Below are 72,089 nucleotides of genomic sequence, written 5' to 3'. Positions count from 1 at the left end.
ATTGAAACATTTTTCTTCATTTTTTACATTGCCTGCTCGTGCGTTGGGACGAACAAAACTAGCCTGGGCCAACCTGGACGACTCAAACTAGGTGCACACTTTCGAGCCACCCGAGGCGGCCGCCCATACCAGCCCCTATGGTGGCGTTGCCCCTTTTTGCATGTATGATAGGGGTAGTGAAAAATATTCCAGTGGCGCTTTTGATTTACCCACAGAATGGTTGAATTGCTTGTTTCTATGAACTGAGTTCGCCAATAATGTGAAGGATGCCAGTCTTTTCATCCTATTGTAGATTGCTTAGATCTCGATATGCCAAAAGTAATCGCATGAAATATACAGTAAAAGCCAGTGTGATGTGTGTGGCTACAACTAGTCTGACTACACGTCCTCATATAACATATCAAGGACGCACCATCTTACCAGATTAACCATTCGACTTACCAATGTAGTGTGGGAAGAAAGAAGTATTGGGACTGCGTATCCAAGCAATTGATGCCATGGACTCCTTCGTACAACCTTGTAAGCGAAAAAGAAGTTGCAGTGTGCCAGTACAAAGAACTAGCGTAAGTTCAGTTACCCGCTTCTCGGAATTTTAGTTAGCCACTTATTGCAAAATTGTTCAATTACGTTGCTTGGCTTAATTTAGTTTGCTACTGATTACAGAATACCACAGCCTGTTAATCCTATTATAGACTGCACCTATCTATGTGTTTGATACTTACTGTTAAGAATTACCTGTTTGCCTGAACTTAAATAGCTACTTGTTTGTTTAACTGCTTTGCTGCTGCAACAACGGGTTACAATGATGTTAATAACTACTTTTCAGCATCGAATTGAAACTCTTTAATTCCTTGTTTGTTTAACTGGTTTGCTGTTATAACTCCCAGTTGAGATGTTTTGCTAACTTCAAATTTTCTGAATCCAATCGGAACGTTAATGGCAAAACAGGTTAGCCCAAGATCAAAGAGCGAGGTCCCCATGGACGTTGTATCATCCCACAGCAGTGGCACCGGCCCAATCGTGCATTATGAATTGCCAACTGCTGATGCTCTAGAGGCTAAACTAGTGGTAGAAAGAGATTCTGCTTCTGCACTTAGAGATGAAGTTGACATGTTGAGGAAGCAAACAGCACAATCAGTAGCAGTACTCAAGACAACCATTAAATATTTGGTGGATTTCAAAACAAAGCAAGCTGAGACTAACCACATTGTTAAGGTCCTGAAGGAGAAAAGGAAATTAAATTCCCACTTGGTAAATCATAGGTGAAATGTTCTTTCCATCGTAGAATAACATTTGTGTTGTTTGTTCATGTAATCAATCAAACCATTTGTTTTAGAGATCATGTAATAATTGTTTTTTGTTTTTTGGTTTGTAATTTTATTTGAGCACAAGTTTGTATTAATTGATAAGACTCAGAGACATTTCATTTTGATTGCTGTGCCAGACCTACAAATATGCCAATCGGGTTGAATGTGCATTCAGCAATAATAGTAGTATAGATGGACCATAAGTGGCACGCATCGGAAAGGGCCAAGATGCTGTAGTAGCTTGGCTAAAAAAGGATGCTGTTGTAGGAAAGAAAAGTACAGCGGCCTGGCTTATGTATGTTAGTTGATATTATTGATCCATATACTCTATAAGTGTTTATATGTCTGTTAGTTCTGTACATTCTTGGTTGATTGACTCGGTATTTGAATCTTGATACATCGCTTGTGTACATATCTAAATGGGAGTACACATTATGCTGCGTGTGACATTTGAGTTGGACATGAAGTGTTCCAAATATTTGAATTCACCTTAAACTGGATTCTAGCTTCTGAATTTGAGTATCGGCATTTGTAAACCATATTCATATATGACAGTGGAATACATCTTTGTCTTCCTTTTGAACATATATAAAAACACATAGAATGATTTATAAAGATTCGTATAGGAATACAAAATGGATTCGAATTTAGTTGCCAGGGTAAACGTGGATGCTTATTGTCCCAAAATTCGAAAGAAGCGGCAAAATGTCCACTCCCACGTCGGCTGCCCGAAGCCAAGTGTTTGGCAGATGGAAATTACTGTCTACCCATTACACGGACAATCCATCGGCCCGATTTCCACTGCTCTAAATAGGGGTAGGATAGTAACTTCAATTGGACGTGACACGACCGCCTCTGAGCCCATTCTGACACGGTGGGCGCCAAACATGGGCGGCAAAACACATTTGATTCAAGCTCGTCCGAAAGACCTCTGTTTCTCCCTCCATTTCCCCATTCATACATGGTGGGCGGCAAAACAAACTCGACTCGGCCGAAATCGATGTAGGCAAATATTTTCAATAGGGGCAGGTTCGTAACTTCACTCAGACGTGACACAACCGCCCTACCTGTCAGCCCCGTTCACACACCATGGGCGCCAACCACCCTCTCCTCGCCCAAAATCGCTCTGGGCAAATATTGGCGATATGCGAGATTACCGTCGTATCCCCAACCGACGAGACGTCCAAATTTTAAACGGGGGCTAAGTTCGTAACTTTCCCATATTTCAGACAGGCGCGTCCCAAAAACATGGTTCCCCGTACCTCTCCCTCCATTTTCCCATTCATACACCGTCCGCGCTAGAACACCATCCCCACACCAGCCTCCGTGCGCCACCCCATCCATCGCCGTCGTCCTCCACCACATCCATCGCCACTGTCCTCCACAATGCCTTAGCGCCTAACAAGACCGCGTCGTCCACTACTAGAGATGGATGTTTCTCATCCACGGTGACGGACCAAGAGCCTTGCATCATGTCCTCTCACTTCATCGGCGCCGTCGTCCTCTTTGCCGGGGCCGCTCACACGACCTTCTCTTCCACCGCAACGGGACTTATCCCCCGATGCACCCGTCTACCGTCGCAGATCTTCTTCAACGCCACCGACAGCTATCGCACCCCCGATGCCTACACGGCGCCGCAAGAGAGGTGGTACTTCATATCTCCTCAACTTTTTGATCTCAACCAGAAAATAGATCTTAACTTGGTTACTCTACTTTCTTTTCAGCTCTTAGAATTTAGTTCTTAGTTCGAACCAAACAATGGCTGCTAAATATCATTTCTCCGGTTTCCCACTTTTATGATCACTATACGATCAGAATACGTGCTTCGTGTCATAATAGCACTGCTCGACCCATCAAGCTAAACAAGCTTAGTTGTTCAAATACGAATCTGATATTATTAAAACAGATTCATTTAATTGGTCAGCTAAATGTTCCTAAATTATTTTTAAAAGTGCATGTTCGCCACTCGGGTGTGTATCTCTACAGGGTGCCCACGGTGGGCCGGCGCACCATGGGATTTTTGGTCGTCCCAGGCCCTGATTCCCCTCTGTTCTGTTGTGCGCTTCCGATCTCTACTCGCCCCCAGCCGCCTGCCTCGCCGGCGACATGCCGTCCCCGGACGGCATGACTCTAGGAGGAGACACCGGACTAACAGGAGGTCAGGAGCCGCTCGCCCAACAGCGTCACCGCTGCCCGGGCGCGCCGCCGTGCCTACCTTCCCAGTCCGTTCAGGGCTCAGGCATGCAGCACCCACTAAGCCAACCCGATTTATCCTGAGATAAGTCCTCAACACTCAGCAGCCACTCCTCATCACCCATTTTCTAATTGATTCATTACTCATTAGGCAGGACTGTCATTAGCGTTTGTTGTGTGCTCAGTGCTGATACGTCTCCAACGTATCTACTTTTCCAAACACTTTTGCCCTTGTTTTGGACTCTAACTTGCATGATTTGAATGGAACTAACCCGGACTGACGCTGTTTTCAGCAGAATTGCCATGGTGTTATTTTTGTGCAGAAACAAAAGTTCTCGAAATGACCTGAAACTTCACGGAGATTATTTTTGGACAATATAAAAAATACTGGAGAAAGAATCAAGGCCAGGGGGCCCACACCCTCTCCATGATGGTGGGGCGCGAGCCTGCCCCCCTGGGCGCGCCCCCCTGCCTCATGGGCCCCCTGTAGCTCCACCGACCTCAACTCCAACTCCATATATTCATGTTCGGGGAGAAAAAAATCAGAGAGAAGGATTCATCGTGTTTTACGATACGGAGCCGCCGCCAAGCCCTAAACTCTCTCGGGAGGGCTGATCTGGAGTCCGTTTGGGGCTCCGGAGAGGGGAATCCGTCACCATCGTCATCATCAACCATCCTCCATCACCAATTTCATGATGCTCACTGTCGTGCGTGAGTAATTCCATCGTAGGCTTGCTGGACGGTGATGGGTTGGATGAGATTTATCATGTAATCGGGTTAGTTTTGTTAGGGTTTGATCCCTAGTATCCACTATGTTCTGAGATTGATGTTGCTATGACTTTGCTATGCTTAATGCTTGTCACTAGGGCCCGAGTGCCATGATTTCATATCTGAACCTATTATGTTTTCATGAATATATGTGAGTTCTTGATCCTATCTTGCATGTCTATAGTCACCTACTATGTGTTATGATCCAGCAACCCCGAAGTGACAATAATCGGGACCACTCCCGGTGATGATCGTAGTTTGAGGAGTTCATGTATTCACTATGTGTTAATGCTTTGGTCCGGTACTCTATTAAAAGGAGGCCTTAATATCCCTTAGTTTCCGCTAGGACCCCGCTGCCACGAGAGGGTAGGACAAAAGATGTCATGCAAGTTCTTTTCCATGAGCACGTATGACTATATTCGGAATACATGCCTACATTACATTGATGAATTGGAGCTAGTTCTGTCTCACCCTATGTTATGATTGTTACATGATGAACCGCATCCGGCATAATTCTCCATCACTGATCCAATGCCTACGAGCTTTCCACATATTGTTCTTCGCTTATTTACTTTTCCGTTGCTCCTATTACAATCACTACAAAACCCAAAAATATTACTTTTGCCACCGTTACCGTTACTTCCATACTACTTTGCTACTAAATACTTTGCTGCAGATATTAAGTTATCCAGGTGTGGTTGAATTGACAACTCAACTGCTAATACTTGAGAATATTCTTTGGCTCCCCTTGTGTCGAATCAATAGATTTGGGTTGAATACTCTACCCTCGAAAACTGTTGCGATCCCCTATACTTGTGGGTTATCAAGACTATTTTCTGGCGCCGTTGCCGGGGAGCATAGCTCTATTCTTTGAGCCACTTGGGATTTATATCTGCTGGTCACTATGAACAACTTGAAAGACGAGAAAACAAAAATTTATCCCTCAACTACGAGGGGAGGTAAGGAACTACCATCTAGCTCTGCACTTGATTCACCTTCTGTTTTGAGTAAGCTTGCGACACCTAAACCTACTTCTGCTATTAATTCTGATATGTCGCATGTTATTCATGATGCTACTTCTGCTATGCATGATACTTATGATGAAACTACTTCTATGCTTGATACTACTGTGCCACTTGGTGAAGTTCTTGATGAACAACTGGCTAGGGCTAGAGAGAATGAAATTATTGAAACTGATAATATTGATGAAAGTGATGACGAAGACTCTCCCCCTAAATATGAATTGCCTGTTGTGCCCGAGGGCTATGTTATGGATGAAGAAACTGCTAGAGACTTTCTTGCTTGCAATGATAGAAGTGATCTTAAGAAATTATTAGCTAAGTTGAAACAAAAACTCTGAATGCTAGAATGAAATATGGTCCTGCTTATGCTACTTCACCTATCTTTATTACTGATAAGGATTATGAATTCTCTGTCGATCCCGATATAATTACTTTGGTTGAATCTGATCCTTTCTATGGCTATGAATCTGAAACTTTTGTGGCACATCTTAGTAAATTAAATGATATAGCTACCCTGTTTACTAATGATGAGAAAACTCGCTACTATTATATCCTTAAAATATTTCCGTTCTCATTAAAGGGTGATGCTAAGATATGGTTTAATTCTCTTGATCCAGGTTGTGTGTGTAGTCCCCAGGATATGATTTATTACTTCTCTGCTAAATATTTCCCTGCTCATAATAAACAAGCTGCTTTAAGGGGAATATATAATTTTGTGCTAATTGAAAAAGAGAGTCTCCCGCAAGCTTGGGGAGGCTTCTCCAATTACTTAATGCTTTGCCTGATCATCCTCTCCAATTTCTTCATGACTTATACATATTCCTCTGACTAAGAGATTATGCAACTCCCGAATACCGGAGGAACACCTTGTGTGCTATCAAACATCACAATTTAACTCGGTGATTATAAACATGCTCGGTGTCTCAAAAGGTGTTTGTTGAGTTGGCATAGATCGAGATTAGGATTTGTCACTCCGCGTATCGGAGAGGTATCTCTGGGCCCTCTCGGTAATGCACATCACTATAAGCCTTGCAAGCAATGTGACTAATGAGTTAGTTACGGGATGATGCATTACGGAACGAGTAAAGAGACTTGCCGGTAATGAGATTGAACTAGGTATGATGATACCGACGATCGAATCTCGGGCAAGTAACATACCGATGACAAAGGGAATAATGTATGTTGTTATGCGGTTTGACTGATAAAGATCTTCGTAGAATATGTAGGAGCCAATATGTGCATCCAAGTTCCGCTATTGGTTATTGACCCGAGATGTGTCTCGGTCATGTCTACATAGTTCTCGAACCCGTAGGGTCCGCACGCTTAACGTTCGATGACGATTTGTATTATGAGTTATGTGTTTTGGTGACCGAAGTATGTTCGGAGTCTTGGATGAGATCAAGGACGTGACAATGAGTCTCGAAATGGTCGAGAGGTAAAGATTCATATATTGGAAGGTTGTATTCGGACATCGGAATGGTTCCGAGTGATTCGGGTATTTTACCGGAGTACCGAGGGGTTACTGGAACCCCCGAGGGGGAATATTGGGCCTACATGGGCCATAGGGGAAAGGGGAGGCAGCCCACAAGGGGAGGCCGCGCCCCCTCCCTATAGGGAGTCCGAATTGGACTAGGGAGGTGGGCGCGCCCCCCTTTCCTTCTCCTCTTCCTCTCCCTTCCCTCTTTCCCCACTCTGGAAAAGGAAAGGTAGTCCAACTAGGATTGGGAGTCCTAGTTGGACTCCCCCCTTTGGCGCGCCCCCTAGGCCGGCCGCCTCCTCCCCTCCTCTTTTATATACAGGGGCGGGGGGCACCCCAAAGAGACACCAATTGTTCCTTAGCCGTGTGCGGTACCCCCCTCCACAGTTTACCACCTCGGTCATATTGTCATAGTGCTTAGGCGAAGCCCTGCGCGGATCACATCACCAACACCGTCACCACGCCGTCGTGCTGATGGAACTCTCCCTCGACCCTCTACTGGATCAAGAGCTCGAGGGACGTCATTGAGCTGAACGTGTGCTGAACACGGAGGTGCCGTACGCTCGGTACTTGGATCGGTTGGATCGTGAAGACATTCGACTACATCAACCGCGTTAACATAACGCTTCCGCTTTCGGTCTACGAGGGTACGTGGACACACTCTCCCCATCTCGTTGCTATGCATCTCCTAGATAGATCTTGCGTGATCGTGGGAATTTTTTTGAAATTGCATGCTACATTCCACAAGAGTGGCATCTGAGCCAGGTCTATGCGTAGATGATATATGCACTAATACGTCTCCAACGTATCTACTTTTCCAAACACTTTTGCCCTTGTTTTGGACTCTAACTTTCATGATTTGAATGGAACTAACCCGGACTAACGCTGTTTTCAGCAGAACTGCCATGGTGTTATTTTTGTGCAGAAATAAAAGTTCTCGGAATGACCTGAAAATCCACGGAGACACGTTTTGGAATTAATAAAAAATACTGGCGAAAGAATCAGCATCAGGGGGCACACCCTGTCCACGAGGGTGCAGGGCGCGCCCACCCCCCTGGGGCACTCCCCCTGCCTCGTGGGCCCCCTGAGACTCCACCGACCTCAACTCCAACTCCATATATTCACGTTCGGGGAGAAAAAAATCAGAGAGAAGGATTCATCGCGTTTTACGATACGGAGCCACCGCCAAGCCCTAATCTTCCCCGAGAGGGCTGATCTGGAGTCCGTTCGGGGCTCCGGAGAGGGGAATCCGTCCCCATCATCATCAACCATCCTCCATCACCAATTTCATGATGCTCACCGCCGTGCGTGAGTAATCCCATCGTAGGCTTGCTGGACGGTGATGGGTTGGACAAGATTTACCATGTAATCGAGTTAGTTTTGTTAGGGTTTGATCCCTACTATCCATTATGTTCTGAGATTGATGTTGCTATGACTTTGCTATGCTTAATGCTTGTCACTAGGGCCCGAGTGCCATGATTTCAGATCTGAACCTATTATGTTTTCATAAATATATGTGAGTTCTTGATCCTATTCTACAAGTCAATAGTCACCTACTATGTGTTATGATCCGGCAACCCCGAAGTGACAATAATCAGGACCACTCCCGGTGATGACCGTAGTTTGAGGAGTTCATGTATTCACTAAGTGTTAATGCTTTGGTCCGGTACTCTAATAAAAGGAGGCCTTAATATCCCTAATTTTCCAATAGGACCCCGCTGCCACGGGTGGGTAGGACAAAAGATGTCATGCAAGTTCTTTTCCATAAGCACGTATGACTATATTCGGAATACATGCCTACATTACATTGATGAACTGGAGCTAGTTCTGTGTCATCCTATGTTATAACTGTTGCATGAGGAATCGCATCCGAGATAATTATCCATCATTGATCCATTGCCTACGAGCTTTTCACATATTGATCTTTGCTTAGTTACTTTTCCGTTGCCACTGTTACGATTACTACAAAACTGCTACTGTTACTTTTGCCACTGTTACCGTTACTTCCATACTACTTTGCTACTAAATACTTTGTTGCAGATATGAAGTCTTTTAGGTGTGGTTGAATTGACAACACAACTGCTAATACTCGAGAATATTCTTTGGCTCCCCTTGTGTCGAATCAATAAATTTGGGTTGAATACTCTACCCTCGAAAACTGTTGCGATCCCCTATACTTGTGGGTTATCAAGACTATTTTCTAGCGTCGTTGCTGGGGAGCATAGCTCTATTCTTTGAATCACTTGGGATTTATATCTGTTGATCACTATGAGGAACTTGAAAGATGAAAGAACCAAGATTTTTCCCTCAACTACGAGGGGAGGCAAGGAACTGCCATCTAGCTCTGCACTTGATTCACCTTCTGTTATGAGTAAATTTGCGACACCTACACCTGTTATTGATTCTGATATGTCGCATGTTATTGATGATGCCACTTCTGCTATGCATGATGCTTATGAAGAAACTACTTCTATGCTTAATAATGTGCCATTAGGTGAATTTCTTGATGAACAACTTGCTAGGGTTAGAGAGAATGAAATTAATGAAACAGATAATATTGATGAAAGTGATGATGAAGATTCTCCCCCTAGATATGAATTGCCTGATGTGCCTGAGGGTTATGTTATGGATGAAGAAACTGCTAGAGACCTTTTTGCTTGCAAAGATAGATATGATCTTAAGAAACTGTTAGCTAAGCTAAAGAAAAGTCTTTGAACGCTAGAATGAAATATGACCCTGCTTTTGCTACTTCACCTATCTGTATTTCTGATAAGGATTATGATTTCTCTGTCGATCCTGAGTTAATTACTTTGGTTGGATCTGATCCTTTTTATGGCTATGAATCTGAAACTGTTGTGGCACATCTTACTAAATTGAATGATATAGCCATCCTATTCACTCATGAGCAAAAAAATTCGTTACTACTATATCCTTAAGTTATTTCCGTTCTCATTAAAGGGTGATGCTAAAACATGGTTTAATTCTCTTGCTCCTGGTTGTGTGCGTAGTCCCCAAGATATGATTTATTACTTCTCTGCTAAATATTTCCCCGCTCATAAGAAACAAGTTGCCTTAAGGGAAATATATAATTTTGTGCAAATTGAAGAAGAGAGTCTCCCACAAGCTTGGGGGAGGCTTTTCCGATTACTTAATGCTTTGCCTGATCATCCTCTCAACAAAAATGAAATACTTGATATCTTTTATAATGGACTAACCGATGCTTCCAGAGACCACCTGGATAGTTGTGCTGATTGTGTTTTCAGGGAAAGAACACCAGATGAAGCTGAAATTCTATTGAATAATATGTTGACAAATGAAAATAATTGGACACTTCCTGAACCAACTCCTAAGCCAACTCCGAAGAAGAGGGGTGTTCTATTTCTCAGTCCTGAAGATATGCAAGAGGCAAAGAAATCTATGAAAGAAAAGGGTATTAAAGCGGAAGATGTTAAGAATTTACCTCCTATTGAAGAGATACATGGTGTTAATTTACCGCGTGTTGAAGAAATACATGGTCTTAATTCATCACCTATTGAAGAACCACATGGTCTCGATAACCCGACACAGGTAGTAAAGGTAAATTCTCTCTATAGATATGATAAAGCTGAAATCCCGCCAACTAAGTTTGCTAGACAATGTTTGGATGAGTTTGAAAATTTTATGGTTAAGCAAGAAGACTTCAATGCTTATTTTGGTAGGGAATTAAAACGCAATGCTTATATGATTGAACACTTGAGTGATTATATGTCTAGAGTTAAAGGTGAACTTAAACTCATTAGTAAACATGCTTCTATGGTTACCACTCAAGTAGAACAAGTACTTAAAGCTCAAAATGATTTGCTCAATGAACTGAATAATAAGAATAATGACTATGCTGTTAGAGTGGTTACTAGAACTGGTAAAATGACTCAGGAACCTTTGTATCCTGAAGGCCATCCTAAGAGAAATGAGCAAGATTCTCAGAGAAATAATATAGATGCACCTAGTCCTTCTAAAAAGAAGAAAAAGAAAAATGATAGGACTTTGCATGCTTCTAGTGAACCTATTGCTGAACCACCTGAGAATCCTAATGATATTTCCATTTCTGATGCTGAAACACAATCTGGTAAGGAACCTGAACCTAGTGATAAGGTTAATGATGATGTTCATGTTGATGCTCAACCTAGTAATAATAATGATGTAGAAATTTAACCTATTGTTGATCTTGATAACCCAAAATCAAAGAATTAGCGTTATGATAAGAGAGACTTTGTCGCTAGGAAGCACGGTAAAGAAAGAGAGCCATGGGTTCAGAAACCCATGCCTTTTCCTCCTAAATCATCCAAGAAAAAGGATGATGAGGATTTTGAGCGCTTTGCTGAAATGATTAGACCTATCTTTTTGCGTATGCGATTAACTGATATGCTCAAAATGAATCCTTATGCTAAGTATATGAAAGAAATTGCTACTAATAAAAGAAAGATACCGGAAGCTGGAATTTCCACTATGCTTGCTAATTATACTTTTAAGGGTGGAATACCTAAGAAACTTGGAGATCCGGGAGTACCCACTATACCATGCTCCATTAAAAGAAACTATGATAGAACTGCTTTATGTGATCTTGGAGCCGGTGTTAGTGTTATGCCTCTCTCTTTATATCGTAGACTTGATTTGAATAAGTTGACACCTACTGAAATATCTTTGCAAATGGCTGGTAAATCAACTGCTATACCTATCGGTATTTGTGAGGATGTGCCTGTTGTGGTTGCAAACGTTACTATTTTAACGGACTTTGTTATTCTTGATATTCCCGAGGACGATAGTATGTCTATTATTCTTGGAAGACCCTTTTTGAATACTGCAGGGGCTGTTATTGACTACAACAAAGGCAATGTCACTTTTCATGTTAATGCTAATGAGCATACGGTACACTTTCCGAGGAAGCAACCTCAAGTCCACAATATCAATTCTATTGGAAAAATTCCATTGATTATTTTTGGAGGTTTTGAATTTCCTCTTCCTACTGTCAAAAAGAGATATGATATTCTTATTATTGGGGACGTGCATATCCCCGTTGAGGTAACATAGTGTTATTCGAAATTTCTCCGGTTCCATGTTATTCGGAATGAGTTTGTTAACAAGACTTGATCAACCTTGTTACTGGATTCCTTTTGAAGAACATGAGATGGATGAAGTTAGAAGGCACAACCTTCTGTACCCTCTTTTTACTTTCTGTTATTTAGTTGAAATAAAGTAAAAATAGTATTTTTCTGTCTGTTTTCTGTATTATCCGTGCAATATAAAAATACCCCGAAAATAAAAGTTCTCCAAATGCCCTGAAATTTAAATATGATTTTTTCTGGAATATTTGAGAATATTTGGCACTAGGAACACATCAGGGGGAGCTGGCACCTGGCCACGAGGGTCCAGGGCGCGCCCCCCTGCCTCATGGGCCCACGGTGGCTCCCATCCACTTATTCCTGCACCCACACACTTCTTCTTCCTCCCAAAAAAATCACCAACCAGCTCAAGCACGAGTTCTAGCTCATTTTGCTGCGATTTTCGATCTCCTTGCTCAAAGCACCTCTCACAAAACTGCTTTGGGGGATTGTTCCTTGGTATGTGACTCCTCCATTGGTCCAATTAGTTTTTGTTCTAGTGCTTTATTCATTGCAAATTTTTGCTGCCTAGGTGACCATGTTCTTGAGCTTGCATGTCAAATTTATATGGTTCCAAGTAGTTCTAATGCATGATATAGGCTCTAGGCACTTGTAGGAGTAGTTGCTATCAATTTTGTCGAGCTTGGTTCACTTTTATTTGAAGTTACTAAAATTGTGAGAAATTTTTCAGAGGAAGAAATATGTTTAGGAAAATGTACCAAGGTTGGCTTTCAAGGAAGCAAGGACCCAGGCTTGCAATGCGCGATGCTGACGATGAACCACCAAGGGACGCTCAAGTGCGGGCTTGTGAATGGCCTTCAGAGGGCTTCATGGATCGAGCAGGAATCAAGGAAGAATTTAACACATATGTGCGTAACACTGATCTTGTGAGCTTCGAAGCAGATAAGTGCCGTCAGTACCACTATCTCACTAATTCCTTTATGAGGAGGTTTGAATTTTCATCGTCACGCAATTCTCAAACTATCCTGTTTGATCTTTATGAAAATTCTTATACTATGGACTTAGAGGATTTTAATACTGCTTGCAAACTTCCACAATGGGGTAGTCCTAGTGAACCTCGCAAATCTGAATTTAGAGATTTTGTTGCTGGTATAACTGTGGGGGAATCTAGAGACATAGCACAAGCTACCATAGGGAGCATTCATTTTCCTGCTATACATTATTTTGCTCTCTTCATAGGTAGGTGCATAAATGGTAAGGATGAAGCATGTCACATGTGTGTCCCTGACCTCAGTGTTCTCAGGAGTGCTGTGTTAGGAGATAAACATTATAATTTGGGAGCCATTGTTGCACGTAGGTTGCATAATAATAGATTTAATGGAGATTTTTTTTGTGGAATTTATGCAACCCGTTTAGCTAATTTTCTTGGTGTAACCATACGTGAGGATGATATTGAGTTTCCTCCTGCTTATTTAGATTATGAGGCTATGGTTCGTCATCGTTTTGTTGAGAGGAACGATCAGTTCCTCCAGTACCGACTAATCTTTGACAGACGACGCACCTATCACGTTGCTCTCCCTGCTTCTACCTTCTTTGACTTTCAGGCAAAGGGGAGATATTTCATAACCAGGGAGGAGGCGAATGAGTACGAGAGGAGGGCTGAGATAGCTTGCCTCCAAGCTGCAGCCCACAATGCAATAACTGTTGCATCTCAGTACGACCCCAACTACAACTTTGGATATCCGCCAGGCCAGCCGTGGCAGTAGACCAACTTAGGCCAAAAGCCTAATCTTGGGGGAGTATGTATCTCTCACCGACATTACATTTACATTTACACACTCATTGTTAGATGTCGGTGCTCATACTTTTTCATTGTACTATCCATGCTAGTTTATTTCCTTTTTATGCTTTCTTCTTGTGTGTTTGAAAAACCTTAAGAAAAACAAAAAAAATTAGTAATAGATTTTACCTAGCTTATTTTCTTGTTGTAGTAGTAATAATTAAAAAGAAAACCCAAAAAGATTTCCCGTTCTTCTTTTGCTTGTTGGGAGCTTTCCCGTGTAAATAGTTTTATTTCTTTTCTTTTCTTTGGGGGTCGATAGGAGAAGACCATAATAAAATTGTTGAAGTGGCTCTATTATGCATAATTGTTGATTTAACCAAGAGCCCATATTGCCTTGTCTTCTCCTGTTTATTGAATGCTCGCAGATTCCAGCTCAGTCCAATGCACATGCACTATTACTATTATTCACATCGTTCGGTCGTGCAAGTGAAAGGCAATTATGACGATATATGATGGACTGATTGAGATGAGAGAAGCTGGTATGAACTCGACCTCTCTTGTTTTTGTAAATATGATTAGTTCATCGTTCCTGATTCAGCCTATTATGAATAAACATGTTTGCAATGAAAATTAGAGATTATAGTTGCTTATGCCATGCTTAATTAGCTAGGAATTTATAATGGTTTACCTTGCGTGCCAACATGCTATTAAAATGGTTGCGATGTGGTATAATCGGGTGGTATCCTCCTTTGAATGATTCGAGTGACTTGACTTGGCACATGTTCACACATGTAGTTGAAACAGAATCAACATAGCCTTCATGATATTTATGTTCATGGTGGATTATATCCTACTCATGCTTGCACTCAATGTTCATTAATTTTAATGCATGTTCATGACTGTTGTCGCTCTCTAGTTGGTCGCTTCCCATTCTTTTTCTAGCCTTCACTTGTACTAAGCGGGAATACTGCTTGTGCATCCAATCCCTTAAACCCCAAAGTTATTCCACATGAGTCCACTACACCTTCCTATACGCGGTATCTACCTGCCGTTCTAAGTAAATTCGTATGTGCCAAACTCTAAACCTTCGAATGAAATTATGTTTTGCATGCTCGAATAGCTCATGTATCAACTAGGGTTGTCCGTATCTTCCATGTTAGGCGGGTTATTCTCAAGAGGAGTGGACTCCGCTCCTCACTCACGAGAAAATGGCTGGTCACCGGGATGCCCAGTCCCATGCTTTATGCAAACCAAATCAAAATAATTGCAAACAAAACTCCCCCGGGACTGTTGTTAGTTGGAGGCACTCGTTGTTTCGAGCAAGCCATGGATTGATGCTTGTTGGTGGAGGGGGTGTATAAACTTTACCATTCTGTTTGGGAACCGCCTATAATGTGTGTAGCATGGAAGATATCGTCATCTCTTGGTTGTTATGTTAACAATAAAAGTATGCCGCTCAAAATATTATTTATCTCTGCTTTAAAATCGAGCTCTGGCACCTCTACAAATCCCTGCTTCCCTCTGCGAAAGGCCTATCTATTTACTTTTATGTTGAGTCATCACCCTCTTATTAGAAGCACCAGCTGGAGAGCATCGCTGTCATTTGCATCCATTACTATTAGTTTATATTGGGTATGACTATGACTGGATCTCTTTTACCATAAATTACAATGTTTAGTCAGTCCTTCATCTTTAAAGGTGCTCTGCATTTATGTTTTGCGGTCTCAGAAAGGGCTAGTGAGATACCATCTTGTTATATCATATCATGATTGTTTTGAGAAAGTGTTGTCATCCGAGATTTATTATTATCGCTCACTAGCTGATTATGCCATTGACATGAGTAAACATGAGACCTAAATGTTATTGTGAATATGGTTAGTTCATAATCTTTGCTGAAAACTTGAATACTGGATTTACATATTTACAACAACAAGAGCAAACAGAGTTTGTAAAAGTTTTTCTTTATCACTTTCAGTTTATCAACTGAATTGCTTGAGGACAAGCAAAGGTTTAAGCTTGGGGGAGTTGATACGTCTCCAACGTATCTACTTTTCCAAACACTTTTGCCCTTGTTTTGGACTCTAACTTGCATGATTTGAATGGAACTAACCCGGACTGACACTGTTTTCAGCAGAATTGCCATGGTGTTATTTTTATGCAAAAACAAAAGTTCTCGGAATGACCTGAAACTTCACGGAGATTATTTTTGGAAAATATAAAAAATAATGGCGAAAGAATAAAGGCCAGGGGGCCCATACCCTCTCCACGAGGGTGGGGGGCGCGCCCCCCTGCCTCGTGGGCCCTCTGGAGCTCCACCGACCTCAACTCCAACTCCATATATTCGTGTTCGGGGAGAAAAAAATCAGAGAGAAGGATTCATGCGTTTTACGGTACGGAGCCGCCGCCAAGCCCAAAACTCTCTCGGGAGGGCTGATCTGGAGTCCGTTTGGGGCTCCGGAGAGGGGAATCCGTCACCATCGTCATCATCAACCATCCTCCATCACCAATTTCATGATGCTCACCGTCGTGCGTGAGTAATTCCAGTGTAGGCTTGCTGGACGGTGATGGGTTGGATGAGATTTATCATGTAATCGGGTTAGTTTTGTTAGGGTTTGATCCCTAGTATCCACTATGTTCTGAGATTGATGTTGCTATGACTTTGCTATGCTTAATGCTTGTCACTAGGGCCCGAGTGCCATGATTTCATATCTGAACCTATTATGTTTTCATGAATATATGTGACTTCTTGATCCTATCTTGCAAGTCTATAGTCACCTACTATGTGTTATGATCCGGCAACCCCGAAGTGACAATAATCGGGACCACTCCCGGTGATGACCGTAGTTTGAGGAGTTCATGTATTCACTATGTGTTAATGCTTTGGTCCGGTACTCTATTAAAAGGAGGCCTTAATATCCCTTAGTTTCCGCTAGGACCCCGCTGCCACGAGAGGGTAGGACAAAAGATGTCATGCAAGTTCTTTTCCATGAGCACGTATGACTATATTCGGAATACATGCCTACACTACATTGATGAATTGGAGCTAGTTCTGTGTCACCCTATGTTATGATTGTTACATGATGAACCGCATCCGGCATAATTCTCCATCACCGATCCAATGCCTACGAGCTTTCCACATATTGTTCTTCGCTTATTTACTTTTCCGTTGCTACTATTACAATCACTACAAAACCCAAAAATATTACTTTTGCTACTGTTACCATTACTATCATACTACTTTGCTACTAAATACTTTGCTGCAGATATTAAGTTATCCAGGTGTGGTTGAATTGACAACTCAACTGCTAATACTTGAGAATATTCTTTGGCTCCCCTTGTGTCGAATCAATAGATTTGGGTTGAATACTCTACCCTCGAAAACTGTTGCGATCCCCTATACTTGTGGGTTATCAATTCCTACCTACACTTAATGGTTCAGATTTATTTCGGTAATCTTTAGTACCTGTAAAGTTCACAGGGTTTTCAAAATTCCGGCCCTAGGAACAGACACTAGTCATTTTGGATTGTTGGTCGTAGTGACATTGACCCAGATTACTACTGCAAGCCAGGTTTGTTGAAAATTTTACTTGTCTTTCTTACTCATTCGATATAATATCCAATTATTCACGTCGATTGGTTGCAAACAATAAGTGCTAGACAAACTTCTTGATTCATATTTTGGACGGTCTCTTACTGCAGTTACAATTATGCATACTTGTCCTAGTGAGCTCACAAGTAAATGATTGATTCACTACATCTATGCTTACCTTGTCATATTTGTTGTCAATATTCTTTTAGGGTGGACCACCCTGTTTCTAAATACTGCAACCGTAGACATGAGTGAATAGTATTTCTCTATGTGATCTCTTCCATCATGTGTGGGCAACGAACAATGCATTGTATAGAAAGAAAGTGTCATTTCCAGCTTTTACATAGGCTTCGATCTTTTACATGGAATACAATCTGCCTACTTGCCTTGTGTCGCACTACCAACACTCCACCCTTGAAGCTAAACATTATGCCACTCATAATTCCTTAGTTTATTTGTTCAAATACGAATTTCATATGATTCTAATGTTCCTACTTCAGTTTTGAAATGTGTGTCTACCTGTTATAGAGACATAAGGGGTTTGTATTTCTGTGTGTGGTCTGGTAAGCACGGTTGGGGGGTGAACTTTGCATATGCAGGGGTTTATAGGGAGACACTCTTCGAGTTGAATCCGCAATGCATTCCATAGATAATCTGACTACTTTTTATGTTTTCATGAATCTCAAATTCTGAACAGCATCATAATGATTATGAGCTTGCGCGCATGAAAAGAATAAAGCAGAACAATGCCATGGCTGTCAAACTTGGCATTAAGGGACTGAAATCAAGTCTGGATGCAATGCAATGCAAATGCTCTCCACCTACAGATTCATGCTCAGAATATGATCCTAACAGTGATTCTGAGCTAGAGGGAGACCTAAGTCAATGTAGCTCCCTAGTGGAGGAGTCAGAGGAAGATGCCCTATCTTATTCACCCATCAAGGTGCTTGCTCTAACTTTCCAAGGTTATATTTGTCGCACATATCTTGCAACTGATACTTTGCATTGCTTCTACTTTGTTGAACTGCCATTAGCTTAGTTTACACATCATGTATGTGAATACGCCCTGCCTATCCATTTTCAGTACATATTCCATCTGTCATCATACCATATTTATCCATTCAAATGTTGTTCTTGTGTATCAGACGTTCCAAAGGAAGAGGGCGATTGCTGATCATGGAGGAGCACAAGCAAAGTATTTGGAAAAGGTAGTGGCACCTAATAAATCAAATAGCCCATTAGGTGTAGTTGCAATATCACCTGACCCACAAAACACCCCAACTCTAGCAGACTCTAGCCCTACTACACTGGTCATTTATGATGCCCAACTCAGCAGACCCCAACTGCAGCAAACATTATGATTATGCCAGTTGACATAGCACCAGCTCTACGACGCAAAACCCCCATTCCAGCAAAGAGTACACCAAATCCAGTTGCCAAATCTCTTTTCAAACCAGAGAGAGCCCCAATTGCAGCAAATAGGACCCATGTTCCATTTCTTCCCAGTTTAGAAGACAAAGCTTATATTGTTGTCAGGAACTTTGTGCGCATCTTTCCTTCATGGAAAGATTATACCGCAGACACAGAACAATTTCCAGTCTTCCTCCGCAACTTACGCGTAAGTAATGTACTAATGTTATTCATGGTCATTACTGCATATGTTTCTGCTGACAGAAGACACAAGATTTCATTCTTTTAAATAGGCGAGGACCAAACTGGACTGTGAAGACGAGCAAGGGTTGGTTGCGCTTTTCAAGCACTCGTTGATGAAGTATCATTCCTACCTGAGGCAAGGGCACTTCGATGGCAAGCCTCTAAATGAAATTTCTATAAAGTCTCTGGGGCTACATTTATCCAATGGTGACTGGAATAATCTTGTTACACATTGGTCTCGGCTGCAGCGTAAGGTACTATCTATGATATCACATCACAATTTGAACTACATTTCTGCATTTGCCTTAACGTCTCACTTGTACGAAAACTGTTAGCAGAAGAACATTCATTCTCAAGGGACCACAGAATCTCGCAACTATATTGCATACTGCATTGCTCTTGTGAGTACCTCTTGCCCTGTATGACCATACTTACTTTCATAGCTGTTTGATTATGTAGCATCACTGCACATATTAGCCTCTTTATCGTCCATTTGGTGGACATTATAAGATCCGTATGGACTCTTACATAAATTTAGAATCAACCCAATGCTTTTGAAGAGGTTTAGCTCTGCAGTCCTCTTGTAAGGACTGAACGTCGTCTATCACTGCACTTACATTAACAGCTACTCCCTCCGTCCCATAATATAAGAACGTTTTGTACAGTACACCAGTGTTCAAAACACTCTTGTATTATGGGAAGAGGGATTGGTTCATTGTGTAGCATTCTGCATCTTATCTCCCTCGCCCACCATTTACTAAAAAAGATCAGATCTATATTTAATCTTACCAAAAAGTAGAGTACATAGACAATGCCAGTGCAGAAGTGTAGCCCATTGCTCTTGTCAGTACATTTTGTCCTGTAATGCTTGTACTTCCAGGGATTGGTAGTTGATTATGTAGCATCAATCTGCATCTTATCTTCATTATCCTCTACCCCTTCCAGTATTATCATATCTATAATTACTCTCTACAAAATGTAGATTACAGGCAATGCTTATGAAGAAGATTCTGTGCTGAAATTCTTGAGTTATCCTTCCCTTGACATGGAGAAGGGAATTATAAAGCGGGTGTTAACTGTTAATGTAAGTCAGTCCTTCTAAAGCCTTTATCCTCAACTGGTGTTTAATTTGCTCATACTTCCTATCGTTTACTGCTGTTTAGTTTGTTGTTTCTACCAAAATGCATGTTCGCAAGAACCGTAAGTTCTAAGTTTTACTTGTAAAACCAAATTCCTTATTCATACCATGAACATTACTCAATACTCCCTATATGTATGCTTGTTTTTGTGGATCTATAATCCAGTGTGTGGTGAAGCAGCCCACGTTTGCACCTTGTCATCTCCTGTTTTATCTTACTGATGTGGCTGATGATATGAACAACATGCCATGCACATTAACCAAAATAGATACAATGATTTTATTTGCCCTTCATCTATGCTTGTTATGTTGACATGGTAATCCAGTAGTGTGGTGAAGCTCCCCGCATTATGAACAATGCCAAATTATGCTATTGATATTTTGAACTTACTCTTTATTTTCTAATTTGAAATTGGATGGAATTGACAGCACAGTTATCATCTTTGTTTATACACGTGCAAAACATGTCATCTCTCTGCTTTGTTTCAGGGTGATATGCCTGATGGCATGCACAAGTTTGCTGAAGGTTGTGGGACAAACCCAACATATATTGCAGCAAAGAAGGCAAAACATCTTGAAGATAGCGAGACAACCCCAAAGTCTTGTCTTGATGCAGTGTTCAAGTTACTTGAGACTAGCAGTCAGACAAGCTCACAGAATTCGTTGTCTGAATCAGTTCGACTTCTTCAGTCCCAAGTTCTAGCAGAAAGGCATTCTGCAACTCAACTTCGACTTGAAGTCCAATCTCTAAGAAAGATTGCGGAGAACACCAATGAGAACCTCATCGCTAAACAGCTACACTTGGAAGCTATGACCGACATGCTAGCCCGGTCTCACAGCCTTGCTCAGCAGCTTGCGCCGCAGTTCCCGCGCAAGGCTAACCCTTCTTGAAGTGTCTTGGAAGTGGTCTCGGTTCAGTATTATTTTGTTACGCTGCAATGGTGCCCAGTTTTTGTAATCTGCTTCTTCGTTGCGCTTTATGATCACTGGTAGCGAACTTCGATGCCCAGTGGATGCAATATACCATAAATCCTTTATTGTATAGTGTAGGTTTATTCTTAGTTACTATGTCGTAATTTCTTTATTGTATAGAGTAGGTTTGTTCTTAATTCCTACTAGTTACTGCCACCATTCGCTATTTGAAAAAAAATCAGATGTAGTCGTGCGGGTCGAAACATTCGCCTCTAACGGGCCTGGTGTTTAGCGGGCCACAATTGGGCCGGCCTGCATTTTTCTTGGGCCCGAATCATTGGGGCCTTCACACTTTGCGCGAGGCCCACAACTTACACCGGCCTATATTTTAGTTGGGCCTTTTGTGGACCCAGCGCTTAGTTTGGCCCAGGTAGCGTTGGGCCATTAACAGGCTAAATATTGTACTGGCCTGTTACGGCCCAGATGAAACCATGGGCCTTTAGCAGGCCGAAATGCATATTGGGCCTCAATTTTCACTAGTCGTCGACGGGCCTTCAGCAGGATGAAATGTAGACCGGGCCTTTTTGGGCCCAGTTATATCACAAGCAGTTACCAGGCCAAAACATATCCCAGGCCTTAGTTGGCCCACTGATATCATGGGCCTTTAAGAGGCCGAAAGCTTAGTACAGACATCAACGGGCCGAATTATGCGACAGGCCTTTAACAGGCCCAAGGTCACGTTGGGCTTAACTGTTGCCACCTTTATCACGGTCCGTTAGTGGGCCCGATGTCCCGTCGGACCATATATGGCCCATGGGCAGCACGGGCCATTCCCAGGCCAAAAGTCATAGCGGGCTGAAATGGGCCCATGTCTACATCGGGCCTCTAACAGGCCGAAAGTCACTAGGCTGTAATTGGGCCCAAATATTCGGCGAACAATTAACGGGCCAGATCTGGCTTCGGGTCGTAAATGGTCCCAAATATTCGGCGAACAATTAACGGGCCAGATCTGGCTTCGGGTCGTAAATGGGCCTTTATTAAGCAGGCCGTTATTGGGCTGGCCCACTAGTACCTGAGTAAGTACTACGAGCCTTTGACTAGGCCGGCCTTTTTAACCTATATGGGCCTCTGTTGGGCCGTGTCACGTGTCGACGTATCATAGGCGCTTTGGGTCCAATGAGTGGATGACATCTGTCCCAACGGTGAGCCGACACGTGTTTCCTCCAGCCAATGATGATTTTACACGTGGAAAATCTCCATTGGTCGGGGCTGTTAACGGGTTATCGGATCCAAAACCGGACCCGATAGCTTGACGGCGTTTCGTTACGGTGGATGCCACGTGTCGGTCACCCTTGACGAAAGCACTTATGTGACATGCGATTTATCGTCATGGAAGTGGACACTTCCGTGATGATAATTTTGGTAATGTCATGGAACACTTCCACGACAGCACAGGTATGACTATCTTGATTCTGTCATAAATTTGTCATGGATGTACATGCATGACAGAAAACGTGACCTACTGTGACAAACACGTATCATCACGGAAGTGTATTTTTTTGTAGTGCGTCATCTGCAACGTACAAGTCACCAAGACCCTCATCGATGGCGGTGCAGGGCTTAACGTCCTGTCCGTCAAGACATTTGACAGCCTCCAAGTGCCATACGATCAGCTTCAGCCCACCAAGCCCTTCTCAAGAGTGATTGACGGCTCCACCACCCCGATAGGGCAGGTCCGCCTCCCTGTCACCTTCGGACAGCGAGACAACTACCGCACCGAGCTCATCGACTTTGATGTTGCTTACATCCGTCTGTCGTACAATGCCATCCTCGGGTATCCGGCCCTGGCCAAGTTCATGGTAGTGACCCACCACGGATACAACGTCCTCAAGATGCCAGGAAGCGGCGGGATCATCACAGTCCCCTGCGAAGAAAGAGATGCGGTGTGCTCCCTCGAGCGCGCCTTCCAAGCTGCTGCAATCGAAGACCTTGACAGCAAGGGCGAGTACCCTCCTGAGGCCACCCCCAAGAAGAAGAAGCAACTACTTCGTACAAGGCCTCAGGGGAGCGGCGCCTCTGGCGGTGCCACATCAGGATCGGTGCCTGCTCCTGGGGCGCCTCCCTCCCTCGCATAGGAAGGCGCGCCCGGTGCCCTCCTCGGGCAGGGCTCGGGGGCTCTCTTCTGGAGGGCCTCAGACCTAGCCAACATCACGAGGGAGGTGCTCGGGTACCACGTGGAGGCGTGCTTTGCAGCACGTCTTCCTCAGGGGGCGCCCGGGCGAGGAGCGCCCGGTGCTCAGGAGTTCATCGCCAAGACCACTCAGGAGCTACAAGATGCAAGAGCCATGCGCGGCGACCGCCGCCCACCTGGCGCAGCTCCCCATCCAGGCAAGGATGGCGGGCTGTGCGTCTGCGTCGACATCCCAGGGCTCAACAGGGCCGCGTCTTAGGAGCGCCTCTGGCCTTCGCGCGCTGGGCATTGCGAGGGCCCACCTCACTGCTATGTTCGCATGCCATTCGGCCTGCCGAGCATGGCGGCCGCCTTCCAGTGCAACCTGCGAAGCGTCTTGACGGCTCAGGAGGCCAGACATCACGCAGTCCTAACAGAGATGGAGACGGTCCTCAAGGAACCACCTGGACCCCCAGAGCCTCCCGAGGCTCAGGGCCCCGGTGGCTCGTGAGGAGTAACCCCTTCGTCGCGCATCTTCAGCTACCTCAACATCCTTTCGACAACGGAATCAGGTGACATTTTCCAAGTTTATTTAGCTGGGAGCGCCCCTCGGGCTGCATCATTCACACGCCGCGTGGGCCTGTCCCTGCGGCATGTATCCTTTTTACGTCTTTCGCTTACTCTGCTGGGGGCGCCCCTCGGGTTGCACCATCCCCAAGCCGCTCGGGTCCGTCCCAATGGCATGTATCGTTCTTGCATCTACCAAAGCTAGTTTGCATCCCTTGCATAAGCTATCTATGGTTATCACTTGCTTGATTAACACCCACCATGGGAGCCGCGTGCCGATCGTCTTCCTTCAGGATCCCTCGCATAAGGAGGCTAGGCACGGTGCCTGTGCTCGGGTCCGTCCCTGCAGCGTCGATAAACCCAACGGCTGAGCTTTGTCTGGCGGGCCAGCCCGGTTCAGGTCACCTCCTGGGTTCGTTGGTGCTTGGCCTTCTCATGCGATAACCTTAAGAAATTCATTCGGCGCAGGTTGCCTGACCATCTCGCAGGACTACCGCAGTCGATAAGAACCAAGACCAGGCGCAACCCGCCTTGAGGTAGGGCCTCGTGAGTCCCCCGCTGGCTCAGAGTGCCTAGACACACCTCGTCTAGCCCTACCGTGCAAGCCACGTGTCAGGGCGGGGCTGTACACTCCCTCGGGGCTCCACTCAGAGGGAGCCCTCACCCACGCACCAGTGGAAGCACCATGCTTCACGCTGGCAGTCGACACGGCCGAGGAGCGATTATGCCCGTGCAAGTGCGGAAGCGCTATGCTCCGCGTTGGTGATAAACAACTGAGGGCGGCCACATGGCCGTGTCAACCTCAGGGAGCCTCCGAGCTCAGTGTCTGGCCTCATCGCAACACCTCCCCTCAGGAGAGTCGCGCGAGGGGGCTGGGCAGGGGGGCTACGCTCAGATCACGCCCAAGCATACGCCACCCCGCCAGGTCCCTCGGGCCTAGTCGTCGCGCGCCCTCCCGAGCGGAGCCTCAGCGAGGAAAAATGTATGAAGGTCGTTTGCGCGTCAAGGGGGACTCCTGAGCATCGCGACTCAGGAGCCTAACTGGCCATGTAGCCCCTCACCCCTTTGTCTCATCCTGGTGATCCGGATGACCCGATGGCGGCTGAGGTATGCACGGGGTCGGGCCCTGCCCACGTAGAACACTAGACCTACTCCTGCGTATCCTTCCTGTAAGTTGTTTGCGCGTCAAGGGGGACTCCTGAGCATCGCGACTCAGGAGCCTAACTGGCCACATAGCCCCTCAACCCTTGGTCTCGTCCTGGTGATCCGGACGACTCGACGGTGGCTGAGGTATGCGCGGGGTCGGGCTCTGCCGACGTAGAACGTAAAGCAGACATGAAGGAAATCGCAGAACTCAAATAAATATTACAAGACATATTGTTCTCCAAATACCAAGCAAGTTTAAACGCCTCCACGAGGCATGGTGCATATTGCAGAAGCTAAACAAGAAAGGAGCCGCCAGCAAGTCATCTCATCATCCTCGGACGCTGCCGTCACCTGCGAGGGGTGTTTTTTTCCACAGCAGCGTTGCCCTCACCTGCACCGCCCGCCGGAGTTGCAGGTTCAGCAGCACCGCCTGTTGAGGGCACGGGATCGAAGGCGCGGAACCTCTTCAGCAAAGCCTCCACCTGGCCCTTCACGGCTTTGGCAGTAGCTAAGCAGCGCTCGTCGTCCACAGGCTCCAGCAGCTCATCGAGGTTGGCGGCAGGATCGCGAAGATGGAGGTGACTGAAGACGTGCGTCAGCGCGGCCGAGGAGAGAGTGCGGGCTTCCCCCTCCACCAAGGGGCCGATGCCGCCCATGACTTCTTCAAGCGCCGCGACCAGATGAGGAAGCAGCTGGGTGGGGCCCTCGTCGGCGGTAGCCAGCGGCTCCTCCAAGCCCTTCTCGTAGATTGCCCGTAACGCTGAGCGGGACCTCTCCTCGAGAGACTTGAAGGCCACGCGGTCTTCAGCCAGGATCTTCGCCTTGGCTTCCAGCTCGGCCTTCTCTGCCTTCACTTTCTGCTTCAGCTTCTCCAGCCGGCTGCGCTCCAAAGCCTGTGCCTTCGCCAGCTGCTCTAGCTCGGCGTCGCGACCCCTGACGGCGTCCTCCCGGGCCTTCATCCTCTCCTCCTCTGCCTTGCGGCCACGAGCTTCTTCCGCACGCTCACTGCACATGGTCTTCAGTTCGGCCTCCAGCAACCGGCAGTGATCCTGGGCGGCCCCGGCATCTTTCAGCGCCACCTTGCGAGCGGCCGCGGCCTGAGCGGCGGCCTGCTTGTCCTTCTCGGAGGTTGCTGCCGCCTGGCTCAGCGCCGCCTGAACGGACACGTCTGAGTGAAGCCAGCCAGAGACCAGCTCCAGGCGCCCGGCTACCAGGCGGGGGTCGGCGCCCTGAAGATCTTCTCGCAGCAAGGTCATCGCAGAAAGAGCGCGCTCCAGGACGTCAGGGGAGGCAGAAGGATCCGGTGTCAGAAGTGCAGCGGAAGGAGGAGGAGGCAGCATCGCCACCATGGCCTGGGAGGCTGGGGGCTCCTGAGCTTCGGGGACCCCAGCAACCGAGCTAGATGTCGGCACCTCTGGAGCCAGCGGGGCTACGGGGGCTACCTCCTCCGGAGGATGCTCCCCCAAGCCTCGTGGGGACGATCGGGCCGGGGAAGCGCGAGCAACGTCGCTGCCCTTCCCTGCGGAGGAAAGTGCGGCCATCGCAGGCGATTTGGTCCCGAGCAGTACCACCGCTTCCTCCTTCCTCTTCTTCGCTGTGGGCGTCGGCCTGATCAAGCAACGGAAAAGCGCCAAGAATCAGCGGCAGAAGCAAGAACAAGGCAGGACAAGAATACTTACTAGTCCACCGCGGCGTAGTCTCTCCGTTTCCTGAGCTTGAAACCTGAGAGCCTCGCGGCCTGAGGCGCGGGCGCAGGGGCTCCAGGTGTAGAAGAGGGGGCAGCAGGTAGGCTGGAGGCAGTCCCGGGCAACGTCAGAGCAGGGGCGTCGTCTCGAGAGATCAGCGTCGACCTACCTCTTGTCGGAATCTCAACCGGTGACCTCCTCCGGGGACTGACCTTAGAACTCGAGGAGCCCCCTGCCGCATGCAGCTCCCTCCTTCCCATGGGGGCTTCGGCCTCGTCATCATCATCAGCCAGGGTGCGGAGGATGTCGGCCTTGCGCAAAGGGGAGGTCTCCTCCGCCCCTTCGCAGGTCGCTTCCGAGTCGCGCTCCTCTTACTCCTCTTCTTCCTCCTCTCCCCCCTCGCGAGACTCGCCGGAAGACACGACCACCGGAGTTGTCGCCACCGACACGTCTGAGGGCGCAGGCAGTACGAGCCTGCGCCCGTCAAAGACGGGCATGGAGGCGGCAGCCTCGGCCCCGTCTGAGCGGCGGAACAAGGGGACGAGGGAGTTCGTGTTGGGGAACGTAGCAGAAATTTAAAATTTTCTACGTATCACCAAGATCAATCTATGGAGTCATCTAGCAACGAGAGAGAGGGGAGTGCATCTACATACCCTTGTAGATCGCACGCGGAAGCATTCAAGAGAACGGGGTTGATGGAGTCGTACTCGTCGTGATCCAAATCACCGATGATCCTAGCGCCGAACGGACGGCACCTCCGCGTTCAACACACGTACGGAGCGGGGACGTCTCCTCCTTCTTGATCCAGCAAGGGGGGAGGAGAAGTTGATGGAGATCCAGCAGCACGACGGCGTGGTGGTGGAAGTAGCGGGATCTCGGCAGGGCTTCGCCAAGCGCAAGCGGGGAGGAAGAGGTGTCACGGGAGGGAGGGAGGCGCCAGGGCTTGGGGTGCTGCTCCCATGCGCCTCCCCACTATATATAGGGGTGGAGGGGGCTGGTTTCTTGCCCTCCAAGTCCATTGGGGCATTGGCAAAGGTGGGGAAAAAATCCCATCATTTCCCTTCCCCACCGATTGTTATCCCCTTTTTTAGGGATCTTGATCTTATCCCTTCGGGATATGATCTTATTCCTTCTAAGGTGGGATCTTGGTGCGCCTTGACCAGGGGTGTGGGGCCTTGCCCCCACTACCCACGTTCATGTGGGTCCCCCCATGCAGGTGGGCCCCACTTCGGAACCATATAGAACCTTCCCGGTACAATACCGAAAAATCTCAAACATTTTCCGGTGGCCAAAATAGGACTTCCCATATATAAATCTTTACCTCCGGACCATTCCGGAACTCCTCGTGACGTCCGGGATCTCATCCGGGACTCCGAACAACTTTCGGTTAACCGCATACTAATATCTCTACAACTCTAGCGTCACCGAACCTTAAGTGTGTAGACCCTACGGGTTCGGGAGACATGCAGACATGACCGAGACGACTCTCCGGTCAATAACCAACAGCGGGATCTGGATACCCATGTTGGCTCCCACATGTTCCACGATGATCTCATCGGATGAACCACGATGTCGAGGATTCAATCAATCCCGTATACAATTCCCTTTGTCAATCGGTACGTTACTTGCCCGAGATTCGATCGTCGGTATCCCAATACCTTGTTCAATCTCGTTGCCGGCAAGTCACTTTACTCGTACCGTAATGCATGATCCCGTGACCAAACACTTGGTCACATTGAGCTCATTATGATGATGCATTACCGAGTGGGCCCAGAGATACCTCTCCGTCATACGGAGTGACAAATCCCAGTCTCGATTCATGCCAACCCAACAGACACTTTCGGAGATACCCGTAGTGCACCTTTATAGCCACCCAGTTACGTTGTGACGTTTGGCACACCCAAAGCACTCCTATGGTATCCGGGAGTTGCGCAATCTCATGGTCTAAGGAAATGATACTTGACATTTGGAAAAGCTCTAGCAAACGAACTACACGATCTTGTGCTATGCTTAGGATTGGGTCTTGTCCATCACATCATTCTCCTAATGATGTGATCCCGTTATCAACGACATCCAATGTCCATGGTCAGGAAGCCGTAACCATCTATTGATCAACGAGCTAGTCAACTAGAGGCTCACTAGGGACATGTTGTGGTCTATGTATTCACACATGTATTACGGTTTCCGGATAACACAATTATAGCATGAACAATAGACAATTATCATGAACAAGGAAATATAATAATAACCATTTTATTATTGCCTCTAGGGCATATTTCCAACAGTCTCCCACTTGCACTAGAGTCAATAATCTAGTTCACATCGCCATGTGATTAACACTCATAGTCCACATCGCCATGTGACTACACCCAAAGAGTTTACTAGAGTCAATAATCTAGTTCACATCATCATGTGATTAAGACTCAATGAGTTCTAGGTTTTGATCATGTCTGCTTGTGAGAGAGGTTTTAGTCAACGGGTCTGCAACATTCAGATCCGTGTGTACTTCGCAAATCTCTATTTCATATTGTAGATGTTGCTACTATGCTCCACTTGGAGCTATTCCAAATGGTTGCTCCATTATACGTATCCGGTTTGCTACTGAGAGTCATCCGGCTTGGTGTTAAAGTTTGCATCGACGTAACCCTTTACGCCGAATTCTTCATCACCTCCACAATCGAGAAAACATTTCCTTATTCCCAAGGACAATTTTGACCGCTATCCAATGATCCACTCCTGGATCATTCTTATACCCCCTTGCCAGACACGTGGCAAGGCACATCGCGGTACACAGCATGGCATATCGTATAGAGCCTATGGCTAAGGCATAGGGGACGACCTTCGTCCTTTCTCTTTCTTTTGCCGTGGTCGAGCTTTAAGTCTTAACTTCACACCTTACAACTCAGGCAAGAACTCCTTCTTTGACTGATCCATCTTGAACTCCTTCAAGATCATGTCAAGGTATGTGTTCTGTGAAAGTCTTATCACGCGTCTTGATCTATCTCTATAGATCTTGATACCCAATATGTAAGCAGTTTTACCAAGGTCTTCCTTTGAAAAACTCCATTCAAACAACCCTTTTTGTTTTCCAGAAATTCTACATCATTTCCGATCAAAAATATGTCATCCACATATACTTATCAGAAATGTTGTAGTGCTCCCACTCACTTTCTTGTAAATACAAGTTTCTTGCAAACTTTGTATAAACCTAAAAACTTTGATCACCTCATCAAAGCGTATGTTCCAACTCCGAGATGCTTGCTCCAGTCCATAGAGGGATAGCTGGAGCTTGCATACCTTTTAGCATCCTTAGGATCGACAAAAACTTTCTGGTTGTATCACATACAGCCTGGTTGTATCACATACAGCCTTTCCTCACGGAAACCGTCAAGGAAACTTTTGTTTTGACATCCATCTGCCAGATTTCGTAAATGAAAATTCAGCAACTGCTAACATAATTCTAACAGACTTTAGCATCGCTATGATTGAGAGAGTCTCATCACAGTCAACTCCTTGAACTTGTCGGAAACTTCTTTGAGACAAGTCGAGCTTCATAAATGGTGACATTACCATCAGCGTCTGTCTTCTTCTTAAAGATCCATTTATTCTTAATGGCTTGCCAATCATTGGGCAAGTCCACCAAAGTCCATACTTTGTTCTCATACATGGATCCTATCTCGGATTTCATGGCTCCTAGCCATTTGTTGGAATCTGGGCCCACCATCGCTTCTCCATAGCTCATAGGTTCATCATTGTCCAACAACATGACCTTTAAGACAGGGTGACCACTCAGAAGTTGTATACACCCTTGTCGACCTACGAGGTTTGATACTAACTTGAGCTGAAGCTCCATGATCATCATCATTAGCTTTCTCTTCAACTGAGGCAAGTGCCACAGAAACATCTTTTTGTGATGCGCTACTCTCTGATTGAAGTGAAGGTTCAACAACCTCATCAAGTTCTATCTTCCTCCCACTCAATTCTTTCGAGAGAAACTCTTTCTCGACAAAGGACATGTTCATAGCGACAAACAATTTGCCCTCAGATATGAGATAGAAGGTATACCCAATTGTCTTGTTTGGGTATTCTATGAAGACACAATTTTCCGCTTTGGGTTCGAGCTTTTCTGGCCGAAGCCTATCGACATAAGCATCGTAGCCCCAAACGTTAAGAAACAACAACTTAGGTTTCTTGCCAAACCATAGTTCATACGGTGTCGTCTCCACGGACTTAGATGGTGCCCTATTTAAAGTGAATGTAGCTGTCTCTAATGCATAACCCCAAAATGATAGCGGTAGATCGGTAAGAGATATCATAGATCGCACCATAACCAATAGGGTGCGACTACGACGCTCGGACACACCATTACGCTATGGTGTTCCAGGTGGCGTCAACTGTGAAACGATTCCACCTTGTCTTTAGTGATTGCCAAACTCACAACTCAGATACTTTTCCCTTGATCAGATCGCAGGAACTTGATCTTCTTGTTATGATGATTCTCAACTTCACTCTGAAATTGCTTGAACTTTTCAAACGTTTCAGACTTATGCTTCATTAAGTAAATATACCCATATCTACTCAATTCATTGGTGAAGGTGAGAAAATAACGACATCCACCGCACGCGTCAACACTCATCGGATCACACACTCAGCATGTATGATTTCCAACAAGTCACTTGCCCGTTCCATTGTTCCAGAAAACGGGGTTTTAGTCATCTTGCCAATGAGGCATGGCTCGCATGTGTCAAGTGATTCAAAATCAAGTGACTCCAAAACTCCATCGGCATGGAGGTTCTTCATGCGCTTTACACCAATATGACCTTAAGCGGCAGTGCCACAAAAGTGGTACTATCATTATCAACTCTACATCTTTTGGCATCAATGTTATGAACATGTGTATCACCACGATCGAGATTCAATAAACCATTCACATGGGGTGCATGACCATAGAAGGTGTTATTCATGTAAACAGAATAATCATTATTCTCTGACTTAAATGGATAACCGCATTGCGATAAACATGATCTAATCATGTTCATGCTCAACGCAGACACCAATGCAAACAACATTTATCTAGGTTCAACACTAATCTTGAAGGTAGAGGGAGCGTGCGATGGTGATCACATCAACCTTGGAAACACTTCCAACACGCATCGTCACCTCGCCCCTAGCTAGTCTCCGTTTATTCCGTAGCTTTTGTTTCGAGTTACCAATCTTAGCAACTGAACCGGTATCTAATACCCATGTGCTACTAGGAGTACTAGTAAGGTACACATCAATAACACATATATCAAATATACTTTTGTTGAAGTTGCCAGCCTTCTTATCTACCAAGTATTTGAGGCAGTTCCGCTACCAGTGACAGTTCCCCTAATAGAAGCACTTCGTCTCGGGTTTGGGTTCTTGGGTTTCTTCATTGGAGCGGCAACTGGCTTGCCATTCATGAAGTTTCCCTACTTGCCCTTTCCCTTCTTTGAAACTAGTGGTCTTGTTAACCATCAACACTTGATGCTCCTTCTTCATTTCTACTTCCGCGGCCTACCGCGAACTGCTCCGGGATCATCTCCATCCCCTGCATGTTATAGTTCATCACGAAGTTCTAGTAGCTTGGTGATAGTGACTGGAGAACTTTGTCAATCAATCTATTATCTGGAAGATTAACTCCCACTTGATTCAAGCAATTGAAGTACCCAGACATTCTGAGCACATGCTCACTGGCTGAGCTATTCTCCTCCATCTTGTAGGCAAAGATCTTGTCAGAGGTCTCAAACCTCTCAACATGGGCATGAGCCTGAAATACCAATTTCAGCTCTTGGAATATCTCATATGTTCCATGGCGTTCAAAACGCTTTTGGAGCCCCGACTCTAAGTCGTAAAGGATGGCACACTAAACTATCAAGTAGTCATCAGAACGTGTCTCCCAGATGTTCACAACATCCACAGACGACGCTAGAGGGGTTGGCACACCGAGCGGTGCATCAAGGACAGAAGCCTTCTGTGTAGCAGTGAGGACAATCCTCAGACTACGGCCCTAGTCCGCACAATTGCTCACAATAACTTTCAACTTAGTCTTTCTCTAGGAACGTATTAAAACAGGGAGCTTATGCACGAGCTATTGATCTGCAACATAATTTGCAAAGACAATTTAGACTATGTTCATGACAATGAGTTCAATTAATCAAATTATTTAAAGAACTCCCACTTAGATAGACATCCCTCTAGTCATCTAAGTGATACATGATCCGAATCGACTAGGCCATGTCCGATCATCACGTGAGACGGACTAGTCATCAACGGTGAACATCTCCATGTTGATCGCATCTACTATACGACTCATGTTCGACCTTTCGATCTCTTGTGTTCCGAGGCCATGTTTGTACATGCTAGGCTCGTCATGTCAACCTAAGTGTTTCGCATGTTTTCCGAGGCCATGTCTGCACATGCTAGGATCGTCAACACCCGTTGTATGCGAACGTTAGAATCTATCACACCTGATCATCACGTGGTGCTTCGAAACAGCGGACCTTCGCAACGGTGCACAGTTAGGGGGAAAACATTTCTTGAAATTTTAGTGAGGGATCATCTTATTTATGCTGCCGTCGTTCTAAGCAAATAAGATGTAAACATGACAGACACCACATGCAAATCATAAAGTGACATGATATGGCCAATATCATCTTGCGCCTTTGATCTCCATCTTCGAGGCGCGGCATGATCACCTTCGTCACCGGCATGACACCATGATCTCCATCATCGTGTCTTCATGAAGTTGTCTCGCCAACTATTACTTCTACTACTATGGCTAACGGTTAGCAATAAAGTAAAGTAATCACATGGCGGTTTTCATTGACACGCAGGTCATACAATAAATTAAGACAACTCCTATGGCTCCTGCCGGTTGTCATACTCATCGACATACAAGTCGTGATTCCTATTACAAGAACATGATCAATCTCATACATCACATATATATATAACTCATCACATCCTTTTGGCCATATCACATCACATAGCATACCCTGCAAAAACAAGTTAGACGTCCTCTAATTGTTGTTGCATGTTTTACGTGGCTGCTATGGGTTTCTAGCAAGAACGTTTCTTACCTACGCAAAAGCCACAACGGTGATATGCCAATTGCTATTTACCCTTCATAAGGACCCTCTTCATCGAATCCGATCCGACTAAAGTGGGAGAGACAGACACCCGCTAGCCACCTTATGCATCAAGTGCATGTCAGTCGGTGGAACCTGTCTCACGTAAGAGTACGTGTAAGGTCGGTCCGGGCCGCTTCATCCCATAATGCCGCCGAATCAAGATAAGACTAGTAACGGCAAGCAAATTGAACAAATCATCGCCCACAACTACTTTGTGTTCTACTCGTGCATAGAATCTACGCATAAACCTGGCTCTGATACCACTGTTGGGGAACGTAGCAGAAATTTAAAATTTCTATGTATCACCAAGATCAATCTATGGAGTCATCTAGCAACGAGAGAGAGGGGAGTGCATCTACATACCCTTGTAGATCGCGCGCGGAAGCGTCCAAGAGAACGGGGTTGATGGAGTCGTACTCGTCGTGATCCAAATCACCGATGATCCTAGCGCCGAACGGACGGCACCTCCGCGTTCAACACACGTACGGAGCGGGGACGTCTCCTCCTTGATCCAGCAAGGGGGGAGGAGAAGTTGATGGAGATCCAGCAACACGACGGCGTGGTGGTGGAAGTAGCGGGATCCCGTCAGGACTTCGCCAAGCGCAAGCGGGGAGGAAGAGGTGTCACGGGAGGGAGGGAGGCGCCAGGGCTTGGGGTGCTGCTCCCATGCGCCTCCCCACTATATATAGGGGTGGAGGGGGCTGGTTTCTTGCCCTCCAAGTCCATTGGGGCGTTGGCAAAGGTGGGGAAAAGAAATCCCATCATTTCTCTTCCCCACTGATTGTTATCCCCCTTTTTTAGGGATCTTGATCTTATCCCTTCGGGATATGATCTTATTCCTTCTAAGGTGGGATCTTGGTGCACCTTAACCAGGGGTGTGGGGCCTTTCCCCCACTACCCACATTCATGTGGGTCCCCCCATGCAGGTGGGCCCCACTTCGGAACCTTCTAGAACCTTCCCGGTACAATACCGAAAAATCCCGAACATTTTCCGGTGGCCAAAATAGGACTTCCCATATATAAATCTTTACCTCCGGACCATTCTGGAACTCCTCGTGACGTCCGGGATCTCATCCGGGACTCTGAACAACTTTCGGTTAACCGCATACTAATATCTCTACAACTCTAGCGTCACCGAACCTTAAGTGTGTAGACCCTACGGGTTCGGGAGACATGCAGACATGACCGAGACGACTCTCCGGTCAATAACCAACAGCGGGATCTGGATACCCATGTTGGCTCCCACATGTTCCACGATGATCTCATCGGATGAACCACGATGTCAAGGATTCAATCAATCCCGTATACAATTCCCTTTGTCAATCGGTACGTTACTTGCCCGAGATTCGATCGTCGGTATCCCAATACCTTGTTCAATCTCGTTACCGGCAAGTCACTTTACTCGTACCGTAATGCATGATCCCGTGACCAAACACTTGGTCACATTGAGCTCATTATGATGATGCATTACCGAGTGGGCCCAGAGATACCTCTCCGTCATACGGAGTGACAAATCCCAGTCTCAATTCGTGCCAACCCAACAGACACTTCCGGAGATACCCGTAGTGCACCTTTATAGCCACCCAGTTACGTTGTGACGTTTGGCACACCCAAAGCACTCCTATGGTATCCGGGAGTTGCACAATCTCATGGTCTAAGGAAATGATACTTCACATTTGGAAAAGCTCTAGCAAACGAACTACACGATCTTGTGCTATGCTTAGGATTGGGTCTTGTCCATCACATCATTCTCCTAATGATGTGATCCCGTTATCAACGACATCCAATGTCCATGGTCAGGAAACCGTAACCATCTATTGATCAACGAGCTAGTCAACTAGAGGCTCACTAGGGACATGTTGTGGTCTATGTATTCACACATGTATTACGGTTTCCGGATAACACAATTATAGCATGAACAATAGACAATTATCATGAACAAGGAAATATAATAATAACCATTTTATTATTGCCTCTAGGGCATATTTCCAACAGTTCGGCGGGTACCCTTGGTCATCCCTGACCAAGGAACGGAGGGCCGAGTGCAACTCATCGACGGAAAGGGCCTCCGGGCGTAGGCGGAGGTTGCCCCCTTCGTCTCCAAGCTTCCACAAGGGGCGCGGGCGCGACTGAAGAGGAGCCACGCGTTATGCCATGAACTCCTTGACGATCATGGCCCCCGTCAGCTTCGCCGCCTTTGAATCACCAGGCCTCAGATCGGCGGTCATCCTCTCCAACATCGCGCCGCTCGGGGGTCGGTGAGCTTCGCGCGAAGCCACCCTTCCTGGGACACGGGCATCCCCGTCGGCAGCACCAGACAGGGGTGAGAACACTTGGGTTCCATCAAGACCACTTGCTCCTGAAGCCCTCGGCCTTCTTCCCGGCCGTCGAGATGGCGTTGGTCTTGTTGGCCACGACGAAGCCAACGCACCCTGAGCAGGGGCCCTCCTTAAGCCCAAGGAAGAAGAAGTGGCACAGCAGTGCCACGGACGGCATCACTCCGACGTACGCCTCGCAGTAGAAGGCGAAGATCGACAGGAGGAGGACGGAGTTGGGATGAAGATGGAGGGTGTGGATCTTGTAGTGGCTAAGGACGGAGTAGAAGAAGTCGGAGAAGGGGGGAACCAACCCGGCAATGATGTTGCTCATGAAGAAGGGGTAGAAGGTGCTGTCCGAGGCCTTCGGCTTGGTGGAGCCAACCCGGAGCGCAGTCTTCCTCTTCTCGTCACCCTCCACCGTCATCAGGAGCACGACGGCAAGGTTCTTCTCCGAAACGCTCGGCGGGTCGAGCACGGGTTCGTACCAGGATGGCCGAGGAGTGGCCCGAGCCTTCTTGGGCGCCATTGGCGGCAAGCTTGGAGAGCGATTCGAGCGGATCTGGAGTCTCTGGAGGCAAGGAGCAAGAAAGGGGATCTAGAGCAAGACGAAGAAAGGCAATGAAGGCGAATACCGCCTGCGCCAGTCTTTTGTCCGTCGGGCAGTTGCCGAGGCAGCGTGGGGAAGCGGAGACGCCCAAGTCCAATCAATCGCCACCCGTCAACCGAGGCCGCAGGCTGTTGGGGCCCGCGGCGCTCCGCACTTGCCCCTTGGCTTCGCCTCGAAGCCAAGTCCGAGCGCGCCTTGGGCCCGGGGGCTACTGTCGGCATCCTGGGAACGGGGGTCCCCTGACTTGCCTGCCTGCGGCCCACGGCGTGGCTCCACCAGCGGCCCTGTACGGCCCATCTTCGCCAGCAAACACTCAAGACCCTCGCGAGGGGCCAAGCCTCGCGAGGCGAACGACACAAGACCTCCTCAGGGGCGGCCTCACCAGGCTGGCTCGTGAGGGGCGGAGAGATCAAGGCAAGGGGCACCTCGCGAGGTTTCCGTGACGCAAGCCATGACGACCGGAGCAAGGCGGGCGCCAGCGCATAGTGTCCTCGTTTCCTCTTTGGTGCTAAAGAGGCAAGCGCAGACGAGGAGCCCCGAGGCCTCAGGCAAAGGTTTCCATATCAGTGCAACGAGACCAAGACCAGCAGGACGGCAGGACGGAGGTCACCGTGGAGCCCAAGACGGCGTCATCATCAGAGCCTTTGGCAGGCGAAGACCACCTTTAGTCAGGATAACTAGTACTAGTTGTCTCCCTTGAAATTTGGCCATTGTGGCATCCCTTCCCGCCAACATTTGGGAAGAGGACCAGGGCCACTATAAATAGGGCTAGCCACCACAGTAGGAGGTAACTGATCCGGGGCCATTCAGATCATCCTCATCCACACACACTCACCAAGCACAAGAGCACCTCTCCTCAGGAGGCTGTTCTTCCCTTGTAACTGTTCCTCCTCAGCCCAAGAGGCAATCCACCACACCACACCACACCACACTGGAGTAGGCTATTACACCACATTGGTGGGCCGAACCAGTATAAACCTTGTGTCCCTTTGTTTTGCGAGTTCGACGCGTTGAGCCTTAAGATTGCGGTGAGGGAGAGTACTAGGGGAAGGAGAGATCTTCGTGCGCACCCCAGTGTTTGAACCTCAAGGATTTTGCCGGAACCCGAAATCCGACAGTTGTCCTCGTACAACCCTTCCCCTCCGCTGTTTTACCTGGGTACAGACAAATAGATTGTAAACTACAAGCAAGGGAGAACATATGCTAAATTCATTACATGTGAAACCAACGTACCATCATAAATTGCATACAAATCATCGTAGTAAGGGAATGCTTTGTATCTCCACTTCTGTTGGTCTGTGCTCAATTCATCCCATTTTTCATCAATGGTTGTTGGCATTTTTTTCAGAGGATCAAAACCGAAGCCACTCTTCTCTACAATAGATTTGACAATAAAATAATCTTTCTTCAACCGCTGCTCTCTAAATTTAAGTTGAGAAACAGTAAAATTAGCTCTCGGAAACTGATTGTTCAAGCGCGTTTTCTCCTATATTTTATGCATGTGGTAACGGTTTGATGCTGCAATCATGTGATGCTACTTCATTTCCTGTTTCCATTACTATCGGAGGGCATGGAGACAAGCTTCTCGTCCTGTTATAAAAAGTGACTGAGGCTATGTTTGATAGTAAAGTATTGTAAAAACCAAAGTATCAGTAAAGTATTGTAAAAACCAAAGTATCAGAAAACTATAGTAATTTACCCTGTAAGTATCAAATACCGTGGTTTTAATATAACACAATAGAGTATTCTCAATACTGAAAACCTGTTTGGTGCAGCGACCTTGTAAAAAAGACTGGCTAGCCGTTGGCTAAGCAGACTCGTCGGTTTTACCAACGGGGCTAGCAGTTGCGTGCACCAACAGATCAGCCCAAGAACGGCCATGTACATGGCGATAGAGCACCGTTTTTCTCCTAGCTAGCTAGCGTTGCCATGCAGATGCATAAGACCGGAAGCTTGCACATAGTGGCTGCGCTCAGGGCTTGTAGGTTATCAAAAGAGGACACTCGGCACCATGGCGTAGCCGGTGTCAACTTCACCGGGTCATAGAGGTGCGCGTGAACTGGAACCATGTAGTCAAGCTCAATGCAGTGCACTGTATCGTTGCAATATCGTTCTTGTTAGCTGCTCAGTTTTTTAAAAAGAGGTCTGAGGTTTTTTTTTCTATGCAGAGAAAAAATGCAGTTTTGCCAATACTAAAGTATTAAAATCACTGTTTTTAGGGGCAACCAAACAGCTCATTGCAAATAAACTATGATAATCTAAAAAACAGTAGTATTCGTAAAATATTTAAAAAATACTTTGCTACCAAACATGGCCTGAACGTAAAAATATACTGATATATACCGTATCCCGTGTATTTTCCACTCACTCATGATTTTTGGTACTATACTACTTGACCCACAGGATAATCTCACGGAGCTCCAACGTAACATAATGCCGCGTTATTATAGCTACTCCTATACACTAAATGCTTACCACCAGCTAGCTATATCGTCCGTGCTCACTGATTAACTACAAAGCAGAGCAGTACTACAAACAAGCGACTCACCGCGCGGCGATCTCGCCGCTGCCATCCACGGACACGCTCTCGCCGGAGTAGTCCGCGAAGTACTCGTCCGCCCTGGACAGGGTGTAGGCCACGTCCACCATGCTCGGCCGCTTGGCCGGGTCCCGCTGCAGGCACGCCCTGGCCACGCCCATCACGGTGGCCACGCTCCCCGGCGGGCAGTTCTGGTCGGCGAGCACGGGGTCCATCCACGCGGCCGCGCGCGCCTCCAGCCTGTCCTCCCGGCCGCGGAACACCTTCTCCTCCGCGTCGGCCAGCAGCAGGTCGCCGCCGCCGCCGTCCCCGGCGGCCTCGCGGCCGGACACGAGCTCGAGCAGGACGACGCCGTAGGCGAACACGTCCATCTTGGTGGTGACGAGGCCGTCGACGAGGTACTCGGGCGCGATGTAGCCCTGCGTGCCCACGATGTGGGTGGTGACCGCGTTGTGGCCGGTCTTGGCGAGGCCGAAGTTGGCGATCTTGGCGCGCATGCGGGCGTCCAGGAGGACGTTGCTGCTCTTGACGTCCTTGTGCACCACGCGCGGCCAGGTGTGCTCGTGGATGTACTGGAGGCCGTGGGCGAGGTCCAGCGCGATGTGGAGGCGCGTGCGCCAGTCCAGCCGCCGCGCGCGGGCGCGGTCCAGCAGGCACAGGTCCAGGGACCCGTTCTCCACGTACTCGTACACCAGGAAGCAGTCGCCCGTCGCCGTGTTGATGCAGAACCCCTCCAGCTTCACCAGGTTGCTGTGGTTCACCTGAAGGTCAAATAAATTTTATCATGTCCAGCTACTTATAAACTTGTACAGTACATTTAAAAGGCAATTGCTAGTATTTACGATCCGTTTTAACCACGTAGTCCGCAGTATTTGTGTATATTTGTTGCACTCTCACTAGTACTGGTACATGGCAATGAGCAGATTCGGCATTGGTACAAGCTTGCGCGTAGTGTGATTGCTCGTTGTTTTCTTCCGCGCTAGGTCCCTATCTCGCAAGTAGAATGCTTGAGTTGCTTGTCATATCCTTTTCTTGGGTGGTTGCAGCTTGAGCTTGGTGATGCAGTCTTGCAGATGTGATCAAAGTCATTGAGCTGGACAGCTAGTCAATGCCCCCATCGTACGTGTCAGCTTGTGCGAAAGCAGCCTTTGTTGAAAAATGTTTTCAGTCACGTATGTGATCAGCGTGCGACTCATGCGAGTAAGCTGATGGTAGCAAGTTGTGGGTCCAGGGCGGAACGTGCGTACTCGGGTTCATATTCGAGTACATTGTACATAGTCACCCGGATCTATCTAGATGCACTTGAATCGTTGAATGCGCAGACCGAGGCGGTGAGGGTAGAAAGAGTGGGAGATGTCCAGTGATGCCATGTCTCGAAATTCAAACTTAGAAGTTTTCAAATTTTCCAAAAGCATGTGTGAAATTGGCTTTCAAATATCTTTTTTCGAATTTGTCTTTCAATTTCTTTTATGGATTGTAGACACATATCTTGTGAAGATCCACAAAAAACTTAGAATTTTCTGAGAACTTACAAAATTGAAGTTTGAGGTGTGGTATCAGAGGTATCATGTGAAGTTTGATATCACCTACTCCTTTCGTCCAGAAATACTTGTCGGGGAAATGGATGTATCTAGATGTATTTTAGTTCTAGATATATCCGTTTTTATTCATTTATCCGACAAGTATTCCCAGACAAAGGGAGTAATATTTCACCAAGAAAGGGTTTCTGCGTAACTAGAGCCCATTTCCCCCTTTGTTTTCTCGAAACCCCAACCCCTCCCCCCTTCCCCTTTGGGCGTGTCACCGGCCGGAGCGGGGATAGATGGGACACTAGGTAGCTTGTATACAAAGTAGATCTAGGTTTAGGTTTGCCCCGGTACCGCAATATATGCCGCTATAGAGCTTCATCCCAATTCTCGCTAGCGGCATCGGGTGGCTGCTTGGCTCCTTCTACTTTCGTCTATGAATGAAAAGATGGATGAAATCGTAGCAAGCATATAGAAGACTCACGGCTAATACGAGCCTTGGGATCTTCATCCTATGGTCCGGAAATCTGACCGTTTGCAAGTAGGCAGACAACAACTGATAAATAGACCACTCTAGTAAAGAAATAACGAGGATTTATGGACGCATCTCCTTGGAATTATTTCAAGTCCAAGTACATTGGCACCACTGCCAAGTGCCAACCGAACGGTGGGCCGTGCAGAACCAGCTCGATGAATCTGACGGCACTTGCATAGTGACAGGTCCAAAAAAATATTTCTTGTCTCCACTAATATCGTTATTGCAGGTACGGTTCAATTGACCCGCTTAAAAAATTAAGATGCGTTTGTATTTGTACACAAACAAAAAGAAGACAGTTTGTGACGTAACGTCATTGTACTCCGAAATGTAAGTATAAAACTCTGCACTACTTGTTCGTCGTCTGCTTGTCCAATTAACAAACTTCTCCTATCAATTTTTTTAACAAACTTCTGTGTTTTTTCACTAATAAGTATAGTAATGAACAGAAGTGTGTGCCCTCTTTTGTTTAGTTAATCTACTACAAGCACTAGCGTGTTATAAAATTGTTATGTCCCCGTCGGTGATTTTATATTTGTGGTGGATGAGCACGAACCATCTGAGTGGCCCGATCATCGATTTCTTTGTTATTAAACTTGAAAAGAGTTCAGTGTGAGCTCCCACGAAATGTTAATTAAGTTTTGGAAGGAAATGGCCGTACCTTCTGCAGGATCTTGAGCTCCTCGCAGGCATCCCACTTCATCTTCTTCACAGCGAAGACCTCGCCGCCGATGTTGGCCTTGTACACGCTGCCCTGGATGAGGTGCGCGTCGTCGAAACCGTCGGTGCCGCGCTGCAGCTCCTCCACCTTGAACACCCTGTACTTGTCCAGCCACTCGGATATGTCACTCACTAGGAATCTCTCCCCTCCCACGCCGCCGGAGCCGGACGCGCTCTTGCCAGACCTGCCGCCGTCGCCGCTCGCGACCGCGTCCCCTCGCCGCCCGTTCGACTTGAGCCGCCTCCACAGGCAGCCCAGCAGCAGCAGCTGCAGCAGCCACAGCCCACCGACCACGCCCAACCCGACGGCCAGCCCGGTGACCACCCCGTCTCGGTTGTCGGCCACGTCGCTCGGACCGGGCGTCGCGGTAGGCGGCGGGGACGGCGGCGTGGCCGACACGTCGTTGCGGGTCACGATTGGCGGCAGCCACTGCGGCACCTTCCGACGGAGCGGCACTAGTATCTCGGAGAAGAGCTGCGTGCCCCGCTCGGGCCCGTTGAGGGAGACGAGGGACTGCGCGTCGACGGCGAAGGCGGCGGCGATGGAGGCGTAGGTGTCGCCCTGCTGCATGACGTAGGTGACGAGCGCGGTGGCGTTTTGGGCGGCGGTGGGGCACTGGCAGAAGATGGGGAACGTGACCATGTCCCCGACCTCGAGCTTGGTGGGCACCACCGTGGGGTTGACGCGCTCCACGGCCTGGTACTGCGTGAGGTTCTGCAGCTTGGTGACGGAGACGATCCAGAAGGTGTCGCCGGAGCTGATCTGGTACTGCGTGGGCGCGTAGGCGTTGGGCGACCCGGAGGGGCAGCCGCACTGGAGCGGCACGAGCAGCGGCTGCCCCGCGGCCGGCGCGGCCGAGGTGGACAGGTTGTTGGCGTGCGCGAGCATGAAGCGGCTGACGCCGAAGAGGTCGCCCTCCGCCGCGAGGTCGAGCGGCACCCCCGCGAAGCCCGCCCGGTACAGCGCGTAGGCCTGGCAAGGGTAGGTGCCGTTGGCGGAGCAGTTGAACCCCTCCACGCTGGCCGGCGCCGGCGTGGCGCTCGCGTTCTGGGACCGCGCCGGGGCGGCGAGCGCGCACAGGCAGAGCAGCGTGGTCAGCAGCCGCCGCCGCGTCAGGGGCGTCATGGCTTGCGCTGCGGACCGGAGGGCGAATGGACGAGGTTTGGGGCGGTGGTGGTGGTGGCTCGCGGGCGGCAGCTCGGGGGTGACATATGCGGGAGGACGATGGTGTTGAGCTGCTGCTCCGGCGGCCGTTGTCGTGAGCGGCGGACTCGTCGGGTGTGGGTGCGGTTGCGGCCGCCTGCCTGCGCTCGTCGGGTTCCGGAGCATCTTTTTCCAGCCGGTGTTTTGACTCTTGACTCGTGCGGGGCGTGTCCGATATGACGCCTTCGCGTTCTCGTGTGGATCGGACGGGGTTCCTCCACTCCGGTCGCCGTCACGGTCAGATGAGGTTTGCTTTTCCAAATTGCGCTTCGACTAGCAACAAGGATTTGTCCGCCGGACCCGGTCGATGCCTGTACGGGGTGAGGAAGAAACGTGCTTGGACTTTGGAGATGCGGCACTACGTGTCGCGCTGTGTATGTTGTTCGTGAAAGAAGGGGCGGGCATGCAAGACTTCATCGCATGGCACTTCGACGAGAAGGGTGTGCATTCAGTGAAACGGGCGTATAAACTCCATGTCAAAATGCATGAGATCACGAATGAGCTGGAGGCAGGCAGGAGCGGAGATGTGCATGGGTCGCTGGACGCTTGCGAGAGCACGTTCTGGAGCCGTATTTGAAAGATGCCGTGCCAAAGCAAGATCAATATGTTCACATGGCGACTAGCACACAACTCACTTGCTCTGCGTACCAACCTTGCGGCGAGGGGGGTGGAGATTGAGGATACTAGATGTCTGCTATGTCACACGAACGCCGAGGATGGTGGGCACCTGTTTGTACGATGCAAAGAAGTGAAGAGGGTGTGGCGTGCAATGGGCATGGAAGCTGTGAGAAGCGACCTATAAAGATACAATGCAGTTGGAGATGTCTTGGATCACCTATGGACGCTGAAAATGGAGGACAGAGTTCAGATCCTGCATTTCTGGTGGGAGTGGTGGAATGAGCGGAATAGGGCTGGGAAGAATGAGAAGAGAATGCAGCCAGAGGAGCTCGTGCATAGAACCAAACTTGCCACTACGGAATACTGGGATATTGTGGGCAAGCAGAAACAACAAAGCCCAAAAGGGGCGGCCACATGGCGGCCACCAGAGGACGGGACCCTTAAGTTCAATATCGATGGAGCGCATATGCCGAGGAGCGCCCACTCTGCCTGGGGGATCATTGCCCGACACCATACCGGGGATGTGGTAGCTTGCATGGCTGGGAAGAGTGAGCATGTCTATGATGCCTTCGCAGCTGAACTGCAAGCAGCCATGGCGGCGGTGGAGCTAGCCACACATCTTGGAGCGATCAGGATATGCATAGAAACGGACTCACAGCTGCTGCAGGTTGCACTCGTGCAGAAGGAGCCAAGCTGCACGGTGTATGCATCGATCCTGGAAGATCTGAAGGTCCAAATGAGGCTATGGTTCTCAAAATGTGAAGTTCTTGCTTGTAGAAGAGACGCCAACCGTGCTGCGCACGAACTAGCTAAGCTTGGCTATGATTGTAATGTTAACGAACCCACTGTGTGGGAGGTTGATGTCCCGGCATCTGTGGCCGGGCCTGTTTTAGGCGATATGCCTAACATGGTTCATTAATAAAGCAATTGCTTTGACCCTCAAAAAAAAGAAGGGGCGGGCCGCTGCCCGACGATCAAAATTCCGACGGTATGAAGCACTCCAGGAGGGCATCTTCAACCCCAACCCACAAATTTTCTTCCGCTTTTGTCCATAGACAATGAGACTGGTCTACGGACACGGACGCGGCAGGCCGCCGCCATTCAACCATAGCCGCATACATTTCAACCCCTATTTTAACTAAGCAGATGAAATTCATGCAAACCAGCCTATATTCATCAAAGTTGGATAGAAAATAGCATAAAGCATCCATACATATCATATAAATTAAGTCTACTACAATAAGGTCTCAAATTCGATCAGATCCCGAATGTCCAACAAGTTTTTCATAAACGGATCATGTCTTCTCACACATACTCCCCATTCAGCTTCATCCAACAATGTGTGCACGTAAATGGCTATCCCCCTATCCTGTGGTGCACCATGGAAGAGCGTACGGCCTACACATAATGTATTGACCAACACAAAGTGAATGAATGAAAGTGCGTTATATCGACTAGAGGGGGGGTGAATAGGCGATTTTTATGAATTCTTCACTGAGGAATTTGCCGGTGAGGAAATTCCTTAGCAAAGACTTGCAGCGGATTAAGTACTCAAGAGTAAGCATAGCAGAACATAGGCATGGTCATCATGATGAAATGAAGACAAACACAGAGTACATAAAGCGTAAACACAGGATAGCACAAGATGAGGACAAACAGACTGAAGAAATTGAACTGAGGAAATTGAGAAAGTCTTCAGTCAAAGTCTTCAAACACAGATATGACAAGCACACAACACAGTTATGAGGAAATGAAAGAGTTGAGGAAATAGAACCAGTAGGCTTGGTGAAGACAATGATTTGGTAGACCAGTTCCAACTGCTGTCTCAGTTGTACATCTGGTTAGGGCGGCTAGGTATTTAAACCTGAGGACACACAGTCCCGGACACCCAGTCCTGAACATGCAGTCCAGGACACTTAGTCCTCACCGTATTCCCCTTGAGCTAAGGTCACACAGACCTCGCCCAATCACTCGTGGTAAGTCTTCAGGTGACTTCTGAACCTTTACAAACTCGGTCACTCGGCGATCCACAATTTCCTCTTGGATGCTCTAGACCATGACGCCTAACCGTCTGGAAGAAGCACAATCTTCAAAGGTAACAAGCGTCGGATCCACGCAGGATCAATCTCTTCAGTGATGCTCAATCACTTTGGGTTTGTAGGTGTTTGGGTTTGGGTTTTCCTCACTCGATGATTTTCACTCAAAGTCCTCGGAGGATGGGATGCTCTCAAATGACAAATGTCAGTTTCTCTCGGAGCAGCCAACCAGCTAGTGGTTGTAAGGGGCGGCTATTTATAGCCTAGGGAACAGCCCGTCATGATAAGACATAAATGCCCTTCAATGATATGACCGTTAGGTGGGTAGATATTTTGGGACAGCTGGCACAAGGCACAACAACGGTCGGAAATTTGAGTATCAAATTCCTCAGGGCTATCATGTTCCTCACTGTGTAGGCAATCCGCACTGGCGAATTCCTAACTCCTCAGTCAGAACAAATTCCTCAGAGACCAGAAGAACTTCGTCTCTGTCACTGAAGAATAAGACTGAACTATATGAGATTTCCAATGGCTTCACTCGAAGGGATTGGTAGGTGTAGGATTTTGAGTTGAGCATCACATGGAAATTTTTCCTTAGTATTTCCTCGACCCCCTTTAACAGTACGGTGTTTCCTATGACTCAAAAAAGAGAAAATGAAACTACGAAAACAAAAATCTTCACGCTTCATGTTCCTCGAATGAATACCAAGTCTTCAAGGTCACACCAATTTCTTCACTTTCAAAGTCTTCAGAAAGTCTTCAGAAATCCAAAGTGTTCAGTCGAAGAACTTCATTTTTAGGGGTCGACTTTCTCTGTAAATATCATACTCCTCATAGACTTATAGACCTGTGTACACTCATAAACACATTAGTCCCTTAACCTATAAGTCTTCAATACACCAAAATCACTAAGGGGCACTAGATGCACTTACAATCTCCCCCTTTTTGGTGATTGATGACAATATAGGTTAACTTTTCAACGGGGATAAACATATGAAGTGTAAATACTGATATTGAGGAATTTGATTGCAAGATATAGAAGAACTCCCCCTGAAGATGTGCATAGTGAGGAATTTGCTTTTGAAGCAATGCACACTTGAAGAGTTGAATCATGGAGATCTCCCCCTATATCTTGTAATTCATACACGCATTTGACATATTATATGAAGAATTTGAAATGCATGATGAAATATGGTGACTGATGTAATTCAGCATGCGTGCAATAACATTAACGAGGAATAAGCATGCAGAAGAAACAAAAAAAGTATCAGGCCACCATAGAGTTTTAAGTTTACAACTCGATCCAACAAAGTCATCAGAAGAATGAGAGTTGTAACTTAGAAACAAATTCCCATAAAAGATAGACTCGCTTGAAGACTAACTCAAATTTCTCCCTCTTTGTCATCGAATGACCAAAAGGTTCGAAAATGAGGACTAACGCCCCTGAAGAATATCAAGTTGATGAAGGAGCGCCAGCGTTGTTGGGGTCGTTTGTTGATGTAGGGCCTGCCGTAGTGTCGTCCAAGTCTTCATGCTCATCAGTTCCGCGCGATGAAGAATAGGAGCTGGCCACCAAGGAAGAAATCTTGACCTTTTTGTATTTCTTCGGTGGAGGTGCAAACCAGTCAAAGTCTTCCTTGAGACCCATTTTCTTCAGATCTTCTGGACTATAAATGTGAGACAGAACATCCCAGGTACGGTTGAAGGTTTCATGGAGGTAGTAATGGTTTTTCTTCACTGCATTGTGGGTAGCAGTCATGTTGTGAAGAATTGAACCAAACTGACGCTTGACCCATTTGTGATTGCGATCAACCTTCTGGTGAAGACTGAGGAGAAGCTCACGGTCAGTCATCACCCTGGGAGCTGTGCCTTGAGGATTTGGCTTGGTTGCGTTGGCGGCAGAGTCATGGGTGGCAGAGTCATCATTGGTGGAGTAGGATGCAGCCTTGCGAAATTGACCATCCAATGGACGAATGCCTTCATCAATAACAGCAGTAGCCTTTCCCTTTTCATCAGCTGAGGAAAAAGTCCGTTTGAGGACTTCAATCGGGGGCAAGTAGCTGCAATGGTTCAGTGTATCAGCTTTGTAGTTGAGTGAAGACCTTGTTCTGATGAATCTCATAATCCACGGAGCATAAGGCTTCAACTCAAACGGTGACATTGCGACATTTGCTAGAGTCCTCATGAAGAAATCATGGAACTTGACGGGAACGCCATGAATGATATTGAAAAGCAGATTCTTCATGATGCCAACGACTTCTTCTTCATTCGAGTCGTGACCCTTGATAGGACTCAATGTCTTCGTCAGAATGCGATAGACAGTCCGAGGCACATATAACAATTCCTTCACAAGGAATTTAGTTCTTGGGGCCTGACCTGGCTTCAATGGCTTCATCAGCACTTGCATATAGTGATCTGTAAGCTCAGGTTCACTGTAGACGCAATGAGCAGCTTCAAGGGAAGGACTGAGAGGCAAAGCACGAAGCAATTCAGTAGCTGGTTCCTTATAGTGAATATTTTCAGACATCCAGTCCAGCACCCATGAATTCACATCTTCAGAGTCTCTGGTGATGTGCAGAGTTGCATAAAATTGAAGAATGAGCTCTTCATTCCAATCACATATATCAGTGCAGAAATTTAACAGCCCAGCATCGTGAAGAACACTGAGGACTGGCACGAAGCACGACAGAGATTCCATATCCACGTGAGGAATGTGCTCATGATCAAAGACTTTGTCTTTGTTGAACAGCACTGAGGAATAAAAATTTGCCTGGCTGGCAGTCCAGAAACGCCTCTTCCTAATGTGAGCAGAGTCATAGGGGTTGTAATCAGTGAAGAATACGTGCTCGCCGAAGAAATCATTAGCCTTGAATTGTTGCTTCCTTGAGAATGGATCCTTTGGTTTGGGCAGAGGAGTGTCAGTCAGTTGCATTACAACCTCAGGAATCGCAATCTCAGGTTCTTCAGGCTGAGGAATTTCTGGTTCCTCTTCAGTGGCAGCCTAGGTCTTCAATTCTTCAGGTACATTTTCTTCAGCACTAGTGACTGGAATTTCTTCATGGACAGATGGGGTTGCACGAGGTTCTTTAGATCCCATTTGTACTTCAGTAGCAACAGGGGACTGAGGAATTTGCTGTAAAGGTGTGAAGAGTGGAGAGTTGGGGTGCTGACTTTCCCAAAAGTCATCATTCAGCACAGGTGTGGTACAGCCAATGTCCACATCTTCATCTTCCATTTCTTCAATGCCGGCCTCTTCAGCAGTAAACTGAGGCATAGGCGAGGAAACAGCTGGAGTTGAAGGGATTTCATCCACTTCAATTTCTTCATCCATCTGCTCTGACGAAGCAGCAGAAGGATTTTCTTCATAAGATCCGCTAGGGATCACATATTCTTCATCAAAAGGAACAAGGTCCTTTGATGGCATGGTTGAGATTGGAACAACATCAATGGGGTTTGCAAATGAGCTGGTCATAGACTTCATTTTCTTCGGAGCTGAAGAATCTGAAGGAGCTGATGCTTTCCTTTTCTTCACTGTTGCATGTTCTGCAGCCTTGGTCTTCTTCACATCTGATGCAGATGGAAGGATTGGAGTTGGGGTAGGCGTAGGAGGAGCAGAGGAATGTGGTTGATTCTTCAGGCACAACTGATGCAGTTGCCCTGACTTCTTCATTTTCTTCAGGCGCACCACTAGTGGATGCCCTGGCAATTTCTTTAGCGGCTCGAATGCAGTCATCAGCCCTGGAACTCACATTTTCTTCAGCAGCCTGAAAATCATCAGCGGTGCTGGCATGTTCTTCAGTTGGCTGAGCAAATGCTTCAGCCTGAGGAATTTCTTGTTGCGATGGGGCTGCAACATTTGAGGTGAACTTCTCAGTCAGTTTAACAAACCTGACCTTGGCTCCTTTCCAATCAGCATAGTAAGCCTTGAAATCATCACTGAGGACTTTGATTTCAGACTGTATTTTCACAAGATCATCTGTTGTCATAGAGACAACGTTGTTCTTCAGGAATTTCTCCTTCCTGTATTGCGCTTTCTTGATCTGCCTGGCCTTCTCAAATTTCCATTTCTCTTCTTGGATGAAGGCAGTCAGCATATGATTTTGGCCAGGAGTCAGCTTGAAGTCAGGCATAGGAGTGTCTGGGTCCTTGTGCCAGAGATCAATGTAATCGAGGACCAACTTTGGATCCAAAAGCAGAGGCACATTTGTGCCCTTGGCTCTAGCGGCCCTGATTTGCCTATCTCTGATGATTTCAGCAAGTTCTTCATCATCAGCTTCGTCTTCTTCAGACGGCACTTGGAAGGCGACCTGCTTCTTGTGAGGACTTGGGCGAGAACCTCGTCCAGCAGTGGTCTTTGTCTTCAGCAGAGAGGGTCCTGTTGAAGAATTTGGAGCAGCTGAGGAACTAGCTGAAGCTCCTGAGGCAATAGAGATGCATGTAGTCCTTTGGCACGTGGCAAGATGCACAAGTGCTGAGGATTTGGTCGGAGCAGCTGAGGACTTATGCAGAGGAGCTGAGGATTTTTGAGGAGTAGGAGCAGCATGAGGAATTGGCCGTGAGGGCTTTGAGGATTCTGGCCGTGAGGGCATTGAAGGTGAAGCACTTGGCTTACGCGCAGGCTTCTTTGCCATGGATTTCTTCAGCTTGACAGAGGCCTCAGCGGCAACAGCAGCAGCAGAGTCTTCATTGAATTTCCTCACTGCTTCTCTGGCTTGTCTAGCCAGATTGGCCTGGCGCTTGGCCCATTCATCAGGATAATCCTCACCACGCTTGAGGCTGGTGAGATCAGCTTCTTGGCCAGGTGCCAACGGAGGTCTTGGGCATGGAGGATTGAGTGCGAATTTTTTCATGTACTTGGGAGTCACATACCTATACTCCCTCCACTCTCTTGCCCATCTCCTCTCTATCTTCTGAATGCGCACCTTGCGCTGATTTTTATCTTCCTCAGGGGGTGTGCAGTACCCAGCATAGATGTCCTCAGGGATTTCAAATGCAGTGTTGACCTCAGGCCTCTTTCCTCCTTTCTGTGGCTTCTTTCCATCAGCCATTTTCTTCAGATGAGGAATTTGAACAATTGAATTCTCTGAAGAAGTATGCAAATTTTCTTCGAGAAACGCTGCAAATGAGTTAAGTTGATGAGAACCTAGTGATTCAGCAGCGGACATGAGTACCTGTGAACAGAGTATAGTTGCGAGGAACTTGGAGAGGTCATATGCGTTCTCAGAAGGTTTTGTAAAAAGAACAAGTTTGAGGAATTTGACCAGACGAGTCTTGAAGAATTTCACTAAGCGTTCTTTGTCTTAGGTTCTAGAGTTGTATAGATCGAAGATCCACACAATTGAGGAATCTTGAAGAAAAATTATTGCTTAGAGAAACGAATCAAGAACAGATGATATGTGTGGTGTTTAGTGTGTGAAGAATTTGAAGAACAAAGACCTTTGAAGATTTTGAAGAACATGACGAACTATGAGGTGGAGAAGTGAAGTTCGTCTGTGCAGATCTTCCACGCCCTAACTCGGCGGAGGAAGACGGCTACGGCGGCGGCGGAGTGAAGATTTCCGCGGTCGGTGCGAGTACGGCAGCGACGAGGTCGAGGCAGTGAAGCTCTTCCTCACCGGTGACGATGAAGTAGCGGCGGCGCTAGGGTTTGAGAAGCTCGAGCTGGAGAGAGGTCGAGCGGAGTAAAGGAAGTGAGGAAGGGGAGAGGGGGTATTTATAGCCACGGTGAAAAACTATTCGCCCGACGAAATTGGACGAGCGTGCCCCTGACCCTTCTAATTTTCTTGACATGTGTCACCCACGTACTGAGAAGTGGAGATCGTGTTAGATCGTGGGTGAATAGATAAGTATTTCATGGGATGCGGAACGGTTTGAGCGGCAAAGCCAAAAATTTGGATAAGATAAGTTTTAACGTTCCGTTCGCAAATTCTTCAGCTGACAAGGACACAGTGAAGATTTTGAACGAGTTTCAAATAGAACGCACATGAAGAATTTGTGAATAGATTGGGTTGAGTTTAGCATAGAGGGGGAAGGGTCCGATCACATTCACTTAGCAGAAAAAGCAACTTGAAGAGATAGCAATAAGTGAATGCTGTAGAGGACATAAACTCACATATATATATATATATATATATATATATATATATATATATATATATATATATATATATATATATATATAGCAAATGAAGTAAAACGACGGAAACAGTGAAGACAATGCAAAGTTGAAGAAAATGAACAACTGAGGAATTTCACTGAGGAAAAACTCAATTTGAAGATTTTCAACTTTGGTGGTGGCGTGACCCACCATATAAGAATGATGATTTCAGACACCGCGTACAATTGTCGTAGGGTTATGAGAATCAAATTCTTCGTTAATTTCTTCACACTTAGAGTGTTATTCTTCATTGATTGAAGAAAAACGTTTCTTCATGTGTTGCACATCTAAGTCATCAATTTTGCATAAGTGTTAGGATGAGTGTCCTTTTCAAAGAACATTTGAAGATTCTAGGATATTTAGCTCACACCGCAACTTACTAAATCTCTTCTCATCCAAGAGCTTTGTGAAGATATCGGCTAGCTATTCTTCAGTCTTCACATGCTCAATAGAAATGTCGCCCTTCAACACATGATCACGAAGAAAATGATGACGAATCTGAATGTGCTTTGTCTTCGAGTGCTGAACTGGGTTGTGAGCAATCTTGATGGCACTCTCATTGTCACAGTAGAGAGGCACATTATTCATGTTGACGCCGTAGTCCTTGAGAGTTTGCTTCAGCCACAACAATTGAGCACAGCAAGAACCAGCAGCAATGTACTCAGCTTCAGCAGTAGACATTGATACGCAGTTCTGTTTCTTCGAGGACCAACAGACCAAAGATCATCCGAGGAAATGACATGTACCAGATGTTGACTTGCGGTCCACATGATCACCAGCATAGTCAGAGTCAGAATATCCAATGAGATCAAAAGCCGAGCCCTTGGGGTACCATAATCCAAGTGTTGGTGTGTGAGCTAGATATCGAAGAATATGCTTCACTGCCTTATGGTGTGATTCCTTCGGTGTAGCTTGAAATCGGGCACACATGCAAACACTAAGCATAATATCTGGCCTAGATGCACATAAATACAATAAAGAACCAATCATGGAGCGGTATACCTTTTGATCGAAGTCAATACCATTTTCATCAGTGCACAGATGGCCATTTGTGGGCATCGGAATTTTGACGCCTTTGCAATCTTGCATGCCGAATTTCCTCAGTACATCCTTGAGGTATTTCTCCTGAGATATGAATATGCCATTGCGCGGTTGACGAATTTGAAGACCTAAGAAGAATTTCAATTCTCCCAGCATAGACATTTGATATTCTTCACTCATCATATAGGCAAATTCATCACTATAACGTTGGTCAGTACAGCCAAAGATAATATCATCAACATATATTTGGCACACAAACAATTCATCATCATAAGATTTAGTGAAAAGAGTAGGGTCGAGTGAACCGGGTTTGAAGCCTTTCTTCATGAGGAATTCCTTCAAAGTATCATACCATGCCCGAGGGGCCTGCTTGAGGCCATAGAGGGCCTTATTGAGTCTGAAGACTTTGTCAGGATGCTTTGGATCTTCAAAACCTGGGGGTTGAGCAACATATACTTCTTCCTCAAGCTTACCATTGAGGAATGCACTTTTCACATCCATTTGATATAAACTGGTATCATGATGGTTAGCATAGGCAAGTAATATGCGAATAGCTTCAAGTCTAGCAACAGGTGCAAAAGTTTCATCGAAATCAATTCCTTCAACCTGTGTGTAGCCTTGAGCTACAAGCCGTGCCTTATTCCTCACCACAAGGCCATTTTCATCTTGCTTGTTGCGGTAGATCCACTTTGTACCAATGATATTGTGCTTGCGAGGATCTGGACGTTTAACCAGTTCCCAGACGTTGTTGAGCTCGAATTGATGTAATTCTTCTTGTTGGGGAACGTAGCAGAAATTCAAAAAAAATTCTACGTGTCCCCAAGATCAATCTAGGAGATGCTAGCAACGAGAGAGAGGGAGTGCATCTTCATACCCTTGAAGATCGCGATGCGTAAGCGTTGTTTGAACGCGGTCAGTGGAGTCGTACACGAAGCGATTCAGATCGCGGACGAATCCGATCTAAGCACCGAACAACGGTGCCTCCGCGTTCAACACACATGCAGCCCGGTGACGTCTCCCGTGCCTTGATCCAGCAAGGAGAGAGGGAGAGGTTGGGGAAGACTCCGTCCAACAGCAGCACAACGGCATGGTGGTGATGGAGGAGCGTGGCACTCCAGCAGGGCTTCGCCAAGCACTGCGAGAGACGAGGAGGGAGAGGGGTAGGGCTGCGCCAAGAGAGAGGGAGACTCATGTCTATGGCAGACCCAAAAACCCCCACTATATATAGGGGAAGGGGAGGGGCTGCGCCCCCATCTAGGGTTCCCCCCCTAGGGGTGGCGGCCAGCCCTAGATTGGATGGAGGGGCGGCCAAGAGGGGGAGAGAGGGGGGGGCGCACCCTAGGTGGGCCTTAGGCCCATCTGAGCCTAGGGTTTTCCCCTTTCCCCTTTTCCATGCGCCTTGGGCCTCTTGTGGGAGTGTGACGCCCGGATAATTAGGCTACAGTAATTCCCTGCTAATGGGGCCACATCACCACGATCACTGTTGTTATTCTCCCGATGATTCAATCCCGTTCAAATTCAAAATTCAAAATCAAGGCAAACGATAAAAGTTTTCAAACATTAAAACTAAAATGTTCAAATTGGAACAAATAAATCCTAAGTAATAATGGAGGAGAAACCACACTTTTATAAAATGTGTAAATACTCTAAAATGAGCAAAACAGCAGCTAAAACTAATAATTAAATGCTTTTTATAATATATAAAATATTAAACTAATTTATTTGGGAGCCCAGGTTATTGTGACAATAGAATAAGTAGTAACACTATTTTAGGAACTAATTTAGCATTTTATAAAACTATAGTAAATAGAAAGTGAGATAAAACAGTAAAAAGGAAATAGATAAAAAAAACCAAACCAATAAATAAAAAAAAAGACCCCCGGGCCAACCAACCCAACAGGTCGGCCCAGTCAGCCACCAGGCCAGCCCACCCCGTCGCCTTATCCCCGCACCCCCTGTGACCTAAAGCCACGTCCCACTCTCCCCCCCACGACTCTTCCTCCCTCGCACGCTCCCTCCCCTTGTTTCCAGATCGGGCGCCCCTGGCACCGATCGATGCCGCCGCCCACGCCCGACGTCCTCCCCGCCACCTTAGACTACGCCGGGAGCACCGCCTCCGCCGTCTTCGTCAACTACAAGGACGTATCGGAGCTCGGGACCTCTACCTCGCGCCGATCCAGCCGTTCCCTTCCCCGGATCGCCGTCACCCGCCGCCGGACCTCGTCGCCTCGCCGCACGTCGTCCCCGTCGTCCTCACCACGCCCCGCTGCCTAAGACCCTACAACCCCGGTGAGGCCCCCCGGCCTCTCCTTCTCTCCCCGCGTCGTCGCCCGTTACCGCCCCATCCCCGCCGTGAGCCTCGTCCGCCCCCCTCTTCTCTCCCCGTCATCGGATCCGGTCCGCGCTCGCGCTCACCACGCGCCCGCACGTGCGCGTCCGTGCTCACCGCGCCCGCACCGCGGCCGTCGTCGCCCTGCGCGCCGACGCGCGCCCGCGCCTCCCCGCTAACCCAGCCGCGCCCTCTTCTGGCTGCCCCGCTCTCGTCGCTCACCTACCGCCGTGCACGCGTCCGCCTCCGGCGCTCACCCCCCCCCCCCGCACCGTCGCCCCGCTCCCCCCCCACGATGGCCCTGCCGCTGCTTCACCGGAGCTCCCCGCCGTTCGCCGCCCCGCGCGCCCAGCTCGCCGGCACACCGGCGCCCGCGCCCGCCAGCCGCCCCGTCGGGTGCGCCCCCGCGGGCCAGCGCCCGTTCGGGGCTATGCCCGTTAGCGCCCATTCCTGCTATGGCCTTTGGGCCAATGACACAAGGGGCCCACGCCCCTGAACGTTTAAAAAAAGAGAATAAAAAAATATATAAATAATAATAATAATAAAGATAATAATAATATATTAAAAATAATTAATTAATTAAAGAATTAATTAACCTAATTAATTTTTGATTAATTAAACTAATCTAATAACTAAACTAATTAAACTGTTAGTTAATTAATTAATCAGTCAATGACAGGTGGGTCCCGCACGTCAGTTTGACCCAGTCAACGCCCTGTTGACTGCTGACATCATGCTGACGTCATGATGACGTCAACAGGCACTATTCTGGATAATGTTGAATTAAATAAATTAAATACATTCTGAAATGATTTAAAACTTTAGAAAATCATATAAAATAAACCGTAGCTCAGATGAAAATACTTTCTACATGAAAGTTGCTCAGAACGACGAGACGAATCCGGATACGCAGCCCGTTCGTCCGCCACACATCCGTAGCATAGCAAACCTGTAACATTTCACCTCCGGTTCATCTGTCCGAAAACGCGAAACACCGGGGATACTTTCCCGGATGTCTCCCCCTTCACCGGTATCACCTCATACCGCGTTAGAACACGTCTAGCTCTGCCTGTTGTCCTGTTATGTACTTACTTGCTATGTATTTATTGTTTCTCCCCCTCTTCTCTTCGGTAGACCCCGTGACGATGATGATGCCCCTGTGATCGACTACGTCACCGACGACCCCTCCTTCTTGTCTGAGCAACCAGGCAAGCCCCCCCCTTGATCACCAGATATCACCTATTCTTCTCTATACTGCTTGCATTAGAGTGGTGTAGCATGTTACTGCTTTCGGTTAACCCTATTCTGCTGCATAGCCTGTCATTGTTGCTACAGTTGTTACCTTTACCTGCAATCCTACATGCTTAGTATAGGATGCTAGTGTTCCATCAGTGGCCCTACACTCTTGTCCGTCTGCCATGCTATACTACTGGGCCGTGATCACTTTGGGAGGTGATCACGGGTATATACTATATACATTATATACATGACACATGTGGAGACTAAAGTCGGGTCGACTCGAGGAGTACCCGCAAGTGATTCTGATGAGGGGGCTGGAAGGACAGGTGGCTCCACCCCGGTAGAGGTGGGCCTGGGTTCCTGACGGCCCCCGACTGTTACTTTATGGCGAAGCGACAGGGCAGGTTGAGACCGCCTAGGTGAGAGGTGGGCCTGGCCCTGGTCGGCGTTCGCGGATGCTTAATACGCTTAACGAGATCTTGGTATTTGATCTGAGTCTGGCCATTTGGTCTATACGCACTAACCATCTACGCGGGAGTAGTTATGGGTATCCCGACGTCGTGGTATCAGCCGAAGCTCTTTTGACGTCAGCGACTGAGTGGCGCGCGCCGCATTGGACCGTAAGCTCGCGCTTGTATTAAGGGGTTAGGTCTACTTCCGGCCGCGTACGCAACGTGCAGGTGCGCATAGGGCGATGGGCCCAGACCCCTGCGCGCATAGGTTTAGACCGGCGTGCTGACCTCTCTGTTGAGCCTAGGTGGGGCTGCGACGCGTTGATCTTACGAGGCCGGGCATGACCCAGAAAAGTGTGTCCGGCCAAATGGGATCGAGCGTGTTGGGTTATGTGGTGCACCCCTGCAGGGAAGTTTATCTATTCGAATAGCCGTGTCCCTCGGTAAAAGGACGACCCGGAGTTGTACCTTGACCTTATGACAACTAGAACTGGATACTTAATAAGACACACCCTTCCAAGTGCCAGATATAACCCGGTGGTCGCTCTCTAACAGGGTGACGAGGAGGGGATCGCCGGGTAGGATTATGCTATGCGATGCTACTTGGAGGACTTCAATCTACTCTCTTCTACTTGCTGCAAGATGGAGATGGTCAGAAGTGTAGTCTTCGACAGGATTAGCTATCCCCCTCTTATTCTGGCATTCTGCAGTTCAGTCCACTGATATGGCCCTTTACACATATACCCATGCATATGTAGTGTAGCTCCTTGCTTGCGAGTACTTTGGATGAGTACTCACGGTTGCTTTTCTCCCTCTTTTCCCCTTTCTATACCTGATTGTCGCAACCAGATGCTGGAGTCCAGGAGCTAGAGATCCCGAGGATGATGCTACATGGAGTTCGGCTTCGAGGAGTAGTTAGGAGGTCCCAGGCAGGAGGCCTTGCCTTTTCGATCGTTGCTACTTTTGTGCTAGCCTTCTTAAGGCAAACTTGTTTAACTTATGTCTGTACTCAGATATTGTTGCTTCCGCTGACTCGTCTGTGATCGAGCACTTGTATTCGAGCCCTCGAGGCCCCTGGCTTGTATTATGATGCTTGTATGACTTATTTATGTTTTAGAGTTGTGTTGTGATATCTTCCCGTGAGTCCCTGATCTTGGTCGTACACATTTGCGTGCATGATTAGTGTACGGTCAAATCGGGGGCGTCACAAGTTGGTATCAGAGCCAACTGCCTGTAGGAATCCCCCTTTCCAACTCCTTGGCCGAAGTCGAGTCTAGTCATTGAAAAACTTTTACTAACATGGCTGTGTGGCTTACGGGCCCACGTCGCCATTAGGTGGTATTAGGATCTTTTATTCCTCGTCTATACTCTGGGACTCTGAGCTCTCTTCTATTCGGGTAATTTGATTCTGCTAAAAACAAAACTAACTTTAGGTTCTCGAAAATACTATCTCCCGGAGAGCCCCTTCAGTCCGGATGATCGCCGACTACATCAGAAGATTTCGAAGATACTCTCCGATATTCTCTCAAGACCTTGTGCCCGTTGCCTTTGCAATTCCCTACCACCAAAATATCCCTATGGATAAATACTTACACCTGTCATTCTTACTTTTATTCACAGTCGATCTTGTTAATACAAAATACCCCGAGAATACTTTGTGCCTACTGCCTTGCAGTTCTTTGCCACCTGAATACCCCTACGAATAGTTACTCGCACTTATCGAGTATCCGCTCATCCCCAAATGATTCATGTATTACACAAAGTCTTCGAAATACCATTCGATCTTTCGAAAATCCTCAACAACCTATTGCTCTTGAAATTCTTGTTTGCTTGCATTATGGTTAATCCCATAAGTCTCGTAAATCTTATTGGCATCTCTTGTCATCATCATTTTGAGACCGTTGATTCAATTTGTTGCGAATGCTCGCAATCCTCAATCAGATCCTAGTATTCATCCTTCCGGCTCAGACGTCATTTTAAACGTGAGCTGGATCTCGACCAATCAAATTTGCCATCGATTGTACCCCTAAGTCTACTCAACTTATCCATCCCTAATCAGAGCGTTTGCTTCTGATCCCTTGAATTTGAAATTATAATTCCTTTGCATTGAGCTTTGAGTTAGTCAGTTGTTTCTATAATCTGATCTCCTGGCATTCTTTCTTCCTCTGGTTGAGTACTAATGCTCACATCAGATCCCTTGTGGACCACCAGACCCTTTTGTCGGATCTTATCCGACAATGTCCTTCATATTAAATAAGCTTGTGAGCTTTTTCCTCGGATACCTGATGCCTTTGGTAAATTGTATCATCTGATTTTGAACAATGCTCTTCTTTCGAGCTTGTAATATTTACTCCGAAGTTTGTGGTATATGTTCCTAAGATGCCTTGATGGGTTGAACCTATGCCTTTCATAATACGTGTGAACTCGAAAGTTTTCATGAGTCATACTCTTCTGGTATTTTGCCAGATAAAATTTTTCCACACTGCAACTTCATCAAACGCGAGAAGTGAATGAAAGGTTATGCATTGAAGAAGTGGGAGTCGACCTTGAACTTTGTGTTCATGCCCATGGACACGATGTATACCTCATCATGGAAGCTTCTCTTAAAATAATTGTCCCCTTGTAATAAGTTCATCTGGTATCCGTGGACGTCGTTCCGACCATGTTCTCCTTTAAATATCATTTCTCGTACAAGTTTAAGCACTTGTCTTCTGTAAGAGCAATACCCCAGTCCAACCTCTACTTTGGTTTGTCGTCGAGTATTACCCCCTGGTATCTCGAGATTATCATGGAACTGCATAACTTCTTATGAGTTCTCCATAAAGTATTACATTCTCATGGATTCCAATTTTTCACGGGCTCCGAGTTATTAAACACTCAAGGACATCGATAACTGAATCGAGTCCGCATCATGATTAAACAACTCTTAATAATCTCCTTTGTTTACGAGTTCGTACCCGATCACGTCATCCCTAGCCTGCTCGGCTATGTTATTATCGTGCCGATTTTAACTGTGCTACCTGGTCTTTATTCCCGGAGCACCACCTTCGACGCTGAGCTAAGCTTACGTCAATTTTCCTCGTCATATCATTTCGCCTTGAACAGCAAGCTTGATTTCGAGTTTGTGTCGTACCCCTGGTTCCAATAACTTTTCGCTTCATCATTCCTTTGACTTGATGTCATCGCCAATCGATTACCTCTTCATAAATTCTCGCTACAAATGTGTCGTGAACATCATCAACATTCTGAGCTCTTCCAAGATATCTATCGAATTCTGGATGAGAAATACCATCCTTGCCCTCGATGATTTGTTTTATCATCGACCATTTTATCGCCTTCCATTCAACACAAACTTGTTCGTGTTTTGTGTTGTACCTTGATTTCCTTGCTATCTAGCTTATGATATGTTCTACCTTGGAGTATTACCATCTTTTATGTCAAGTATGTCGTAAGAATTTCACCACCTCGTATGACATCTTGGTACAGTGATACTTCTCCCCATCACCATTCTTTCTTGGTCCCCGTGTTGTTTCTAAAAGGAATACCGACCAATGGTCTGTGATGTGTAAATTCTAAACTTCTAGCAACCCTATTGCTTTGAAGTTATTGGTCTATAGCTTCATTCTACGTCTATGGCTTAATGAATCATCATTCGAACATTGATTGTGCTACCTAGCCCATATTTCGGGTGCACATTTCAACCAATGTTTAACTGTGTATGTTTTCCTCGAGCATACATCATTAAGTCATTCGATCTAGTTAATGTTATCTCCTTGTTCACATAGCGGTGGAAATCCACATTTTGGAAATCTCAATGGATTGTCGCTGAGACAATCACCCACCTCCTCATCCTCTCGTTGGTATACTGATGGACTCTTGTTTCGGAACTCGCTTCCATAGTTCGTTTCCCGAGAATCTTACAATGTCATCTCGTCAATTGGTGTTGCACCTTTCTTCTCAGGCATCCTGAGTCTGAGTTATCCTGACACCAATCAAATCTGAATCTCGGTCAGATATGATGGTTGGAACATATTTCCAAGAGTTATAACATTGGCCTATTTATGACCCGGTAAGGTGATGACATGCCGAACACACCTGGCCGGAGGACCTATTGTTATAGTTTCCTTTTTGGCAAGGTTAGTCATTCTTCCGTGAGGAAATTGTAAGACTTATTCTATAAGTTGTTCCTAATGGATCCTTTTTGTTTCCAAAGTCTAATCTTCACCTGTTGACCATGTCAATGTTATCTCGAAGCATGTCTATGGTACTCCAATTTTCAACAGGAACATTTGAAGCCCAATGCTAAATGTTTCCTGCTCAATTATCCAAACACCGCTGAATGGGTAATGTCATGAAAATTCTCTCCCGTACCTAAAGAGTTTTCTACATTATATCCTGTCATGGATATCATGCTCTGCTTGTCCTTGGGAAGGATATACCCCTGAAATATGTGTTTAAACACATTTTCCTTTCCATTCTTCTGTTTAACCTGATAATCATATTTTCCTTTCCATTGTTTGGTTTAACATTTCTGGTGATCTATATGATCTAAGCAGTAATATTCTCCTGCTTATGTAAACACCTCGGTGTACAACTCTGTCAGTAAGACCCTGTTACTATTGTTGAGGACATTTCGGTAGGCACCGATGGATGAGAACTTGCCTATTGGTCCGCCTCGTTTCAACGAGCAGGAAAATAGTTCTCTTCGTCCCTCGCCCTTGGTACCAACGTGTTGCCGACATAACTGACAGGGTACTCTCTGACATGCCTTGCTATCATGACCGTGCAAGATGTCACTGCTCCTACAAAAAAAACCACATGGTGGGCCCATAACCCACAGTTCCATAGGATCGGAACCTGACTCTCTTGTACACCCCCTGTTCCCAAGGTTATTTCTCACGTTTGGCTTCGTATGTAATTCACGTGCCACCTTTCGTGAGATCATCAATTTTGGTATCAGACACAATACTTATTCCCGTTGCTTTGAACCCTACAGGCATCGAGCGATTGCCTGCCCGCTCGAAACTTCCCCACGATACCTCCTTACTTTGCTCTCGATATTGTCTTAAATTTCCATTCGAGAGTTACTTTCTGCCACCTTCCCTGATGTTATCAACCAGATAGTCAACCATTCAGAGGTCTGTTATTCCGAAGTTACCCCTTGTCCTTCGTAAGCACGATGGAGTTCCCGAAGAAAGGATGCCAGCTTCATCATGATTACCTTAAGCATCAAAAATGAAGACCTCAACGTAATGGATCGACCTCTTCGGGAAGAGCAACCAAGACCGAGAAGAATCGTTAGAATTTCGTAACCAGGACTTTCCCCCTTACACCCCTCTTAAATCTCGGGACGAGATTTCTTGTAGTGGAGGAGAATTGTGACGCCCGGATAATTAGGCTACAGTAATTCCCTGCTAATGGGGCCACATCACCACGATCACTGTTGTTATTCTCCCGATGATTCAATCCCGTTCAAATTCAAAATTCAAATCAAGGCAAACGATAAAAGTTTTCAAACATTAAAACTAAAATGTTCAAATTGGAACAAATAAATCCTAAGTAATAATGGAGGAGAAACCACACTTTTATAAAATGTGTAAATACTCTAAAATGAGCAAAACAGCAGCTAAAACCAATAATTAAATGCTTTTTATAATATATAAAATATTAAACTAATTTATTTGGGAGCCCAAGTTATTGTGAATATAGAATAAGTAGTAACACTATTTTAGGAACTAATTTAGCATTTTATAAAACTATAGTAAATAGAAAGTGAGATAAAACAGTAAAAAGGAAATAGATAAAAGAAAACCAAACCAATAAAAAAAAAGACCCCCGGGCCAACCGACCCAACAGGTCGGCCCAGTCAGCCACCAGGCCAGCCCACCCCGTCGCCTTATCCCCGCACCCCCCTGTGACCTAAAGCCACGTCCCACTCTCCCCCCCACGACTCTTCCTCCCTCGCACGCTCCCTCCCCTTGTTTCTAGATCGGGCGCCCCTGGCACCGATCGATGCCGCCGCCCACGCCCGACGTCCTCCCCGCCACCTCAGACTACGCCGGGAGCACCGCCTCCGCCGTCCGTCAACTACAAGGACGTATCGGAGCTCGGGACCTCTGCCTCGCGCCGATCGAGCCGTTCCCTTCCCCGGATCGCCGTCACCCGCCGCCGGACCTCGTCGCCTCGCCGCACGTCGTCCCCGTCGTCCTCACCACGCCCCGCTGCCTAAGACCCTACAACCCCGGTGAGGCCCCCCGGCCTCTCCTTCTCTCCCCGCGTCGTCGCCCGTTACCGCCCCATCCCCGCCGTGAGCCTCGTCCGCCCCCCTCTTCTCTCCCCGTCATCGGATCCGGTCCGCGCTCGCGCTCACCACGCACCCGCACGCGCGTGTCCGTGCTCACCGCGCCCGCACCGCGGCCGCCGTCGCCCCGCGCGCAGACGCGCGCCCGCGCCTCCCCGCTAACCCAGCCGCGCCCTCTTCTGGCTGCCCCGCTCTCGTCGCTCACCTACCGCCGTGCACGCGTCTGCCTCCGGCGCTCACCCCCCCGCACCGTCGCCCCACTCTCCCCCCCCCCACGATGGCCCTGCCGCTGCTCCACCGGAGCTCCCCGCCGTTCGCCGCCCCGCGCGCCCAGCTCGCCGGCACACCGGTGCCCGCGCCCGCCAGCCGCCCCGTCGGGTGCGCCCCCGCGGGCCAGCGCCCGTTCGGGGCTATGCCCGTTAGCGCCCATGCCTGCTTTGGCCTTTGGGCCAATGACACAAGGGGCCCACGCCCCTGAACGTTTAAAAAAAAGAGAATTAAAAAATATATATATAAATAATAATAATAATAAAGATAATAATAATATATTAAAAATAATTAATTAATTAAAGAATTAATTAACCTAATTAATTTTTGATTAATTAAACTAATCTAATAACTAAACTAATTAAACTGTTAGTTAATTAATTAATCAGTCAATGACAGGTGGGTCCCGCACGTCAGTTTGACCCAGTCAACGCCCTGTTGACTGCTGACATCATGCTGACGTCATGATGACGTCAACAGGCACTATTCTGGATAATGTTGAATTAAATAAATTAAATACATTCTAAAATGATTTAAAACTTTAGCAAATCATATAAAATAAACCGTAGCTCAGATGAAAATACTTTCTACATGAAAGTTGCTCAGAACGACGAGACGAATTCGGATACGCAGCCCGTTCGTCCGCCACACATCCGTAGCATAGCAAACCTGTAACATTTCACCTCCGGTTCATCTATCTGAAAATGCGAAACACCGGGGATACTTTCCCGGATGTCTCCCCCCTTCACCAGTATCACCTCATACCGCGTTAGAACAGGTCTAGCTCTGCCTGTTGTCCTGTTATGTACTTGCTTGCTATGTATTTACTATTTCTCCCCCTCTTCTCTTCAGTAGACCCCGTGACGATGCTGATGCCCCTGTGATCGACTACGTCACCGACGACCCCTCCTTCTTATCTGAGCAACCAGGCAAGCCCCCCCCCTTGATCACCAGATATCACCTATTCTTCTCTATACTGCTTGCATTAGAGTGGTGTAGCATGTTACTGCTTTCGGTTAACCCTATTCTGCTGCATAGCCTGTCATTGTTGCTACAGTTGTTACCTTTACCTGCAATCCTACATGCTTAGTATAGGATGCTAGTGTTCCATCAGTGGCCCTACACTCTTGTCCGTCTGCCATGCTATACTACTGGGCCGTGATCACTTTGGGAGGTGATCACGGGTATATACTATATACATTATATACATGACACATGTGGAGACTAAAGTCGGGTCGGCTCGAGGAGTACCCGCAAGTGATTCTGATGAGGGGGCTGAAAGGACAGGTGGCTCCACCTCGGTAGAAGTGGGCCTGGGTTCCTGACGGCCCCCGACTGTTACTTTATGGCGAAGCGACAGGGCAGGTTGAGACCGCCTAGGTGAGAGGTGGGCCTGGCCCTGGTCGGCGTTCGCGGATGCTTAATACGCTTAACGAGATCTTGGTATTTGATATGAGTCTGGCCATTTGGTCTATACGCACTAACCATCTACGCGGGAGTAGTTATGGGTATCCCGGCATCGTGGTATCAGCCGAAGCTCTTTTGACGTCAGCGACTGAGTGGCGCGCGCCGCATTGGACCGTAAGCTCGCGCTTGTATTAAGGGGGCTAGGTCTGCTTCCGGCCGCGTACGCAACGTGCAGGTGTGCATAGGGCGATGGGCCCAGACCCCTGCGCGCATTGGTTTAGACCGGCGTGCTGACCTCTCTGTTGAGCCTAGGTGGGGCTGCGACGCCTTGATCTTACGAGGCCGGGCATGACCCAGAAAAGTGTGTCCGGCCAAATGGGATCGAGCGTGTTGGGTTATGTGGTGCACCCCTGCAGGGAAGTTTATCTATTCGAATAGCCGTGTCCCTCGGTAAAAGGACGACCCGGAGTTGTACCTTGACCTTATGACAACTAGAACTGGATACTTAATAAAACACACCCTTCCAAGTGCCAGATATAACCCGGTGGTCGCTCTCTAACAGGGTGACGAGGAGGGGATCGCCGGGTAGGATTATGCTATGCGATGCTACTTGGAGGACTTCAATCTACTCTTTTCTACTTGCTGCAAGATGGAGATGGTCAGAAGCATAGTCTTCGACATGATTAGCTATCCCCCTCTTATTCTGGCATTCTGCAGTTCAGTCCACTGATATGGCCCTTTACACATATACCCATGCATATGTAGTGTAGCTCCTTGCTTGCGAGTAGTTTGGATGAGTACTCACGGATGCTTTTCTCCCTCTTTTCCCCTTTCTATACCTGATTGTCGCAACCAGATGCTGGAGTCCAGGAGCTAGAGATCCCGAGGATGATGCTACATGGAGTTCGGCTTCGAGGAGTAGTTAGGAGGTCCCAGGCAGGAGGCCTTGCCTTTTCGATTGTTGCTACTTTTGTGCTAGCCTTCTTAAGGCAAACTTGTTTAACTTATGTCTGTACTCAGATATTGTTGCTTCCGCTGACTCGTCTGTGATCGAGCACTTGTATTCGAGCCCTCGGGGCCCCTGGCTTGTATTATGATGCTTGTATGACTTATTTATGTTTTAGAGTTGTGTTGTGATATCTTCCCGTGAGTCCCTGATCTTGGTCGTACACATTTGCGTGCATGATTAGTGTACGGTCAAATCGGGGGCGTCACAGGGAGGCGCACCAGCCCACCTAGGGGCTGGTCCCTTCCCACACTTGGCCCACGCAGGCCTCCGGGGTTGGTGGCCCCTCCCGGTGGACCCTCGGAACCCTCCGGTGCTCCCGGTACATTACCGGTGACGCCCGAAACTCTTCCGGTGGCCAAAACGGGACTTCCCATATATAAATCTTTACCTCCGGACCATTCCGGAACTCCTCATGACGTCCGGGGTCTCATCCGGGACTCCGAACAACATTCGGTAACCACGTATATCTATTCCCTATAACCCTAGCGTCATCGAACCTTAAGTGTGTAGACCCTACGGGTTCGGGAACCATGCAGACATGACCGAGACGTTCTCCGGCCAATAACCAACAGTGGGATCTGGATACCCATGTTGGCTCCCACATGTTCCATGATGATCTCATCGGATGAACCACGATGTCGGGGATTCAATCAATCCCGTATACAATTCCCTTTGTCAATCGGTATGTTACTTGCCCGAGATTCGATCGTCGGTATCCCAATACCTCGTTCAATCTCGTTACCGGCAAGTCACTTTACTCGTTCCGTAATGCATGATCCCATGACTAACTACTTAGTCACATTGAGCTCATTATGATGATGCATTACCGAGTGGGCCCAGAGATACCTCTCCGTCATACGGAGTGACAAATCCCAGTCTCGATTCATGCCAACCCAACAGACACTTTCGGAGATACCTGTAATGCACCTTTATAGCCACCCAGTTACGTTGTGACGTTTGGTACACCCAAAACATTCCTACGGTATCCGGGAGTTGCACAATCTCATGGTCTAAGGAAACGATACTTGACATTAGAAAAGCTCTTAGCAAACGAACTACACGATCTTGTGCTATGCTTAGGATTGGGTCTTGTACATCACATCATTCTCCTAATGATGTGATCCTGTTATCAATGACATCCAATGTCCATGGTCAGGAAACCATAACCATCTATTGATCAACGAGCTAGTCAACTAGAGGCTTACTAGGGACATGTTGTGGTCTATGTATTCACACATGTATTACGGTTTCCAGTTAATACAATTATAGCATGAACAATAGACAATTATCATGAACAAGGAAATACAATAATAACCATTTTATTATTGCCTCTAGGGCATATTTCCAACACTTCTTGCATGGCCTGAATCCACTCAGGCTCCAGAAATGCTTCATCTACCTTGGTGGGCTCTGTGATAGAGACAAAAGCATAGTTTCCACAAAAGTTAGATAAATGTGAAGCTTCTGAGCGTGTGGGAGGACCTGGTGCTTCAATGTCATCGATGATCTTTTCAACTTGCACTTCTTTTGCAACGCGAGGATGAGCTGGTTGTTGTCGAGGAATTTGATCAGCATTTTCTTCAGCACCATTTTCTTCAGTATTTTCTTCAGGTGCATTAGCTCGACGTTCTTCACGTTCTGGAATGAATTCTTCAGCAGATTCTTCGGTAGGAATGACATCCTCAGTAGCCTTGAACTTGATAGTTTCCTCAGGTGCTGGTTCATCTATCACAGAGGGTATGTGCTCTCTTTGCGAGCCATTAGTTTCATCGAACCGCACATCTACAGTTTCAACAACCTTGTGAAGAACGTTGTTGAAGACTCTATAGGTGTGCGAGTCCTTTCCGTAACCAAGCATAAAACCTTCATGTGCTTTCAGTGCAAATTTAGCATTGTGATGAGGATCTCTAATCCAACATTTAGCACCGAAGACTTTGAAATAACTCACATTGGGTTTCTTGTCAGTGAGGAGTTCATAGGCAGTCTTCTTGAAGAATTTGTGAAGATATACCCTGTTGATGATGTGGCACGCAATATAAATTGCCTCAATCCAGAAGTGACGAGGCGTCTTGTACTCATCAAGCATAGTGCGAGCCATCTCAACAAGAGTTCTGTTCTTGCACTCCACGACGCCATTCTGCTGAGGAGTGTAAGGAGCAGATAACTCATGAGTAATACCAAGTTCATCAAGATAGTCATCAAGACCAGAATTCTTGAACTCAGTTCCATTGTCACTTCTGATGTGCTTGATCTTCACACCAAAGTTGGTTGAAGCCCTCGAGGAAAATCGTTTGAAGACTTCCTGCACTTCATGTTTGTAAGTGACAATATGTACCTATGTGTAACGAGAGTAATCATCAACAATAACAAAGCCATAGAGAGATGCGTCATTTGTGACTGCTGAGTAATGGTTAGGACCGAAGAGATCCATATGAAGCAATTCAAATGGTCGAGAAGTAGTCATGATAGTCTTCACTGGATGCTTCGCCTTGGTCATCTTTCCAGCTTCACAAGCTCCACACAAGTGATCCTTGAGGAATTTGACATTCTCAATGCCAATGACATGCTTCTTCTTCGCAAGCATGTGCAAATTCCTCATGCCTGCATGACCAAGTCATCGATGCCATAGCCAGCCTTCTGAAGCTTTTGCAAGTAGGCACACGGCTGGTTGCAGTCCTGTAGAGAAATCAACAATATACAAGTCTCCTCTCCTAAAGCCTTCAAAGACTTTGGAATTGTCAGCTTCCATAACCACAACACAACGATACTTGCCAAAGACAACAACCATACCAAGATCACAAAGCATTGCGACAGACATGAGGTTGTATCCTAAGGACTCGACAAGCATGACTTTGTCCATGTGTCGATCCTTTGTGATCGCAACCTTACCTAGACCCAATACCTGACTTTTGCCTTTGTCTGCGAAGATGATATGCTTCAGATGCGATGGAGATAAGGGAGCATCCATGTAACACCCCGCATGTAACTTGCCATAGTTGTAACTCTGACTCTTGCCATTTCCGGCTATGTGATATGTTTTTCCCTCCGTTGTCGAGTTTTGTCTTTCGTTTTGTATTTTGTCATGTCATGCATTTTCATATCATGTCATCATGTGCATTGCATTCGCATACGTGTTCGTCTCATGCATCCGAGCATTTTCCCCGTTGTCCGTTTTGCAATCCGGCGCTCCTATCTCCTCCGGTGCACCCCTCTTGTTTTCTTTCGTGTGCGTGTGTCAAACTTTCTCGGAATGGACCGAGGCTTGTCAAGTAGTCTTAATATACCACCCGGAGACTACCGGTCAAGTTTCGTTCCATTCGGAGGTCGTTTGGTACTCCATCGGTTAACCGGGCATCCGCAAAGTCCATTTGAGTATCCAGCAAAACCCCCTCCAAAACCAGCCCAAAACCCACCAAACTCTCTTCCATGCTCTAGGTCGTTCGCTCACGATCGTGTGGGCAAAAACCGCACCTCATTTGGAGCCTCCTAGCTCCCTCTACCTATAAATATGTGGGCATCCCGAATTACAACCGCAGTCCAAACCCTAAAAAAAAACCTCCGCGCCGCCGGACACGTCCGCCGCCGCGCCCCGTCCAGTCCGGAGCCGCCACGTGTCATCGCCGGCCTTCCACCGCCGCGGCCCGCCAGGCCCGCCGCGGGCCCGCGCGCGCGCCTCCGCGCCGGTCTTCCTCGCCGCCGCCGCTCGCCCTCTGGTGCGCCGCCGCCTCGGGTGCTCCCCTCGCCGGCCGTTCTCCCCCGCGCCGCCCGGCGCCGGTCGGCCCCGCCGCCGCGCCTCCGCCGGCCTCCGCCGCCCCCGCCGGCGACCCCCACCTCCTCTCCTTCCCACAGCCGTCGCCCGCCGGCCTCCTCTTCCTCCCGTCGGCGAACACCACCGCACGCCCGCGCCCGAGCCGGTCCCGATCCGATCTGGTCAACGGGAAGGTTGACCCGAGACCCCCCTTTTATTTTCCAAGTCCTGGAAATTCTCAGCACCTTGCTCTGTTCCCGATGCTATAACTCTGTGCATGTAGCTCCGATTCGTGCGTGTAATATGTCAAATTGTTCGCCTCATGATGCTCTTCATTTTGTTCGATTGCACCATTTTCATTAGAGGTCATCTTGATGCCCAAATCTTCGTTGGAAGAGGGCTAGTTGCTGTTAATCTCTGGTTCTTAGCAGAACTTGGAGATTTGTCATTTTTGTATCATTTATTCTGTGCATCTTTTGAGCATGAGCTCTACATGTGTTTTGAAGTATGCCATGCCATCTTTCCAGTGGTATAGTCCATGTATTTTTGTGATCTCTGTGGTGACTAGCACAAGCATGCAAAGTAGGCCCCGTAATATTTCTGAATTCAGGGACTTGGTGATTTCTCTAAGTCTTTGTCTGCTGTAATTTTGTTGCCATGTAAACTTGATGCTACAGAGAGATCCATGCATATTTTGGAGATGTTGTAGCTATAGTTGTAATTGATCCATTTCTGCAATTGTTTGCAATTTTAGAGTACCATAGCATGACTCAATCTTGCTCTACTTTTGCTATAAAATATTTCTGGCAGATTCTTAACATGATATGCATTTTTGCCAAGCTGATTGTAGTTGATCCATACATGCTATGCAATTGTTCTTGCCATGGTTAGCTTCATAATCATGCCATCTTGCTGTAGGTATGCTTGGTTTGTCATTCATTGCTCTGTAGTGAGTGCATCAAGCTCACAAAGAGGCCTACATATTAATATTTCTGTCATGCTCTGTTTTCTGCTAAGTCTGAAACCTGATAACGAAACTTGCCATGTTAACATGCTTGCCATCATTTCTTCTGGTCCTTTTTGGCTTATGGTCAGTAAGGGACTTTTGTCATGTGAATTTAGTAGAACACTACCATGCCTTGTTTTGCTATGTTAAGTTCCTGTAGCATGTTGATTTCATGCTCTGAACATTGCTACCGGATGCTGATTTCTGTCATGTCCAGTTTTTCACTAAGTCTGTGAACCTGTAATCTTTTGCACTTTTGCCATGCTTGTTTGAGCTTGATACGTTGTGAACTAGCCGTAGCTCAGTGTTCATCTTTTGTCAAGCATCTCCTGTAGATTACTGCCATGTGCTTTGTTGCTATGTTGGGGTGATGTAGCATTGTTGCTTGTTGCATTTTAAGTGCTATCTTGCTGTTTATCGCAGATTAGTGTCATTCTTGTTTTGCTTGCCATTTGCAAACCGTACATCCGATTCCGGTGATCTTTATATCGATTTCGACCGAAATCATCTCATCTTTCCAGTGGCATGCTTGGTTTGCCAAGTTACTTCCATGTTCATCATTTTCCTTCCGGGGCACGCATATGCATCACATATCATATCTTACATATCATACATGTTTTGCATCATGTTGCTTGCGCATTCCTCGTGATTGATTGTGGTTCCTTTTGCTTGTGTTCTTGTCTTGGGTAGAGCCGGGAGACGAGTTCATGAACGAGGAACCTGTCGAGTACGCTTACGAGGATCAAGCTTTCGACAACTCTGAGAATCTTGCAGGCAAGATGACCACCCCTCGAAATCACTTCTATCTTTGCTATGCTAGTTGTTCGCTCTATTGCCATGCTCCGCTACCTATCACTTGCTATATCATGTCTCCTATTTTAGCCATGTCAGCCCCTAACCATCCTTTCCTAGCAAACCGTTGTTTGGCTATGTTACCGCTTTTGCTCAGCCCCTCTTATAGCGTTGCTAGTTGCAGGTGAAGTTGAAGTTTGTTCCATGTCGGAACATGGATATGTTGGGATATCACAATATCTCTTATTTAATTAATGCATCTATATATTTTGGTAAAGAGTGGAAGGCTCGGCCTTATGCCTGGTGTTTTGTTCCACTCTTGCCGCCCTAGTTACTGTTATACCGGGTTTATGTTCCTTGAGTTTGCGTTCCTTACGCGGTCAGGAGATTTATGGGACCCCCTTTACAGTTTGCCTTGATTAAAACTCCTCCAGCAAGGCCCAACTTTGGTTTTACCATTTGCCGCCTAAGCCTTTTTCCCCGGGTTTTCGCGAGCCCGAGGGTCATCTTTATTTAAACCCCCGGGCCAGTGTTCCTCTGAGTGCTGGTCCAAACTAGAGCCACTTGCAGCGCCA

At 47.1% G+C, this 72,089-nt stretch overlaps 2 protein-coding genes across 2 annotated transcripts; one reads left to right on the top strand and one right to left on the bottom strand.

The window, feature by feature from the left end:
• Window positions 1-38,899: 38,899 nt before the first annotated feature.
• LOC109779515 (serine/threonine receptor-like kinase NFP) lies at window positions 38,900-43,539 on the bottom strand. The gene is made up of 2 exons (XM_020338135.4): window positions 41,850-43,539; window positions 38,900-39,888 (listed from the first exon to the last, which is right to left on the bottom strand). The coding sequence occupies exons 1-2, from the start codon at window positions 43,236-43,238 to the stop codon at window positions 39,133-39,135; spliced, it is 2,145 nt and encodes a 714-aa protein (XP_020193724.1). The 5' UTR covers window positions 43,239-43,539; the 3' UTR covers window positions 38,900-39,132.
• Window positions 43,540-43,962: 423 nt separating this feature from the next.
• Window positions 43,963-44,649, top strand: LOC141026097 (uncharacterized). Its single transcript, XM_073502064.1, has one exon. The coding sequence runs from the start codon at window positions 43,963-43,965 to the stop codon at window positions 44,647-44,649; it is 687 nt and encodes a 228-aa protein (XP_073358165.1).
• Window positions 44,650-72,089: the final 27,440 nt, after the last annotated feature.

The sequence above is a fragment of the Aegilops tauschii genome, chromosome 6 (assembly GCF_002575655.3).
Source record: "Aegilops tauschii subsp. strangulata cultivar AL8/78 chromosome 6, Aet v6.0, whole genome shotgun sequence".
Lineage (NCBI taxonomy): Eukaryota > Viridiplantae > Streptophyta > Magnoliopsida > Poales > Poaceae > Aegilops > Aegilops tauschii.
Note: the sequence above shows the minus strand (reverse complement) of the source record. Positions and strands in the feature narration are given on the sequence as shown.

Excerpts from the sequence above, each read along its gene's own strand:
- LOC109779515 (XM_020338135.4), bottom strand. The coding sequence starts at position 43,238 with ATGCTCCGGAACCCGACGAGCGCAGGCAGGCGGCCGCAACCGCACCCA. Across the intron at positions 39,889-41,849 it reads AGCTCAAGATCCTGCAGAAG|GTGAACCACAGCAACCTGGT; the intron begins GTACGGCCATTT and ends TTTGACCTTCAG.
- LOC141026097 (XM_073502064.1), top strand. The coding sequence starts at position 43,963 with ATGGAGGACAGAGTTCAGATCCTGCATTTCTGGTGGGAGTGGTGGAAT.